Below are 72,089 nucleotides of genomic sequence, written 5' to 3'. Positions count from 1 at the left end.
CGGTAGAATTTGTTATTAGTAGTCTTAGTAGTTTTAATAATCAATATAGGCCTATGTCTAATATCCTTGAAGATCATCCAATAAATTTAAAAATCAAGCTTGTGGAAGTTGTTAGTAGTAGCTTTAATAATCAATACAAGCCTAATGAAATTGTAACTCTTCTCTGGAATATCCAAGGCTTCTCAAATAAATATACCATTGTTGAAGACTATGTCGATTTCTTATGTATAATTGAGCACTGGCTACGTCCCAGTGAAATTGATATTTACGGTTTTAAGGGCTACAACTTGAGTAGTAGTTATTGCAGACCCACTAGAAAACATGGAGGATGTGCTATTTTCATCAAGAAAACCTTTTCTCACAGGTCTGTCCACAGTGTAAACAGCATGTCTATTGGAATTGTATTTGAGGTTACGGCATCTTTTCTTATAGAAATAAACACTATTTTAGTTGAGGTATATAGGCCGAATGTTGAGTGTAAAGATTTTAAATTATTTATTGATAGAATGCTCAACCTCTTAGAACATTTATGTACATTTAATGCTAAGATTATTTTATGTGGAGATTTCAATATTGACTTTAGGTTAGTAAAGAATCTAGAAGGTGTTATGTTAAATAATCTATTTTCCTCATTCAATTTAGCTATAACTACAACTGAGATTACTAGGCCCAAACTCGGAGGTGGAAGTTGCCTTGATAACATAGTTACTGTTATGGATGGGTTAATTAAAAGCTTAATTGTTAAAACTGTTGTATCTGATCATTGGGCAGTTTTACTTAAGTTTCAGGTTAACTTTCTTAAAGTCACATCTAAAATTGATACCAAAAATTGCAAGTTAAGGGTGGGACTAATGAAAGAGGAAAATATTTTAAAATTTCACGATGAATTATCACTTGTTAACTGGAAAATTATGTATCGTTCTGTAAATAATATAAATGACAAAGTGAAATTTTTAATGTCTGAAATGTCTAATTCAGCTGAAAGGGCATTTCCTCTAAAGTATGTTGTAGGCAAACCTACAAGGGTTAGAAGGAAAGGAATTGACAAACTCAAAGGAGAATGTGAACGTTTTTATGACTATTATATTAGTACTGGTTCAAATGGCATGAAAAATCTGTATATAAATAGTAAGAAGAAATTATATGATTAGTTTGGGAAACTAGGATTAAGTTTAATGATAATTTTATAAACAACTCTAGTAATAAGTCAAAAGCAATGTGGGATATCGTAAAAAAAGAGAGTAATTCCATTCATGTGAACAGAAAAGATTTTAATAACCAACTTAGCGCGTCTGAACTCAACAATTTTTTTTTTTAATAAAGTTGAAGAAATCCTGAACAAAGTTTCATCTTGCCCAAGTAAAAATGATTCAAGTTTTTATTTAAATGGATTATTAAAACCTACCACTACTTTTAATTTTCATCTTGTTGAAGTAAAAGACATTGAAAAGCAATCATTAAAATGAGTAGTAGTAGATGTGAGGATAGTTATAACTTAAGCTCCATCATATTGAAATATGGAGTAAATTTTATAAAGGAACCTTTAACTCATATTATAAATTCATGTATTATTGGGTGTGTTTTCCCAGAAGATTTCAAGCTTGTAAAAGTGATACCCATATTTGAAAAGGGTAATAAGTCTTTTCCTGATAGTTACAGACCTATTTCGTTGGTTCCAGTCGTATCAAAAGTTTTTGAGATTGTCCTAAATAATCAGATTGTTGATTATTTTGAACAAAATAAGTTATTTGGTAACTCTTAATTTGGGCTAGGTACTGTTAAGGCTGCTGTCTCATTCTTGAAAAATTGTATATTAGGGTTAGACAGCAAGAAAGTTGTTAATGTGAAACTCTATGATTTGTCCAAAGCATTCGATACTGTAAAGTTCTGCTAAAAAAGTTAAGATTTTATTCGAATGCCTACTCTATATAAAAGAAAACATTCACATTTATGAGGAGTTAGGGTTGTCACATACCTATCAAACCAGAAATAGGGATTATTTAGGATTGTTTAGATGTAATTACAACAAGACACAAAAAACCTTTTACTACATGTCAGTTAAGTTTCACAATGCTCTCCCTCTGTCTTTGAGGCAACTGCCCTTTTTAAAATTAAAAAGAAAACTGCAAAAAATATTGACTGATAATTGTATATATAGGGTAGAAGAATTCTTTGAAATTAATTTTGTTAGGTAAAATAGTTATGCTTGTAAAATAATAATATTAACTACTAAATTTATGTAAGTGGTGTTACGTTTCTAAGATGCTGATGGGATGTTTTTTGTAAGATTTATATATACTTTATTAGTATAAGCCTAGGTTATATTTATGACGATTGTAATACATGTGATGTTCTCATATGTTTCTACAATAAAAAATATTATTATTATTATATTGTGTTAGGAAAAGAGAGAAGATCAAAAACAAGTTACCTATGATAATCCGTCAACTGCAAATAACACAAAAGAATGTCTCTCGTCTATTCAGCACATGTTTCACAACAGGCTGAATAGCTGTTATAGCTTGGTCATTGTTTCCTGTTTCTACCACTATGTTACAACGTCATACAGAAGAGATATCTGATTTTTCCATGTTACAAACCTATTCCATATTTACGTACTTAACTCTACATTTTTTTAAAAATATAAGGCTTGTGACAATACTTAAAACAGTGGATAACAGTACAGATTGATTGATTGATTTGGTGTTTTAAGTCCACTTTATGCACAGTAAGGCTAATCGGGACTAGACCTACAGTTTAAAGTGGGATCCGAACCACTATGTGCCTCCACCGGGTATCAAACCCGAGACCCCTTGATTACAAGGCGACAACGCTACCAGGCCCTTGCACCTGCGGGAAAAAGCCGAACAAATTTCAGAATTCATTTGTCTGTGCATGAACAAAGTCGCCAGCAGTCGGCGCGACCATCGATGCTAAATCCTAAATTTCTCATTAAAATTTAGTTCAAGTCTCTATTAATCAATAATAATCCATTGGACGTGATTTTATATTTTATTTCTCACCTTTCGCTTGTTAAACATCTATAAGAAAAATCCTATTTTGTAGTCACTGTTTATTTATACATGACGTGACGAAACATCGTTCCATCATGGACGTCACAGACGAATGTGATGTTCATTGATAAATCGACGAACTTGAAATAAAACGCTTCAAGAATTACTCGAAATAAAAAGTACAAATAAAATGTGCTATACTGTGCGTCATTCTAATCCAAGAAGGGGAATCCAGAGCTGATTCTTTATAAAGGAAATCTTGAAAGGTTAGTTAGTTATGAATTGTGCTCACTCTTATGTGGGACATGTGTATTTACAGTGTAAAAATGATTTTGTTTATTGGGAAAAGTTGTCAAAGAGAATAATTCGGTTTTAGTATTGTTTCATTTAAGTAGAATGACACATGGGAGATCATATCATATGTTGATTATTAGTGTATATGTGAAAGGGTAATGGTGCGGATTGTGTAATGTATTGATATTTACAACTTTCACAGGAGAACGAAGGCATCGTGAATACTGGAAATCACCGTTGAAATAATTTGAAAGTTCAGAAAAACAATTTGTCCGTGTTAAAGATGCAGAAAATTGTAATGTGTGAGTACTAATGATGTATTGAAACGTATGTTGTTCGATTACTCGTGCTCCTAATCGCTGCTTTCGATTTTTTGTTTCCACATTGAAAACATTATAAACTTTAACACATCATGTAAAGTTTGTAAATACTTAGGCGATGAAACCTACCAATATTTAGACGATGAAGCCTATCACACTTAAAACGTACGGATTGTTACAACATAATCACATAGGAGCATAATTATAATGCTAAAATCCCTCAAACCTACACCTAGCATATGCTTATGCATTAGAGTGATGGAAATACAGTTATCTACATAAAAGTTCATCAATGTGTACTTATATACCTACATGAATAGAATTCGATTCAGCTTTAGTCCAAACGTACAGTTCCCTTACATGTTGCATCTTACTATATTTAAATCTTTGGTGTAGAACCCAAGTTACGTCAGCCCCGTCTAGTTCGCTGCACTTGTTGACACTCAGTGTAGTGCAGGTGTACCCTGGTGTCAGGTTGGTGCAAGGAAATGCTCTATGACTAACTACATATAGTGGTGTTCAAGTTTAGAAAATTCAACAAATGCCTGTCTGCTGCTTGAAACGTTCATTTGATTCACCACGTGATCATACACCACATGCTACACCGCTCCAGAACACAATGCAAATGCTGCAGACACCAAATGTACTACTTGACACCAAACCGACGAAGTGCACGAGTTGGTGTTGCGCCGTATAACTAACTAGACAGTTTAGTGCCGAGAGAGTGAAAAAGTGCAGCGAACTAGACGGGGCTATTGTAAGCCAAACAAACGTGTTTCTTTTTTGGCACCAGTTAGGTTAGCTAGTAAGGTTCAGTGGGACATAACTGCTGAGTAGGTTCGGAAATTTAGTTCAATGGACCTCTTCTACAATAACAGTAATTTTTGTATTTGCATTGTCCCACACTTTATGGTTCCAAGCAGAGAATGTAACTTACAATGAGAAATAATTTAAAAATTGAGTAAATACGAAGAAATTAAACATATTCCATTAAATAATATATTTACAAGCAGGTAACATTTCCCCCCAATATAATGGACCTTCTTTTATTTTATACATGTCTATTCTTGAAGTGGTGAATTTTAGAATTCCTGTTTTTTTTTTCTAAATGCATAAATGCAATGTCATTTTTATTTATTTGTTTTTCTTAGAAATTATGGTTATTTTAGTAACAGCTCTTAAGACCATATAACAATTCCGAAGTATATGACGCTCTGGACTGTGTCCTGCGCTCATTTTGAATTTAACGGAACTGAAAAACAAGAGCTCGAAATGTGAAAATTGCGAACAAAGAAACATCTATTCATTTTAATGCAGGGTGAGATTAAAGGGGGTAAGGAGGATTCTCCCCTCCTCTATCTTGAGCCATCCCAACCAAAATTAATGATCTTCAATCCACTGGATATAGAAACCATATTATTTAATATATCACACTAATAGAGTTTCATTCAGTTCAGTTCATTTTAAAGTTCCATAGCTACACATAAAAATACAGGGTGATCCGTTTGAGATGTCAGAAAGAATAAACCGATATCTACAAGAGATTAATGTAGATATCTGTGAGCAGTTTGTTCTAATATAAGCAGGAATGATGTAAATGTTGAGTGAGGGGAGGTTTACAGTCTTCAGCTGTGTGGCGGCAGTAGCATGGATGCATGTAATACTCGAAAATTTCGCATACCATACGACGTACTGTGTGCGCTGTTGTGACGTGACCACAACCTTTGTTACCATGTACATTAGCGCCGCCATGTGGCTGAAGTCTGTAAAAGTACACTCACTCGAACTTACATCCTTTCTGCGTATATTACAACAAGCTGCTCAGAGATACGTACATTAACCTCTTGTATATAACGGTTTATTTTTCTGACATCTCGAACGGATCACCCTGTATGTTTAAACAATTTTTGGCTGATGTGTATTTCTCAGACATCTAGAGGATGTTGTATTATAAAAAAAAAAAATGAGTTGAGATGGTTCTCGATCAACTCGTCTAATTTTGGAATACTTGCAAATAATTTGATTTGGTATATAATTAGCTGTACCTAATGACGCTCTTTAAGCTCTGAAAGTACTACAGCTATCATTCATTTCATGAACAAAATCGAAATCCTTCAGATCTCAGAGCAAGCAAGGAAAACCATAAGCTCGAAAGTACTTTTTTTTTCTTTTCAATATTTGATTAACAATATGAATACCCGGCGAAGGTTTATTTTCGTATGTAATATTATTAAATGCAGATACATGCGTGTGTTTTAGGGTGACATGTCAATTCCCCTTTCTTGTGAAAAGGTGAACTTTAATGTAAGCAAAACTATGTGCGCGTCCTAGTTAAAGGTTTTCGCACCAACAAAGAAAATCTAAAAAACATTCCCACCTCCTTTTGGGAGGGAACTTTCTGTATTGTTATTGGAAGATTTTTTGTTATTCTTGGTCCGTAAAGGACATCACAATAGTCAAATAGAAGGAAGATGATCTGAGTTTAATTTTATCTTAGGCGAGAGGAAGTCTACCAGAAGAAAGAGGCTTTTTAATATTGAATACGCCTTGCCACATTGTAGTATCATGTGCTTAGAGCAATCGAGCCGCTGGTTGATGGTCAGCCCTATTTTGTTTTTTCTGTTTTAGAGAATTTAATACTCTGTGTGTGAAGAATTATTTCGTATTTAGGCCTATTAATGTCAATATGTTTCAAAAGACTGCCGGTTCCGATGTTGGTAAATATAGTTTTGTTTGAATTTATTACTAGTCTATTTGAGACGCACCAATCGCTTATGTTTTTCAAATCTTGGTTTAAAAGTGCGATCGCATCCTGCTATTTTCATACATGTGTTGATATATACAATTGCATGTCATCGGTATAACAGTGAACGTTGCATATTTTCAGTGATGTGACTAAATCAGCGACCAAAAGCGCGAATTGCAGCGGGCCAAGGAATGTGGACTTTTAGCACGTTGTGCCAACCACTCCGCCACGGAGCTCGGCAGAAAACAGCAAAAAATGTTTGGGTGTTGCGTATGTGCATTGGTGTTAGTCCTTGTATTCCAAACCGCCGGGACCAGTGATGAAAATTCAATCGCCACCACCCTCCGAAATGAGCAAACTCCCCTTTCAGAGGAAAAAGAAAAAACAATACTCGATTGTTAGCTTCGGTGCGACAGAAACTATATCGGAATCGTTTTTTTGAAACTTCGGTTCACTTTCAGTCTCTAACCCTTCCTGGAGAGTCTCTGGAGGATGGAAGGTATTTAAGGGGTAGGGCTCCATACCCGGTGCAATGGACTGTGCTGGGCACCACTCACGTCAGCGACCCTTTGGGCGCCAACGATTACCTTTATATAGCTTTTCCCTTCTTTCCTTTGTTGATGAATTTCAATTGGTTGCTGGATGCTGCCTGTGGCAGACGAAATTTCGACCTGCTAGTGTTGCCAGCTACGGAGATATGTCCCAAAAATTGCACTTTTTCACTCAACCCATAAAATCGCCAGTCATAAATCCTTCAAATGCTGTATATGATCATTATTGGTTGTAAACGACAGATTGGCATGGCGTCACTCATCAGACGTCTAATTATGACTCCGATAATTATTTACATAGTTTTCTCACTCAAAAGTGCATTTCTGGAAAAATTTTAACGCTGCCTTCCGCCAGTTATTAATTTATTTAATTTTCTTTATGAAATAAATTGATAATGTTAAGCATTGTAAATTTTTTAATGGATGAAGCTATACCTAGGTATAATGCAGAGAACCCGGTGTAAATATCTCTTACGGTTTTCATGATATACATTTTCGAAGTTTGGGTTGCGCGACTTTTGTATTATTGGGATCAAAAGAAACGGGTCTTTCTCTTATAGAATGGAGTTGGAAACACTTCATTACTCCTGTATTCTGATAAGGGAATGAATGGAAGGAAAGTCGTTGCTGACAGGGTCAACAGTGTCTCGAAACACAGAGCCTAGCTGTGAGCAATGCCTGCATGTAACTTCTATCTTGGGAGTTTTCTGTTTGAGTCTGTCAGACATTAACTGGGTAGTTTGTGGAAGAATTTTGTCCCCCTCTCCCTGTCACTGTGTGTGTGTGTGTGTGCACGTACACCGTACGCACGCTCGAGCTCCGAAAGTTGGTTTCGTTTTAAGATTGACGTATCTTTTATTGAAACTAAAGATTAATTGCTGCATGGGAATAAACCAGCTTAGCAACGAAGACCTGAGAGGATCAAAAATAGAAAAATTCCAGGCGTGATTAGCTTCCCTACCCTTGTCAAAAAACAGGAAAATAAAAATATTTTATGTGACAGCATTCTTTGGATACTGTCTTCTAAGAATCTGTTAACATCTTAATCCGCAGTTAACCAGTTGAACCCGTGTTTATGGTGCTATACCGCGAGACGTTCCTGAGAAGTGACGAGCCAATAAGATCACAGAATGCGCAGTAATTTAGCTTCCGTTTTTCGAATAAACAATCATATACAAATCTATTCTACGAATTCTTACGTCTTTGTGTCCCTGGACTGCATTTTGCAGACTAACGAGGCACTGGCGTCTGGACACTAAGCCAATATAATCGTCTGTGGGGCTTGTGTTGCGTTGTGTCCTTTCACCAATTTATTCTTATCATCTTTGATCCTCAACTTTGCAAATATTCAAACTTTGAAGAAAAGCGAAGTAAAATAAAACAAATCCATGTGTTATTGTGTCCCTGCATTTTTTACTTTTCCTTCCTTACTGAGAAACATTGTCCCTCATCATCGTGTGCTTAATTATTTCTTATAGCATAGATTGTGATCGATGTCCTGCGCTGTCTGTTCTTAGTTCTAATTATGACAAGTAGGTGAAAGTTTATTTGTAGGCACACAAAAGGTTATTCTTAGATTTTTTTTTAAAACATCCATAATTTTTGAAGTGACATATACGAATTGCTCTTAGTTCTATATCAAGGGATGAATCTCACTAACACATTAAAAAGAAGGTGAATGCTGCATATCCCATTACCAAATATAAAAATCTCACATATATGAAACACAGTAATTACTTCTTTGTTATTTGGAGTCGCTTCTCTGCCACTCTTGGAGGTAGTAATGACCCTGCAGTGCATGACTACATACACACATGGTAAAATATGTTTTTCGAGAGCTGGTAGGAGATAATTACGCAGCAATAATAACCATGTTCTTTTAGTGTAGATTTTTACATTGAATTGAATATGTATGTACGCGTATTTCTTTTTACGCGCTACAAGAGCCTCGTAGGTATAGTTCGCACAACGCCTCGCGTTTTATAATAGTGGTCCTTTAAGCCACTTTGACTAAGCCCCGCGACAGGTTAAGTTTGCAGCAGCTTTTATGTATTAATCGCGTGAAAACTGCGCTCAGCACTTTCTGTACCAGTCTTATCTGAACTGCCGAGCTGTTCATATTGCAGACAGTGAGAAAATTGTCAGTATTGCAGGGGAACTATATTCTGCGCGCACGTTTGGGTCTATATATGAGAAAAGTTGCTGCAAACTTAACCTGTCGCAGGGCTTAGTCACGACGATGAGACTGAGTGATGATAGATGAAATTGATGAAGGAACGCTGACAATGAACACCCATGCCTGGACCGAAACTTGAACCCGGGAACTTCAGTGGCGAGGTCGAAAGTCGACCAGTCTACGAGCATCATGTTATGCACGATCACAACATTGCCCAGTCAGGGGTTCGATACTTGGTGGAAGCACATATTTGTTCGTTTCATCGCTTCTCGAAAAGTGGGCGTGATTTGTCCCGATTCATCGCTCCTGATAACGAAAGTGTTTTTTCCTGGTCAGGTTAGGTTAAGTTAGGTTAGGTAAAAGACAGTTACATGAATCTTTTTTCACTAACTAAACCCCGTACCAGCTAACTGTAGACCAGGCAAACGAGAACAAGTCTGTGCACAAGTAGTGACGCGAGGCGGCTCCACCAATAACCAGTGACAGAAACGGGATTGTGTAATGGACGACTGGAGTTACCCGCTTTCTCTTCTTTGCTCTGTAGCGTTGCAAATTTTGAAAATGATAATACAGTACCAACATAGCAAACGCACCGTATTTTTGTCTCGAGGCCCGTTCGCTTAGTTTAAGCATTTGTTAGGGAAATATTAGCGATAAAACAGCAAGTGAAATTTTGACAAGCCGTGCATTTAGCGTACGGACAAAGGTCTGGACCGTACGTCCGTACATGTACGATCAGGGTCCTACGGTTGGCAACACTGCGTTTTCACCACTCGATTTCCCTCTCCTTCTCTGGCGTTATGCGCGATCCTGCTCCACAGTTAGCTGGGACAGAGTATAAATCGGTTATGCCTGCGTGGGAACCTAAAGTTATGATGATAGATTTTGAAAGTGCAATGATAACAGCTGTTTTATATACATTCAGTGGGTGCTCATTTCCTTATTGTCTGAAGCGATGGATTGAGAAAACCCGACCCGGAAAAATTACTTTCCTTATGAGGAGCGATGGATCGGGTCAAACAGAGACCTGGAGCCGTGACCAGTGACAATTCACCGCCCCCTTATCTCCTCCAACAACGGGAAACAACCCCCTTCATATAGAGGAAGAACAGTGCGTTAGTAAGGAATGGAGGTGATTACATGCACATAAGTGACAAAAGGTATGAATCCCGTTAAACTTTACTTATGACCATAAGAGTAACTTAAGAGTTAAATAAGAATAAATAAGAGTTACATAAGAATACATAAGAGTTAAATAAGATTAAAGTTACATAATTGATTGATTGATTTGGTGTTTTAAGTCCACGTTATGCACAGTAAGGCTAATTGGGACTGGACCTACAGCTTAAAGTGGGATCCGAACCACTATGTGCCTCCACCGGGAATCGAACCCGGGACCCCTTGATTACAAGGCCACGACGCTACCACTGCGCCATCATGGAGGCCCTAAAGTTACATAAGAATACGTAAGAGTTACATAAGATTTAAATAAGAATACATAAGAGTTACATAAGAGTTAAATAAGAATATATAAGAGCTACATAAGAGTTAAGTAAGAATACATAAGAGTTACGTATTTTTTTGTGTTGTATGTGCTATGCCGGGATATTGTATACATTTTTTTATAATCAATATTAATCTATTTACATGTTCAGAGCAAATTTCAAGTTCTTTACATATTGCCCCCACAATATTTGCATTAATTTTGTAAAATACAATGTTCTATGTAACATTCTGTGTAATATATTTCTGTGAAAGGTTCAACGACCAAATGAAAGCGTCTCTTTTAATTTTCATGCAACTTATACGTGCCAATGCTTTGTGTGCGCGTGTGTGTGTGTGTTTATACAATTTGCTTGAGTAATGTCGCTTTCTACCTCGACAATAATAGCGACTGTGAAGATGAAAGGACACACGTGGCAGAGCTTAACGCGCTTAGAAGCCAGAGGTCTTATGTTCGAACCGTGACTCAGGCACGGATGTATCTCTATGTTTGTCCAATCCCATCAGTTGCTTATTCATCCTCGTAGCCGCGATAAATCAAGAGGCAAGAAGGCAAAGGTAATATAACCAAAGTAGAAAGATAGGGCACAGACAAGGGAATGTCCATGTCGTTCCGAGTCGAAGTTGTGTGTTGCAGAAAGACAATGTCTAACTATTACCACCAAAGATATTAATGAGGGCAGGAGGAGGTAGAACCATATCTATTACAATACAGATGTTTGTGGTTGGTGTGGATTGTTAAACACTAATCTCAGGTTTTCTTGTGCAATTATTATTTCCCTATTAAGGGCCACCATGGATAGCGGAGTGGTTAGCGCACTACTCTATGGACCTTGGATAATATTTGAAAATGTTGTGTTATTTATTCATTTATTTCGTCACTCCAACATTTGTCCTCATCGTTGAAATTAACGAAGAAAAGTAAAAAATGTGCTTAATAATATCTCAAATATCACATCGCTACGACACAAAAAACGACAATACAATAACAAATAAAGAAGAAATAACCAATATGCATTAATGGAGGATATATATACGTATATTGCAAATGAATCATCATCTCAGAAGCTCACTCCTTGTGAGCTCAAAGCCTCCCCGATGGCACAGTGGTAGAGTTGTTGCCTCGTGATCAAGGGGTCCCGGTTCGATATCCGGTGGAGGCACAAATGGTTCGGATCTCACTTTAAACTGTAGGTCCAGTCCCGATTAGCCTTACTGTGCATAAAGTGGACTTAAAACAACAACTCAAACTAAACTTTAGGTCCAGTCCCGATTACCCTTACTGTGCATTAAGTGGACTTAAAACAACAAATGAATCAATCAATTTGTGAACTCAAAATGACAACAAATATGTTTTTCTGAGGCCAAATGGCCGAAGAACGAAACACTACGCTACTTCCTTCTAGAGTCGTGACTCACACTGCTTGTTCTCCTGGGGTGCTGGCGACCTTGATAACTGTGCAGCGCCCCGCCCCGTACTCTCTCCCCAATTCTTGCATGCTGTTTGAGTATTGACGCTGCAGTGAAGTTCCAACTAAATTCCCAAGCGAATTCTGAAAGAGGAGGCCCGTTTCTTAGGATCCCGATAATACTGACCCCAATTAGATTGAGCGAGTAACACCCCACCGTAGCGTCAAGACGCTGCACAAGCACGTAGTATAGGCATATAGTGCATTCAGTTTGGTTCGGGGCCGAGATAGCGACGAGGAACGTCGAGGCTTGGCGCAGACACTGGCATTTTCGGCCCATAACGCCAGGCTTATATTTACGCGCACATATCTTTAGCATGCAGAAAATTACATTTAATTGCATAACCTGTGTTATAAGAGTTGTTCGAAGTGGTGGCCAACTGTATTCACACACATTCGCGGTATCATTTTATGAAATTTTGATTGACGCTCAACAGTTCTTCTTCCATAATTGTTGCAAGTTTTAGTTTTCTTATTATCAGAACAAGTTGCCTAACTTTCTCTTCTACCTTGAGCTGCAATGCCAAGGAGTTTCTGTGAAAATTGCCCACAAACGTCACGACATGATTTGGTCTTCAAGTGTCATACATAACAATTTTGTGATAAGTTGAACTTTTCGGCTGGCTTAATTTCAATGGTCTCGCAATCTTATTAAACACACGCAAAACAATGCACCTAAAAATCAACACACACTAAAATCACCGAAAAATTACACTGTACGCTAAAACGAACAGAACTGTACTGATAAGCGAGAACATTTACGCCTGTAACGTGAGCTTTAGACAGCATGTCTCGCTTTTTGCGCTGTCCTGGCACCTTAAAAATAACTTTTGCGTGTCAATAAGATAGCTTTTTCTTTCAAAGAATGATCAAGAATAACAACACTCCAACTGCGCTGACAACTTGCGATATAGTTGTCTTTTTTTTGTTTGACTTACATTTTTTATATGTTGAAGTAGGTCATGAGAAATGAATATTGTGCAATTTTAAGACCCTGAAACTTTTTCTCTTCTCTGTAGAAAATTTTGAAGTTCAAGGTCATACACTCCATTTTTCATGAAAGGTGAAACATGAGTAAGTTTGGAGTACTGTATCTTTTGAAAGCAACAACATCCCAAACTTTTGTTTTGATATACTGCTAATATAAGACTGTTTGCTTATTTAAATTCAATTGTTTTTATGGGGCATTGTTGCTTTCCATTGTTACGCAATTCATATCATCACTCATCCCCATCTTCGCAAATTAGCCAAAAGTGGCACAAAAGGAAAAAAAACAAAACTAAATCAACAATCAACCAAATCAATAGCATTACTCATCCTCATCGTCACGGATAGCCAAAAGTGGCAGAAAAGCGCGGTAATATCTAGCAATCAATCTCAAATAGGCCCAGGAAAAACAGGCTTATGATATTTTCATCATCTTTAATATTGTTCTTGCAAATAACTAACTTGCTTCCTCCTTGTTCTTGCGTAACAACGGAAAGCAACAGTGCAACACCAAAACAATTGAACGTTTATAAGCAAACAGTCTTATATTAACATTATATGAAATGGAAAGTTTGGGATGTTGTTGCATTCCAAAGATACAGCACTGAAAAACTTACTCTTGTTTCACTTTTCAAGAAAATGGAGAGTATGACCTTGAACTTCAACATTTTCTACAGGGAAGGGAAATTTTTTCAGGGACTCAAAAATGCACAATATTAATTTCTCATTACCTACTTCAAAATATAAAAAAAACAGTGATCAAAAAATACGATTCAAATATAATTTTCAAAATAATGGCTCTTAATCCGTAAGAATGTCTGTAAGGGTAAAAATTACCCAGTTTATTTTGAAATATATTTTTTGATCACTTCCGATTATTGTCTGAGACCACCTTCTCAGTATTTTTTCCAACGAACATTTCCGAGTATCAGAACCTTGAATCGGTTGTCAGTTAGTTCCTTAGTTCCGCTCGCAAGGCTGTAGAAACATTGACTGGGTAAATTTCACCCAACGCTCACTCGTACGTTTCACTTTCGTATTTCAAAATGTTATTTTTTCTCTTCTTAGTCAATTGTGTGATTAAATTCAAATGTTCAAAATTAATAAAATAACTAATGAATGAAGGATTACTAATTATATGCTTGAAAACTATTAAAATTAGGACTTAAGAAGTATTTTTCTTTTTTTTACCCAGCGCGCATCGTGCAGGGTTAAGAATTGCAAGAAAACAACTTGCAGAACAAATATCTAAATCAAGTTTTCATCTAATGATCCAGGGAATATGAGAAAGCAGTTGGCCACCACATTGAACAACTCTTATAACACAGGTTAGTACTCGTAATGCAATATAAAGGTAATTGTCTGCTTGCTCAAAATATGTGCGTAAAAATAAGAGGGACGTTACGGAACGAAAATACCGGCATCTGCGGCATACCTCGCCGTCTGTAGTCACGCGCAATCTCGGCCCAGAGACAAAATGAACACACTGTGCAAATGATAGGTGCCACTTGTTAGGTGTAAAACATGTTCCAAAAACTTCTAACAGTGGCAGGGTAGGGAGACCAATGGAAATATACTCAACCTATGCAGGTATTAGCTCGGGGAATATTTGGTCTCCCATCATCCAACTAAACTAAACTAAAACTGAATTGTGGATCCCGAAATAACATTTGGGCGTTCTCGATGACGTTGTAGTAACTTCATCGCCTTGTTGATTCCTGGTCGATACCCGATGAAGGCCCATAGTAATTCTGATCTCACTTTAAACGCTAGGCCCAGCGTCGGTTATTGGCAAGTTATTGTGACACTGAATGGACAGAATCATACACATATAATTATTATACGAGGCTGATTCAAATGAAAACCTTACAAGTGCAATAAAATTTCGAGAATTTGTGCGATTTATTTGTAAGTTGTCAGGAGTTATCCTTTTGATTGAAGGAATGACCAACAGGTGGCAACATCAACATCTGCTGCGACTCTGACGAAGCAAGCAGCGTCAGTGAAAGGATGGCCGTCCCATTGTCGACATGCACCGCGTTAGAGCAGCGATCTGTGATGGATGAAATCGGAGTTCTGTGATTCGTGTGTGTCCCTGCAGTAAGTGTACGAGTGGTGTAGAAAGTTTTAAAGCGGCGTAACTTCTGTGGAAGACACCCGGCGACCGGGCCAGGCACACCGCGTAGTGACGAACGAAAACATCGCCGCAGTGGAAGAGCTTGTGAAGGAAAACAGGCGTATTACTGTGAAGAAAATTGCCGCCAATTTGGATGTTAGTGTTGGTTCAGCACACAATATGGTCCACGATGTGCTGCGATTCAATAAAGTGTGGGCGAGATGGGTGCCACGTCAGTTGTCTGCTGAATTGAGAGACCGTCGCGTCGATGCCTGTGAGGAACTTTTGTGTTGTTTCCAGGCCGAACGAAGGTGATAGATTTCTGCAAAGAATTGCTACAGGAGATGAAACCTGGGTGCGCTATCACCAACCTGAAACAAGAAGATCGAGCAAGGAATGGTGCCAAAACCCAACAAATTCAGCACCAAAACATCATCAGTAAAAGTCATGCTCTCTCTCTTCTGGGATGCAAATGGGGTAATTTTTGAACAATATATGAAAAAAGGAGCAACAGTGACCAGTAATTCTTATGCAGATCTGCTCCAAAATCACCTTCGCCCTGCAATCAGGAGTAAACGACGAGGACTTCTGACTTCAGGTGTATTGTTAATACATAACAATGCATACGCCCGTTTAGCGGTTGCTACAATCCAGGATATGAAATTTGAATGTTTCACACAACCTTCTTATTCACCAGGCCTCACCCCCAGTGACTTCCATGTGTTCGAAAGGCTCAAAGAGGGCGATGCAAGGCAATCACTTCCGAAGCGTTGAAGAAGTGAAAACCACAGTGCACGAGTGGCTACAGTCACAACCAAAATAATTCTTCTCACGAGGTATCCATGCACTTCCGACACGCTGGAATACGTGCATTGCACGTCATGGGGACTACGTCGAAAAATGATGTATGTATAATTTTTCTGTACTTCCTCATTTGCCTCATAATAAAAAATTAAGGTTTTTATTTGAATCACCCTCGTACATAGTACGTGCAACAAGACGCAGCGCAGACGTTAATAAAGTAAAAACTAGTATAGGATTTCACATAACACCCTATTAAACGTGTAATTTCATTAATAAAATGCAAATACAAAAGAATGTAAGAATACAGACATAAAACGAATGGATACAAATATTACAGTTGGCATTGTATTTCTCTTGATCACAAAGAGCAGAATTATTGTACAAATAGTTTCTTTCAATACTATTAACATTCTCGTTAGAAGCTATGCTTTTCAAATGCATTGCGCTTTACGGCTTATCTAACTGCAATGGTCAATAGCTGATTCAATGACCACATGTGTCTTACATTTGAACTACAACTAATACTGCTCATAGCTTAGAGAATAGCTCCACCTGATGCTCCTAGCGTACGCAGGATTTTTTCGGAAGAGGCTGGAATTGTAAAGGTGGGTTTCACATAGATGCGTTGTAGAGAAGACGGGATACGTTATAATATATTTCATAATTACTACATTTAATCTTAGATCTAAAGTTGTACAAATACTAAAATGGTAATCGGGGGTCATTTTAAGGGGTACTGAATTTAGCACTCCGGTCCAAAGTTCTTAACTTCTTTCTTTTGAACATGATGATTTTCTCAAATATTTCGGAGGAACTGTAGCTCTATCAGCTCCCCTTGTGTTCACCAATGCCCCAAGCTCATCACGTATATTGTGCTAATAAAATTTTGTGTAATTTGGTTCTTCCAGGTGCTATAGAAGGTAACCGGGAAATACTCCTCCTTTTTAAACATTTCAGAATGTGTAATTTTTTTCTGGTAACAGTATTCTGCGATGGCAAGTGGTAAAATCTTGAAGAAGAAATAAGACGAACCTAACTCTCAAAACACTTAATCCAACACGATGGGCGGGAAGATATGAAGCTGTGTATGCTGGTAGAGAGAGGATTGATGGTGTTTGGGAAGCTTTGTCTTCCATATATTAACAAGCAGAAAGTCAAATTAAAGTAGTGAGGCTATCGGCATTGAGGATTAAATTGAATCTTTCACATTCATTTTACTATTAGCTGTTTAATGTAAAGTCTTGGAGTAGTTAAGTTCGCTTCTAAGGCATTAAAAGCAGAATCTCTTAATATTTTGGCTTCACATGATCCCTTAGAGAATGCTCTCTTATAAATGACCGAGGTTCGGGGATAATTCTAATCAATTGTTTAAGCGATGGAAATAGGCAAAAGGGGAGGGGGGTTGAATTCAAGTGAATTCTCTGGAAAAATAATTAAAAAGATAAATATGTATTTTACACTTTTTTCAGCATCTGGTGTAGTTAGCTCCGCGCGCTTCGACGCCAGGGTTATGGATTGTAATCCCGACCTGTACATAATTGTTCTTTTGAGTGTCCCTTAATCAATTTCATCATATCTGTTGGTATATAGCAACGACACACATAAAGTCAAGAGATGAGACACTGCATGTAGCCTACGATGTTTTCTTAGTCTGTGCATAGTCTATGGTCTGTGTATCTTGTTTCTTTCTTTTTTTCTAGAAGAACAGCGTATACAACGGATACACATATATGTGTTTATTCTGTCGTTCTAGTTTACATGTGTATGAACTTTCATTGTATAATATATCTAATTTGACTAATAAAACAACAGGTTATGGGCCCAGTCATGGATATAATGTGCGTGAAGTTCGGATTTCGTTTTGAAAAGCACATGTAAGGCGCGTAGTGGATTACGAATCTACACGAAATGGCGGACACTGTGAAGTTTGCGATTCCAAAGTTGAATAATAGCAACTACCAAACTTGGAAGTACAAGGTAGAACTGTTATTAATAATGGAAGATTTATGGGATGTGGTGACTAGTGAGAAACCCGCGGATCCAGATACAGAATGGATTAAGAAGGATGGAAAAGCTAAAGCAACGATTGGATTGTTACTAGAACATAATCAACTCGTGCACGTGCGTCGACTTGAATCAGCTAGAGGTTGCTGGGAAGCTTTGAAGAAATATAATGAAAAATCCCTGCTGAACAATAAAGTGATTTTACTGAAGAAGCTGTGCCGAATGCAACTGAATGAAGGAGGTGATATGGAAAAACATATCAACTTGATGCTGAATCTTGTGGATCAACTTACTGATTTATGTGAAGTTTTAGCAGAACCTATAGTGGTTGCAATGTTGCTGTGCAGTCTACCAGACACCTATAAAACCTTAATTACAGCACTAGAAACTCAACCTGAAGAAGATTTGACACTTGAACTTGTTAAAGGTAAGCTAATAGGCGAATATAAACGAAGAAAGGAAGTGCAAGGTACTTACAGCGATAAACCGCAAGTGGCACTAAAAACGATGTCTTCAAAGAACGAAGGCGTGTTTTACTTATTTATATTACCAGGTCATTTTAAAAGAATTGTGGTAAGTAGAAGGCATCTCAATGAAATGTTGATAAGGTTAACAAAGTAAGAAGTTATGTGAAGCATGATCAAGATAGTGATGAAGAAGATAAAAATGTTTGTGATTATGTAAAGCAAGTGAAGGAAATCTAAGTTCACAAAATTGGTATGTGGATTCTGCTGCTACCTGTCATATGTCAAGTAACAAATAATTTTTCAGTGTGCTTGATTCAAATTTAAAAGGTACAGTTCATTTAGCAGATGGGAGCACATTGGATGCAGAAGGTTTAGGAGAAGACATTCTGAAATGTACTAATTCTGAACATGATCAAGAGATTACTGTTAAATCGGTATTGTTTGTACCGGAATTTTGCTGTAGTTTGTTGTCTGTACATAAGCTAGTAGAAAAAGGTTTGAATGTTCAATTCAACAAAGGCAAATGTTTAATCAGTAAAGGTAACAAGGTTATTGCTGTGGCAAAACAAGATAATAATTTATATAATTTATGTATTGATATTGGACCGCAACAAGTTTCACAAACAGTTCACATGGTGAATGATGAATGAGTTCATGTTTGGCACAGGAGATTAGAGCATAGAAATCCTGTAGATATTAGAACAATTAATGAAGAAAACTTAATTTGGGGCATGCATTTAACTGAATGTAGAATGACAGAAACATGTGAAGAGTGTGTTAAGGGTAAAATGTTTCGTAAGAGTTTTCCCAAGATGACTAACATTAGATCTTCAGAAATATTAGAATTAATTCATTCCGATGTATGTGGTCCAGTGCAAACAGAAACCCCAAGTGGAAATAAGTATGCATTAACTTTAATCGATGATATTAGTAGGTATACAGTAGTGTATTTGCTGAAAAGTAAATATGAAGTTGAAGAAAAGATACAGGAATATGTTAAATTTGTAACTTCGAAATTTCATAAAAGACCAAAGGTAATACGTACAGATAGAGGAGGTGAATATACGACATCAAAGTTGCAAGCATATTTTAAGGAAGAAGGGATTGTACATCAAACGACTGTTCCTTATACACCTCAGCAAAATGGTGTGGCTGAGAGGAAAAATCGTAGCTTAATGGAAATGTCCAGAGGTATGCTGATTGATGTAAAAATACATAATAGATATTGGTGTGAAGCTGTAAACACTGCTAATTACTTGCAAAACCGTATATTAACTAAATCTGTTGTTGGGACTCCATATGAAAAATGGTATGGTAAATTACCATATGTGGGATATATAAAAGTGTTTGGAAGTATTGCATATACTTTAATACCAATGGAGAAAAGACGGAAGTTGGATGTAAATGTAAAGAAACTTATATTGGTTGAATACAAAAGGTTATAGGTTGTTAGATGTGACTACAAATAAAATTACCATTAGCCGGGATTCTGTATTTGTTGAAACTCCAAACCATGCAACTCCAGTTTCAAAGAATGAAAACATGAAAATGAACAGGATACTGAACATGAAGTGGAAGTGGAACTGTCAAATACAGAAGCTGTAGTGAAACATGAAGAGAAGAAGGAACCGGTATCAGAAACCATAAGGGCTGTTACGGGTCCCAGGTTCAATCCTCCTTACGAGGTGTTTATTCTCTTATTTTCAAGTCTCATTTTATTAAACAAGAGCATGGTGACATTATTTGTAATAGCAGTGTATAGTGGCTATATTGGTCTGCGTCTGTAATTTATATATAAAAAAAATATGAATTGACACCCGTTCAAAGGGATATTTTCATATATAAGATGGTGAATTATAATTCTCTAACGATAATTGTGTACTGCTTCAAAGACATTGACAAATATTAATGATATAACTCTATATATTTTGGCAATTCAGGACATACTAATTTTACACCTTTCCCACTCGAGTTCAATGCAAGGATACCTCCGCAAATGTCGATTGAAAAGTTTTCAACATGTGCAATTATCCGTTAAATGTTTTCGCCGATTCTTTCTAACTTCGTTTTCTTTGTTACAAACAAGTATTCTTTGGACATTACATGTAAGACGAGAGTTGCATCTACATCTCACATTGGTCAGCTTCTTCTACCTGCTTTCAGGAGCGAGAGCTTGTAAGGTAGTTGTTATCGTTAAGGATTGTCAACCTGATGGTCGAAGGTTCAAACCCCTCCGGTGGCAGAAAATTTTCGTACCTTTTAGACACATCCTATTGTGTTCATTGTCCACACCGTGTGGAATGTAATGATTCAGTTTGGAATTAACGATGGGGGAGGGAAAATATTAAATGACATCATCTTCATTTTAACGAACCGAGAAGTCGTGAAAAATTGAATAATTCTTATAAATATTAAAATTACATTCATGTTTTTAAGGGTTAATCGCAGGTCAATCAAAGATCTTACGTGGAAGATTTTATCTTGCTCTGAACTCAACCAAAAGGCATTTGGGACTATTTAATACATTCTCCAATAAATTTCAGAAAGGTTTTTGTTATTATTATATCATGTCGATAATTTGATCAATGCATGAATTCTTGACGCTGAGACGATATTTTCTCCAACTACCTCTTCGCTCCTTTCGTCTGAATTCTCTGTTATTTTCTCTTCTCCTCCTTTTTCTTCTTCACCTACTTCTCCTCTACTTTTATCTCATATCACTTTCCCTACTTTTTTTCATCTTGTCTCCATTCCACTCTTCTCCACTCCTCTTATCTCCTTTCCTGTCTTAGATTTCCAACTCCACTGCACTCTTCTCCACTCCTCTTATCTCCTTTTCTGTCTTAGATTTCCAACTCCACTGCACTCTTCTCCTCTTCTTTTCGTTCTTCCCTTTTTCTCTCTTTTACTCTACTCTCCACTCCCCTCTTCTCGTCTCTTCCCCTCCTCTCGTCTCTTCCTCTCTTCTTTCATTTCGTCTCCCTCCTCTCTTCTTTGCTTCATTTTCCTCATCTCTCCTCGAATCTTTCTCCTTTCTTCTCACTACTTCTCCTCTCCTCGTCTATCCTCTCTTTCTTCTCCTCTACTTTTCATCTTCTCCTTTCGTTTTCTCTTTCTCCTCTCTTTTGTTTTCTCTCACCTCTTTTTCTTTTTGTAGACTCATCAACGATGAAATACTAGAAAATCTATTTTTTTCTTTCAGAAAGAATTTTGTCATATGCGATATAATAGTGCTATTTTTTTAAATGTTATAAAATAACACTTGTTTTATTTCTTTCGCGTATTTCATAAATGTCTATTGTGCATGTGGCAAGTCTGAAATTGAGCCTTACTCTACACATAACCCACCAACGCCTTGTGTAAATTGGGTTGTCTAGTTTAAAATGTCGTTGTCCTAAAACTTTTGAGAGACAATGTACAAGAGAAAAGTTCACGATTTGGGTGATTTGACACAGCGTACCGCTGCGCTGATAACTCCTCAAATGCTGGTCAACACTTGGCACAAGATTTATTATCGTTTGGATATCTGTCGAGCTACAAATGGTACTACATTGAAGTGTACCACAGTACATAAAAACATTCCGAATTACTTTGTACAAAACTGGGACAAGAAAGTTAATAAACTTTACAGATGAAAAAATATTTGTGTGTATTTTTGTATACCTCTAACCCGGACACCCTTGAATACAATTATAAAATTTTCAACATATTCATCACGTAATAATCACGATTACAATAATAATAGTAATAACATTAAATAATATGTTAATATTATTAATATTAGTAATTACACGTGGGTTCTTGTTTTGGCTAGGCTTTTTTGCTGAAATTCATATGAAGAGGTTAGGACGAGAATATCACGAGGTTCATTCACAGCTTCAAGTGGCTTTAAGTATTGCTGTAAAAGGATTTTCTTTCCATAACGTGAAATTCTTGCCATCAGAATTGGAAGTCGTCTTTTTCCCGAAGACGAAGATTTATATCCAAGGAAACCAGCGACTTGTATAAATTGACAAGAAAAATTGTTTCGTAGGAACTCGTGGATTTTGGCACGTGGTTGCTAAAGTTGGCACTAAGATTTTTGACGGAAAGGTGGTCACGCAAGTTAGTGCTCGGTCTCGTTAGTTTTACAGACCTCAGTGAACATTTTCAGGCTAAGTTGCAGGAAAGTCTTCAATCGGAAGACCACGGATACGCGCATCGTTTGCAGAAATGCTATTTTCCATATTTCAGTCGTTACGTTTCTGCCGGTAAAAGTACAAGTTCGCGAGTAGCCTTTGGAAGTGAGCAAATTTCAGTGGAATTTTGAGAGAAGGGTTTTCAATAACAGAAGCGTGTTGTGCATTGCAGTTAAGAATTTATTAGCTGAATTTACAGAACCTGTTTTTCCGGGCTCGTCCTGATTGTCATCCTAGCAATTATGGAAAGGCACAGTCAGTTCGAATCCAGATTAGTAACTTTATTTGTGTTCGCAGAGACTCAAATAGATAGTCGCAGCGAAGCACCCTAGGGTTGGTTGTGAAGCCGAGGTTGCAGCGAGGATGTTACTTCAGTTAGGACTTCAAAGGAGACGAAGGTGAAACTGCAAGAACTTTAATGAAGTAGTCCCTACTGTCGAAAGTTCTTGAGTTATCATCCCCACAAGCTTGGTTTTGATTAAAAAACCTGTAAATTTGAAAAAGTGATCTACACGGCGCTAATTCTTTCTAAAAGTCGGGTAGGTATTCCTAAGTAAATGTTATTTTTGTTATAATTTTTTTAACATCCGAGAGTTTGATTTTTCTTAAGATTTCTTTTACCAAGATAATCCGAAGCTCTAGTGTCAATTTTTGTATTGGTTTTTCCCATTTAAACCAAGAGCCAGCGGGAACCAGGATAAACCTTTAATGTTGTGAAGTTATTTTTTTCCCAGTTTTATTTTGCAAGGAAAGGTAATCGTCATTGCTTTCTTCATACATTAAACTCTAGAATAAAACTTGGAAATCAAATTGTCATTCGAACTGTTCCTAAGAAAAAACAACTTTTAATACTATATGTACCTTAGAACCCGGAAAATAGCCTCATACTACCGTTAAAATGTGTGTGTGTGTATGTGTGTGTGTGCGTGCGTAAAATATATCTCCCGCCAATTAAGGCCTGCTTTAGACGAAAGCATTTTCCTAAGCATTTTCCCCAACATATAGGCCATTACCAAAATTCTGCCTTCTAATGTGCAAAATTTTATTATTTTTCAGATGCACATAAATATTCTTCGTTGCCGCCCTAGTTGATGCGTTTTTAACAATTACTACAGTTGAGGCATATTTCGCTCAGTAAATACGGGGCTATTCCTTTGAAGAAAATTATTTACGTAATTTGGGTTGAAATGTGAAATTGCCAAACAATAAGTTTTAAGAGATGCGAGTCTGAGAGGAGGTGCTGCATTGTTTGGAATTCGCCCTCCACACTAAAAGATCGAGTAAAGGCTTCAAAATGTGATGTGGCATTGGGAGAAGAAACAGCGTTTCAGAACAGCCGGACATTCGACACTGTTCAGCTCGGAAGAAGAGCGTGAGTTGACGTCTGGATCAGCCTCACCTAATCTTTAATGTTGACGAAACTGGTTTGCCCCTTAACACCACTCAGTCTAAAATAGTGGCAGCAAAAACGTGCTGGGAGCAATAGCCCCTCTGTTTATGTGAATTCTGATTTCTGCACTCCTCGAATATATTTTAACAAGACGAATATGTATTACCTTTTTCACTTATGTATAGTAATCTCTTCTTAATTAAGGTATCATTACTATAACTATATTACAACTATCGATTTCTTTAAAAATGTTTCAATTAACCTTTTATAGGATTAAAATTTAAATGAACGGAATAGCACCACTGTACCGTATACAGTACACTTACGGGAAAATATTTGAATTGTTTCAATTGTGAACACCGTACACTCACTATAGATGTTGTAACTCGACGTGTCTTGCGTACTGTATATATTGTACATTGAAATCGCAAGAACTAACCGAAATGGTTCCATGAAATCACTTCCGTGTAAACTACTCTCTGCTATAAGATTTTTTTTTGAAGCATTTGCATAGCATTTATGCTAGCAAAAATGTTAAAGTATATTCTTCCGTCTAAAGCGGGCCTTACTTAGACAACCAATTTTGTACTACCTAATTTTCCATTGTTCAACTCGTGTTCCAATAACTAAAATTTACGCAAACATGCATCGGCTATGTGTTCATATATGTGTAACTGCGTTCATATTCGTGTGAGAGTTTTCATATTTCGTAAGATTTACGTAGATTGTGGTTTATATTCTTTTCACTCTAAGTGTTGTTTTCTAATGAAGGGGTTTCGGGTTCGATATCAGGTGTAGGCACACTGTGGTTCGGATCCTAGTATAAACTGTAGGTTCAGTCCCCATTAGAACTAATAAAATATAATGTTGAAATAGTAACCCTACAAGAAACAAGATGATCAGGAAAGTAATGTTTAAAACAAGAAAAAACAATAATGAACAATGACAAACATAGTGGTAAACACGAGGCTGGAGATGCTATTTCTCATACTCTTAATATCTATTTGCAATTCAAACTGCTTTTAAACTGGAATAAGTTATTGCAATTAAATGCACCAATGATTTTGTGACGCATTTATTATAATAATCTTGCTTTCAATTTAACCCTTGTTTTATCAGAGCAAAATAGCGTGTGGTGAATTTATAACTTATACTCTGTCCATGGAATCTCTGGCTCCAGCGTATGAAATCAAGTCTCTGCGCAAGTAGTGAGTGACTCGAGGGGGCTCGTTCAACGAACGCGTCAGAGGGAACGTGATTGCATGGAAGGGGAAACGACTGCCGTTATCCGTCTTTGGAGCAGCGTGTAATGCTTCACTACGTCCAATCGCTCCCTTCACTTCTCGATCGACCTTACTTTAGAGATTTCCCGGATAGAGTATAAACGATTTGACACCACGGCAACATAAGAAGTAATGCTTTTATTAACCTCACAACGGGCTATTATACAATAAAATACTTTTCTTTCTCTGTACAAAATTGAATTTATTACTAAAATTGTACTTTTTTATAGTAGGATATACAGTAAAACACATATGTAAAAAAATAATACAATAAACTTGTTACACAAAGCTGAACAAGAAATGCTTTTACAAACCCATAAATTCAAACGCATATTATATAATGGAGAAGAATAATGGCAGTAATACTAAATAAAAATGAAGTATGAGTTGATGCTGAGTTCCCTAACGTGGTGGTACTGGTGGTAGCTGTAGTAGTGGGTGGTTGGCACAAGGAGTCCTCTTCCAGGTGCTGAAACAACGCCTGCGAGAAATCAAGAAGATTCTGATGGTTGGGACATGCTTTCTTCAGTTGCGAAAGGAAACATGGATAAGTCTCCGAAAGAAACCTGAAAAATTCAAGTGACAAATAATACATTTACAAGAATATAAGGCACATACAATTCATAATTTTGAAAGTTGAAAAGAAGACAGCGATATAGTTCAAAGGCCATATTTATGCCTGTTGCATTTTATATTTGCGATTGGATAGGCACGTTTTCAGTACTGGAAAAACATCGTTGCTGTTGCATAGGCTATTAGTTATTGAACACAGGATATAGATAAGGAGTAAAATAGTGACCTAAATTTGTTATATTTCTGAACGCAGTGAATAAGCACGAAGGATAAGCCTATTATTTGTAACATTAAAATCAGAGTTATGCCTGTGCAATGCAAGAATCTACTTCAGGATTTTTTTGGTAGAATATATAGCTGAGAAACAAACATCCTTTCAAATTTTCTATTTTTCAAATGAAACTAAATATACGATAAACTTATATCTTGCTGTAATATTTCGGATAAAGTAAATTCGTTCATGAGCAGGAATTTTAAAGTATATTGTGAATAGCGCATATCATTTCCCAATAGAATTACAGAAGATTATATTCTGTGCATTATCAAACCAAACAAACGATACTGGGTATAACATATCTTTCGTGTTCTTCTAATTGGGAAACCAGTAAGAAACTGCACGCACGATTCGTATTTGCGAAATAATTTCAGAATTGTTTATTATTGCGATCTGTCCTGTCATAATGCATCACTCCTGTGCTGTCTGATTACAAATATATTGTATGGCCAGAAATGTCAAGAAAGAAGAGGCAAAGAAAGTATTTTTAGGACGTACTTCTCTTGTGTGGATATTTTCTGGCTCTTTTTTTTTTTATCATCGGAAACTGTTCAGACTTAACAGCGTAAATTCCATTTTCTCCTGGGGTGCCACTACGGAGTGTAGTTTGAATTTGAATTTAAAATTTTGGCTGCGTCAGCACTAAGGCTATTTTGCACCCGTCACATTATACTGGGTCCAGCCTCTTATCGTTACACATAACTCTAACGTTGCATAACTAAAATCATAAAATCTTAAAATCTTCTGATTTTCGTTAAAAACTGAGGCTGTAAAGGGGCACTCAGCACACACACACACAAGGACAAATAACAGGGCAACACAAACAAAATTATACTGGCCATGGGACCAGTCGCCAGAGCTTCGTTAGTCTGCAGTCCAGGGTGTACTACGTGGAAGTGAGGTTGACTATTGGGTGCATTACGTGGAAGTGAGGTTGACTATTGGGTGCACTACGTGGAAGGAGCACCCCTTACACCCACGGAGTGTAGTGCTTCAAATCTCACAAAAATATTTCCTTACAATTTTAACCTGCAGAATCGCGAATATTCTCTAACAACATTCTTCCTATTTTTCACCTGTTTTGTTCTCTATTAATATGTCGGAATATAGCTTCCAACTTCATGTTATGAGAAAGAATGTAAATCGATCATCACTGCCTCTTTGCTCTAGTAAAGGGACTTGTATTGAGGTTAGCTACTCTCCGCTGGTGCTCAAGAGCTATGTTACCATTGTAGCGGTTTGTGTACTTTGAAATATTTCAAGCCTGTCATATAAGACTGGTGTTTATGTATGAACATGGAGTCGCATGTGCGGATTAGGGTGATGACTTTTTCATTTTTTTTTCTCAAAAAATATTTCCTGTTGCACAAATGGATGAACTTTTGCCTATTAATGACTAAAATGAGGTATATTCCACTGAAATATTGAAAAAGGTCACGCACAAACCATTTTTAAATTTTATGTATGCCATTTTACCATTTCATAAAATTGTATTAACAATATTTATATATAATATAATTCAGCAAACAGAGTTGTGCAATAATTTATGCACCAGAGAATTGTATGGAATATTCCAGAAAATCATAGAACGCTGTGCGCCGTCTGGCCGGATTGCAACATCACGGTGACGTAATTACATGGGAAGCTTCTGTACAGTACTAAAATTTTCTTCAGCTGTTTCGCAGTGTGGTATAAACTGCTATATAAGCGAAGTGTTCAAAGCGGGTAGTTGAGTTTTGATTAGATTAATTTGGTGTCAACATTATTATTGCCTTATAACTTTTGCGCAATGTGCAATTTTGCATTATCCAGAGTATATTATAAAGAAATCCTTGTATTATTTGGTGAGCTACATTGAACTCTCTCGCTAATTATAATTGAGCATCTAATATATTATTAGTGTGTGTTTTTTTTCTATAATTGTTTTTTGCTTGTTTTTAAATAAAATATATGGAAACTCAATAAAAGTTTCTTTAATTTGTTACGTATTTAATATTTACGTTAAGGCCTTTTCTATTTATGTTGCTGAGTAGAAGACAACATGTCGTTCAAGAAGACCTCTTCTAACACGGAGAAGAACAAGGAAACCTGGACAAAGAACTTAGTCCAGTTTCAAGCGCCATCAAGAAGAGGCAACGTGGCAATTTATGAAGCACCCTTGAGTGAACAGAGTCGCATGCCCCTGAAAAGCCACGTCATTGGACGCTTCAAATTTCTTGAATCCACTGCCAAAGAATGGAGAGAGAGGATCAGTCTAATTGCTGTGGAGCTTAAAGCCCTATGGAGCAAAACATTGAACTTCCCGCATGTATCTGATCAAGCCATTTGTGCAAAACTAGCAAACCTTCTGAAAGACTATGAGCGATGCAGAAAGAAACAAAACTTTCATTCATTGAATGAACTGTTTGACGTGACCAAGGTGAAAGGCGAATGGATGTGCAAAGAGGATGAGAAAACCTCTACAAACTGCAAATTGAGAGCTAGGGCCAGGTTGGTTATTCCAGTTGCAAACATGCTAGTGCAAAGACCATCCACCCATCCAAGCGAAAGAAGGCAATGGAAGCGACTGTGTCAACACTTACCAGCTCGGCGTCACCTGATTGTTCCGACAGTTACACGGACTCATCCGACAACAGCAAAGACAGTCCTTGGGAGGATGAGAATGAAGCATCAACGAGCACAAGGAAGCATAACCCAACAGGCATTGCAAGACGCCTTGTTACAAGCTCAAATCTGTCGTCCCATGGAGCAGCAAAGGTGTGCCGCCAGCTTTCTGGTGAGGGCATTGAAATCCCAACACCATGTCAGTCAGCAATCCACAAGGCTATCTACGCGAGAGCTGCTCAGATGAAGAAGCACTTGGTAAGCACGCTTCATCTGGATAAGTGGAGCATACACTTTGACGGCAAACACATCGATGGCTTTGAATATCAGGCTGTGGTCCTCAAGAATGAAGCAAAATAAATTAAGTTGTCTGTACTCAAATTGAAAGATGGGAAAGCTCAATCACAGAAGGACTCCAGGATATGTTAGAGGAGTTCAACCTGTGGGGATCAAGTGTGATGATTGTTGCTGACACATCAAGCGTGAATACCGGCAAGAAGATGGGCGTTGTTGTTCGGCTGCAGCAAATGTTCGAAGAGAAAGGTCACCCCAAACCAAAGTTCATCAGTTTCCAGCACCATGTGCTGGATCGAGTTCTTCGCGTTGTCATGGACGATGAGCTCCATGGTTCGACTAAATCACCAAACATCGAATACTTCTTTGTGCAGGATTTGATGAGCAATTATGATAAATTGAAAGCAGCCTTCAGTAACGGTAAAACTGAGATAAAGGAAACAGGCAGCTGGAGAGACGACTTGAAGTTTCTCTACCACCTCACTCGTGTCTTCCGTCATTTCACTGACAGGAATGAGATCCCCTTCATGAAGTTTCAACAGATCCCAAACATCAGCAATGCACGATGGAACTCTCGTGCCATTCTAGCCCTTTGAGTTTATTCTGATGCCTGAAACCCGGAACAGGCTGCGTGAAATTTGTTCATTCATTTCCTACTCATGGGCTGACCATTGGTTCAGCAGTCAATTGTTCAGCGCTGAAGATTTTGATGAACTATCTGCAGTTCTGAATGACAACCCAACAGGTCTCAAATGCTTGAAAATCCACTGGAAAACAGATGAATCTCCAATCAACATTGCCCAAAGCAACCAGTGATGTGAGCGTGCGATCAAAGTTATGCAAGACTTGCACAACTCCTGCCGCAACATGGACCACCTCCCACTGAGATTCATCCTGTCCAATTACATTATCGTGAATAATTGATTTCCTTATGTGTTTGATGACCCTATATAATGTTGTATATATGTGACTAAAGCTTGTGTTCAATTTTATATCTGCTTACAGTGACTTCAAAAATGGGCAAAAAAACTGATAAATAAAATTTTTTAAATCATTTTGTGCGTGAGGTTTTTTTATCTAATCACCTTGAAAGTAAGTTTTTATGTAATCTTTAATGAAAGCTCATCAAATTATGATACAGGGAAATGAGGTTGTCATCACCCTAGTGCGGATATACAAAGCAGTATAATCATATTCGAGAGGTAAACAATCCCAAGTAATTTACTTTTACAGATATCTTCAAAAATAAATAAAATTTGTTACGTGTTTTCGGAATTCATACGACAGATAAACGTCTTATTCATACTTACTGACAGTTTGAGTTCTGTAAGAGTGAATCTTCCTCGTTTTCTCTCTGCGTACTGTTAACGTAGCATTCTAACCACGTCCTGACTGGATTCGTCCCAGTGAAACACTGCGTAGCTTCTCTGTCATTCAAAAGGTCTACAAATTATAAAAGAAGAAATGATGGGTAGCGTCTAATGTTTACTCTATTTACACAGTACTTATCTATAAAATATGTAATCTTCCACCCTGTTATAGGTAAAATTTTACACAATTACTGGAACTGCATGAAACACTGCTTCAAAAATATTTTTTTTTTACAATAATTACTAATATGAACATAGAACCAAATGTAATTATTTAGACGTGAAACATTTGGTATGAAATGATGCAATCTTACGAAGAACATCTACGAAATAACTAAACGCACGGCCATGAAATTAGGCGGGTGGCAGAAGGTCACGCTCTTGGCACGTTGGAACACACCTCCGTGTGGTAGGAGGTTTTAGAGAATGAAATATTTCGTTGTATAGATCCACCAACCCACCTGAAACCCTGGCGTGGTAGTAGTGGCGCTAGTGGCGCTAGTTACACTTTCAGCAGCAAAAACATGGAATGAACTTCCGCCCTCTATTACCCCCCTCCCCAGTCCTAACAAATTTAAGAATAAACTAAAAAAATTTCTGTTAGATGAGCAATATCTCTGTTCAAGCTCCCACGAGTAACACTACAGAATAGTGTTTAGATTATATACGAGCCTCGCCAATCCAATCCAATCCAATCCTTGACAAATCTACAACTATATTGTAATATTTACGTATCCGTTGTTCTATCATACCTCACAAGACTACCATAATCATGTACATCAATCTCAACATCCGTGCGTGAATGTCCTGCTCAGAAATGTTTAGTATATGTGTTTTAATGTGTGTGCGTGAATGTGTTTTTTTCTTTCTTTTTTACGTGTTGTCTTGATTTTTTTTTAAATCTCGTCTTTGTTCTTTCCTTGTAACCATTTTATTTATTTTTTTTTATTGTATTTGCTTCTCTTTTTTATGATTTTGTTTATGTACACTAGGTAAATGTCAAACGGGGTTAGGTGGGAGAACAGCCACAGGCTGAACCTCGCCCTTTAATAAAAGAAATTTGAATTTGAATTTAAAGTTATGGGAAAACCTGTAGTTTGCATATTTTCCGAGGTTTCAGCAAGCTTGGTGGATCTATAGAGTTGGTCTTTGTAATCCATGTTACACAAACCGACAGAAAATGCTTGAAAGGTCAGGGATGAAACAAAAGTGCGCCGGAGAGTGGTCGGTTCGACGCTTGAACTAGGCAACGCAGCCCGGTTGATGTTGCCACACAGTGCGAGGGAACCAGCGACTTTTGTCCCGCTCTCGCTTTGCTTTTCCTGCATGTGGCACCAGCGCAATTCTGCCCAACCGCAAATTTCCATGACAATGCGTTAAATTATGAAGTTAGTAAATTGACACGAAAAAAACAAACTACAAGTAAATAACCTCTAACCTCCGCAGGTGATGTATTCGTCCATAACGCTTCCTATACAGAGCATTCCCTAACATTCGCTACGAGAGACTGCGGAAAGCGGCCCGGCATCAGTGCTTGTCTTTCCCGACAGTAGCTTATATTAAACCTCGTAAGAACGTTTAGAGTAACAGTGTCAGTTCTGAATAAAAGTGGAAAGAAATATGGGGAAATAAAGTATACAAAGACAATCCGCACACCATCCGTGAGTTAAAAGAGAGTATTGTACGAAAAATCGGGAGAATTACAGTAGACGAACTTGCACGTGTAAATGCCAAATTCCTTCGGAGATGACAGGAATGTGTTACAACAGAGGGACATCATTTTCAACACCTTCTGTAGTCAAGGTTAATACACAATATGAAAACTAATTTTCGTAGCCGACTCTAGCGATTGTCGGTGAACCCGTTCACCGGGAAAAAGAAGCGCTGATGCCGGGCATCTTTTTCGCCGAATCTCGTAGCGAATATCAGGGAACGCTCTGCATTTTATTACCGAATTTCCCACCTGCGAAAGTTTTCCCACCTTTACATCTCTCTACACCTTAATGCATTTGCATGTTTCATAGTAGCATTAATTCCTGGCGACGAAAAATGAAGAAAATGTAGGAGCAAAGTACCTGCAATACTCACAGAATAAATATTTTAGAATGTTACGCACTGAAACAAGATATTATTCTTGCTATGTTTCCTTTGTTTACTTGGGGCAATATTTAAATAACGCTCAATAGTGAATGGGGTTCAGGCATTTGATGTATCCAAATATGGACAATGTTCATTCACAATATCAAAAGTCACCACATAACAATCTTAGGGTATTATAACAAGACACTAGTATGATATTGGGTGGTTTAGAATTATAGATTTAAACCAGAGTTGTTAAAGGTCCAAGAAATTTAAGTAAATTCAATTTCGGTCCAGGAGAGAAAATCAACAAGCGTAAATGGGTTCTGGATCGTAAAGAACTTTATTATTTGTAAAGTTTTTTTTAATTTGGTACAGGAACCATTTTTCTGGATAATTTTAAATAGAGTCCAGAAACCTTTTTGTGGATGAATTAAATACGGTCCTGGAACCTTTTCTCCGGATCAATTTAAATACGGTCGAGTAACCTTTTTCCAGATTAATATAAGTTCTATTGAGGAACAAATTTTCTGGATCAGTTTAAATAGGGTCCAAGTTTCGCTATTAAAATGAAACAACACAGAACTTCTACCTAATTTAAATTGTGGGAGAAAAAAGGTTCCCGTCCTGTTACGGAACCCATTAGAATGTATTGGTTCTTGGGTCTTTAGCAACCCCAGGGTTGAGGGGGGGGGATCAAGGAATTATAAATAAATTCAATTCCAGTCTGGTAGAGAAAATCAAGTGTAAATGGGTTTTGGACCATAAAGAAACTTCTTATGTTTAAAGTATATTTCAATTTGGTCCAACAACCTTTTTTCGGGATCAATTTAAATACGGTCCACCAATACTTTTCGCGGATAAATTTAAATTCGGTTCAGGAACTTTTTTTTTTTAATGAAACAATACAGAACTTGGACCGAATTTAAATTGTGTGAGAAAAATGTTCCGGTTTTGTTGTGCAACCCCGAAAAAAAAAAACATTAGAATTTATGAGTTCCTGGACCATTAAGAACCCCGATAAAAACTTCTCTGGTTGTTCCTAATTTAAGATGCTTGTTTGAATGTACATAGGATGTGTAACATGACGTCAAAGCGCGAACTGGTGAATTTACAACAGTCTGTATCTGATCTTGACGCTTGAAAGTAAATAAAACAATTTCTACTTACCATCAAATATTATTAAATTAGATTTGTTTTCCAAGATGGGCAGATTCAGTGTTTAGTGACGTGCGTTCGAAGATTTAAGGCAATTGCCCACATATCATATTCATGAAATATCAGGAAGTATATTTTACGTGCTTTTCTGTTACTTTTGGTATGTTGTAAAGTAAGGATGAATAACAAATCATTTAAATTTAAAATGGCTCTCATAATAACGGAAACCTAAGGCAGAAATACCATCATGCATGGCCACCGAGGCGGTTCATTACATACGCATATATTGAACTGATGTAAATATGCCTGTCCAGAGTTACATATTTACCTGTATTGGAAAAGTTATTTTCAGTAAAAATCACCAGAGTGATAGCCTTGGTTTTGATACGATTTCTTGCCTAGGGTTGACTCACCTTTTGTGAAACTCTTCAAAACTGGACAAAATGTGGCCACTCTTGTAGGCTTAGTTTTGTCTCGAAGGATATATTGTTTCACTATAGGTAAAAATCATTGTGTAGTACTACACTGTTAGAAGTAAAAAATAGAATATCCTATCGTTAGAAAGTTATGAATGTGCCTGTTAATTTACAAAAAACTGGAAGCAACAGCTTCTGTAAATATTATTTCAATTATGATTATTTTTCATGTATGAAGGAAGATAATGATTATAAATTATAGTTAATTATGTCCAACAATTTTTTTTTTTAAAAAAAGAACCAATTCATTGATGTTACAAAGGACCTTTGCCAATGTTTCGGTTTAAGCAAATCTAGGCTCTGGTCGCCATGTTAGCAGGAAAATCAAATTATCGCTGAAGACAAATTTAATTCCGAGGGGATATCTGGCAAAATCAAATCAAATATTGTCCAGGTCGAGAAGAAATGAAGGGGTAAACTTAATATTTAATGTTCTACGGTGTTTATACTGGATTTGCTTTGGTTTGAGTTGGTGTCCACTTTGTGCACAGTAAGGCTAATCGGGACTGAACCTACAGTTTAAAGTGGGATCCGAACCACTAAGTGCCTCCATCGGGTATCGAACCCGGGAGCCCTTGATTACAAGGCGACGACGCCACCACTGCGTCAAAGGGGATTTACTGGATCTGTAATATTACGTGTTTTCATAAATTAATTACTAGATAAATGTTGCCCATAAAAGCAGCTATAATATTGCAGTTGACGTATTTGCTATTAATGAGCAATATTTCAAAAATGTTATTGCATGTGGTTGGTAACACATAGAACCATCACACATTGAGGTAAAAGAGTAAAAATTGCTACAATGCAGGAAATGTCAATGTGCGTATTTCAGTTGTGGGAAACAAAAGTCTCCAGTAACTGTTCGGCATCATTTTAGGATAGAATGGACCTGACGCATGGGTAAGACATTTCCTGGAGACTTGACAGGGTGTTGCATCAAAAGGGAGCAGTGGAGATGATGCAAGGAATCAAACAATTGCACTGATATGTTTGAGACATGTGCTTTCTTCCAATTATAACGTAACCAAACAAATGCTATTTTTTATTTGAACAGAGCACCCTCGCATTTTTGGGTTGCTGAGAGGGAGAGAATGTGGACGACGAATGAATTCACATCAAAGTGGAAAAGATCTATAACAGGTAAACTAAATTAAATTCGTTAATATTACAAACGCCATTCAGTTTGACTATGTAGGAGTTTAATAACAAGGTATAATATGTTGATTAAAAACTGTTTGCATCAATGAATACAATTCCATGGTTTTTTTCGGAGACATTCTACAATGAAGACATTTCGATCCGTTAACTGGTGAATAATTTAAGAGACTCAGTACCCATGTCCTCGTTGTGATATGCACTGTATGAAGTAATATATTTGTAGTGAAGAAATGTTTTACTCGAGTACCAATTCAACGCCAGTCCTAATTCATGTTTTTGTGCTTATTCAGTTTTGAAGACGAATTATATTTATTCTAATTTTATTTAAAAAATAATATTGTTGGGAGGAAATATTAATACGTTTGTACAAGTAGTAATATGTGTGATTTATCGAAATCCTGGTACATTACCACGTAAAGTACAAAGAAGTTGTAAAAAGATTTCAATATAAATAACGGACTAAATTCCAAGCTGTGTTTTACCTAAGGTTTATAGGCAACGACGAGATGAATGATGAACTCCTGGAAATGGGGATGACATAAATGCAACATGTCGCATGATATTTCATTCACCAGAAACCAGAAAAGGAAGAACCATTAAAGAAAATTTCAATATTATTACAATTCTTGTACACTTCCATCATAAAAATATGTAGATAACATGTTCTCCCTGCAAACTCTGCTTGATGAATTTGACTCACCTTGAAGCTCTAGGTCCTGGAGGTTGCAGATGTAATCAGCTGCTCTGTGTAGCAATTTATCCAATGTATCCAACTGTTGTTCCTCTGTGCTCCAACAGACGTGAAAAATTGGAAGGAAATGTTTCATACATTTCGCTAAGTCCCTCGAGACGCTGGTGATAAAAGGAACAAATTAGTACCCTGTATACGAAAATATGTGTGCACAAGATCTGTTACTGCACCACAAGTCTACTTCATACCAGGCTGTTTGTGTTGAAGTGGTTTAATAAACTTATCTACCTAAAAAAGTATATAACTATGTTGTGTACGTTATGGATTTTGAGAATTAAAGCATTCGTATTATTAGTTCACATGACCGACTTTACTTTGGTATATTAACGATCCAGGCACCATATACAGTAAAACCTCGATAATCCGGCTTAATGGAAGGATAAATTGACCGGTTTAACGATAGTCCGGATTAACTGAAATAACCTAAAAGAACAGTATAAATTGCATTAAAACTCAGTTTATTACAAGAAAATACGTTTATTATGGTGTATGTAAAGAGCATAGGCCTAAATACACTATGCAGTACAGTAAAATGTAAAGCAATACTACAATGCAGTACGTACATACACGATACCCATATTATGATGATGTGTCCTTGCATTGAGTTCTTTTTTCCTTTTCCTGTCCTGATTAAGCGATGTCCGGCTTATGGGGATCCGTATTATCAAGGTTTTACAGTAGTCCATTGCTTCTTGTTTTAGTCGAAATAATGAGAACCATTTAAAAACAAGTGATTGATTACTCAACGATGACCACTGTAGCAACAATTAATAGTGAATTCTGATAATGGATTTATTCGCCCCTCAAACAGCATTCTCATGAAAAGAACGAATTGCGATCATCAAAATACAAGTTGAACGCAAAAGAAATGCTGTTAAGTGTCACATAGAACTTGTGCAAGCTTGTGGTGAGGAGACACTTCAATATCCAAATGTGGTTATGTTTTTCGTCCTACGGGTTCACGAAGTCTGGGAACGTTCCAACAATCACCCAGCAACATTAAAGTGACGCTTCTCGTTGCCTCCGACTACGACGTCGTTTTCCTTTGTTGCACAGTACCGAAGGGAGTTACTGGGGGCAGTATTACAGTAACTTTTTTAGCTTTCGTCCAGCTGTTAGGAGAAAAACGACCATAGTTTCTGGCGAGACATTAGATTGTGTGGTCCACCACAACTCAATATACCCTGTTGCAAATGGAATGGGCAACTGCTTGAGCAGTGAGATTTGCGAATGCTAATGCAACCCCCTATAATTTGGAGTGTTCATGCTACTATGACTTGTTTCGGAAGCAATAAGATCCTCTAGGAGGACATTGCTTCAAGATCATAGTGCAAGCATTAGGACGGTCCTTCAACACTGGCAGAGGGGGCTGATGGGGCTACGGCCCCCTCCGAAATTTTGAAAAATCAACATTTTCAAATAACAGCAGCGAAGAAGTAGGGAGAAACCAGAGTGGTAAATGCATACCTCTCTTAAAATGACCCATGATTTGAGGGTGGAAAATTCTAAAAATACTAAATATCCTACTGTGTATGTCAGACCCAGTATGTATTATCCACCTTTAAAATTCCGGCCCCTCCCGAAAAAAATCCTGGTTACGCCAGTGTCATTCAATGATATACGATTCTGCTGAAGGAGTGAAAAAAATGCTATACTAGGCCGGAGAGTATTATGAAGGAATACAGTAACCTCGCCCTCCACAATAATTATATAAGTACATAGTTATGAGCATGTAGTCACTTTCTTTGAAAGATCCTCGTACATACATTACTAGTCATTATTTATTGATCCAATCACAATCATGGAGACAAAACATTCGCTTATGACAGGGAGGCAGCTGCTCTATCTGGACACTAAGCTCATTCTAATAATTGAAAAAAAACATGATTGATTCATTTACTGACACTAAGAATCGCATTTCATTCAAAGTTAGCGAAGAAGACATGATCCATTTAAACTTGCATATTGAAGTTTGAAATACATTTTCCTATGTGAAATTACAATTTTCTTTTATTTTTTCAGTACTACAAATAGATCATTATCAACAGTCATATGCTTAACATTTATTCCTGTAAATGACACTTACTTGCACGTAGCCTCAGGTTTTGGTGTCCATGTAATTCCAGTTGTTCCCAAGCACACCAGTCCTTCGGCCATAATTCTCTATAAAGAAGAACAAATGAAAATAGGGACTGTGTTGCATTGTAAAGTATTATCGATATTTCTTATTGGTCAAATGATATATTCATTGGTCGACATTTTTTTGGATGCTTTCTTTAAAAGAGTGTACCCTTAACTTTATTCAAGTGAAATACAATTTTTTGCCCCATTTCATAATTCCATCGAGGAACTTGGGAAGCCATTTATGCCTGTATATGTAGCAGTGCATGACTGGCACTGCCAAGACACCCATACGGTGCAGTCTTGAACAATGAAACTAAACTAAATGTTCCTTCTAATAGAAGTTCCTAACAAATATGAAGAAAAGTTTGAATAAGGAAATGAGTAATAGTTTGAAATTGTGCATTCGGCATTATTTACTTGCCGCGGACTTGAGTAATTTACAATGCATTGCTATGTAGAATATTGTGAAAAATGTAAAGGTAGAGAGGTAATTAAGCTGCTGGAAATTAAAATTGTAACACTAGGAAGGGCACACTAAATCGAATAGACATTTGCAGAATGCGTAGATGATGGCAGGTAAAGAAATGATTGTCAACCTGAAAACAATCATTTTACTTTCTTACGCTTGCTCGTGCCATCAGTGATCCGTATAAGAAATATAGCTTTGATAAATCTTGGCTATGGTGTGTTGCAATTTTTAAATGACCAGCAGTGTATTAAAGCGTCAGTATAAAGTATTATTATATAATTGAAACTATTTGGCTAATTTGTACAAACATTTCATCAAAACACCGAATTAGTGGTTCATTCTTCAGAAAATAATATCAATTATTAAGTGTAAACTTCATTTCACATGGCACACACACACACTAAAATTTGTAAATAAGTGCTTGTTTATTTAATGCGATTTGCAGAAATGATTGTATTGCGACCTAAGCTACAGAGAAGATTTCTTGATCTATACCTTTGAAAAATGACGAACATTAATTTAAAAGGTAGAAAAACTTTCACTGTGAGCCATACCATTTACTTCGGTTTTCGCTCGTTCGTCGTCCCAACTCTATACCCTGTCTCATCTATCTCTGGAACAAGGTCGCGCATAGCAACAGAGAAGGGGGTGAAGTCGAGTGGACAGCGCGAAGCAGTACAGGCTGTGCGAAGGCTGGTAACTACAGTCGCTCCACCTTCTCCACGCAATCTCGTTCCTTCTCACGTGTTCATTGGTGGAGCCGTCTCGCGTCACTTCTCTACGTATGCTTCTTGAGCATTGTGTGGGAAACAATGTTTTTCTGCAGATACATAAAAGCAGTATAAATACTCCATTGTGTATAAAGTAAATGATTGATTGATTGACTTGGTGTGTTTTAAGTCCACTTTATTCACAGTAAGGCTAATCGGGACTGGACCTACAGTTTAAAGTGGGATCCCAACCACTATGTGCCTCCACCGGGAATAGAACCCAGGACCTCTTGATTATGAGGCGACGACGCTACCACTGCACCATCGGGGAGGCGTATAAAGTAAATGAGACTCGCATGATGAACCTGCTATACCTAATAAAAAATAATACGTTGGTGGCCCATATTCGACGTAATCATTTGTCGATAGGCTGTCGATTTTTAAATTTAATGTGACTCACCTTCAGTTGATCTGCTTCCTGTGGCCCTGCTTCCTGCATACATTTCTGCAACAAGACTGGGATCATACCAGCTCCAGGAGTTTGACCACTTGCAGAGTTGTAACCTGGCAGAAATGGAAAGAAGGAAATGTTACTATTTATATTCAACTGGAATGCAGATTATGTAAGAGTCCCACGCGCTGCCGAATTAATTAGTAGTGAGAGATTATGAATCTGTTGGAGTGTAACCGAATTATATCTACAGTAAATGTTCATTGCATCTATAGTACTATGACTATGACCGATATTTGTCAGTAAGGTTGCCGATTTAGTGGCGGAGTGGTTAGCACATCGCGGTTCGAATCCTGGTCTGGGCATGGTTGTTCTTTGTGAATGTTCAGTTATCAATTCATGAAATTTATGGAGGGACACTTATAAAGAACACCCATGCCGTGATACAAACCCGGAACCCCCATCTCTGTTGAGAAATCGGAATTACATAGGAAGTAATGTACGTCCGCACACGTAGTTTCTTGGATCTTTCATCGGTTTGTTTATGAATTGTTTAATAACGGAGAAAAGATTCCTCTACACTAAATTTCTAGTGAATGCATAAGGCCCCCTTTCCACCCTCACATCGCGCTCGCTTATTCATTGCATATCTTTCCCTCGATATTTACAGATCAGCACTTTTCACATGCACTTCATGACTAAGCGTTCCTTTGGTCTCTGCTGCTGAATGTGCAAACCAGGAGCACGGTCGAAAGATAACATGCTTACACGAGCGAGCAGGTTGGAGCTCCGCTTAATGAGCAACCTTGATAATTCTCCATGAATGTCAATATTCTATTGCTTACAGATGTTTGAACAAACTCGTTAATCAGATTATTTATCTATATTGTTTGCAATACTCTAGTGTCATATATGTGTAACATTTTCGACTTGCGACTGTACTAGTCCATGAACAGTCATTATGTAACTATTTCCCATGTCTACATTTGATTCAAACACGCAAAATGGAACTAAATGCAGAATATTTTTACACTTGAGATTGATAACTATCAGTGTCCTGGTAGCATATATAGGGGGTGGGGTGGGTAGGCCTCACACATTCTATCGATCTCGGCCATGTTGGAGGTGATGTGATCAGCACCACGCTCCTGCAGCCTTTACTACCTAGGGTTGCCCACGGGTAGCAATTTTAATTGAATCTGGGGGAGCACCAGGATGCTGATATAAGATCGGAAATTATCCGACCTTCGATCGTTCACCCCGGGAATCAACCCGGGCCTCCCGCGTGGCAGTCAGACGCCCACCGACTAGACCATCGCAGCTCCCATTTCTGTACAGTAATTCGTAGATATATATTTTGTTCGACTATTCATGACAATAGGTAAATATCTCTGTTACTCTAGAAAAAAGCATGTGGATGTTAATTTCATAATTCACGCTTCCTGAAACACAGCAAGTTTCATATTTGTAGCTCTAATAGTTTCAAAGATATTGAAGTATTCAAATTTCATGAAACATCGATTATTACTTGCATGTAAAGTTTGTTCGGTAAATTTCTTATATCCGGAAAACGGCTGAAATTTGCTAGTTCATTTAATTTGAATATTCGTACTGACGTATTCTGCATTGCGAAACATCGTTGAAGGTGGCGTTTCGCTTATTTCACGGAAATACGCTCTATTTGCGACATATCGAGGAAGTTTTCTTAGTTTATTTTTGCCTTCGGTAACACGCAAAATGGCGGTCACAGTTTCACTACCGTACTCGGCATGCAGTCTTTCCACCCCACTCCACCCAAAAATACCTACGTAGCCACACAAACCATTGACGCATAGCCCCACGAACCATTCATACATAGCACCACGAACCATTTCCGGTAAGGTTAGGTTAGGTTGGGTCACGTTTAGGTTAGAATAGTTAAAAATTCATTTAGAAAAAAAATGCGTAGCCCCACACACCATTCTCGCATAGCCCCACGAACCATTGACACATAGCCCCACGAACCATTGAAAGTCAACCATTTATCATGCTCGGCAATGGGTCGGCCATATTGATTACTGTTTGTTATTATTCTAAAACGCATACAATTGAATAGAGATCAAAATTAAGGGAATTACTAACAGTAACGAAAAATTACAATAACATACACTATACAATTTAATGTATGTTCTACTCTATATAGGTTTTCACCAACTGTCACGATTGATATTTAGACCTATAGCACCATCACGAACTTTTCCTCGCACGAAGAGCAAGAATAATAATCATTCAACCAAGCGGAGGTTCACACACACACACACACCAAATATAGAGGGAAACATTCCCCTTTAGATCCCAACTTCAGGAAATCATTTATCGATGCTCATGTACTAAACCTGGTATATTATGAAAGTTTCCTTCAATATAAATATTGTAAATTTCTTGGATATGCGAACTTCCAAAAATGCGGAAACCATTACGTGCCCCCCTCCCCCATCACTATTCATTCCTATTTTCTCCATTAATATAGAAAGTCATAACAGCATTGTACTCTTAGTAAGACAACTAAAGTGGAACTACATAATTTGCTTAAGGAGAAACAAGACAAGCATTGCGAATAGTTTGCTTCATTTTATCCTTCATCACAAACCTTTTCATATATCTTTCGCATAAGTTGATTGTCTTTTGTTTTCTTTTTAAAGAAAATGCTGAGCTTTTCAGGGTGACGCACAAGTTATGATCAAACGCCCATCATGCTTTTCGTCAAATTCCAAAGTCTACAACAGAGGAAGGAAAGGAATTATCCTGGCAAACAATGCTCCCGAGAGTCACGTACGGAATATGAAGAGAAACATGGGAGAGACAAACGTCACGTAAAATCACCTTGGCCTTCTCTGCATCATACAAAAAGCACTCGTTTCGAGATAACCAAGATTATTCAGTGCAAAGATATAGGGCCCACAGATTCGGATGTTTTTATAGTACAACACAGATAAGACACAGCTCAAATTGAATTTACGCATCAATATTTTGGGCTCGAGAGTAACAGAATGAAAATACGTCTTCCTTCATGTTTTCTATGGGTTCAATCTCCTAATGAACCCTCCAGAATTTTAGTTTTAACCCACATGCAGAAACTTAAGAATAATGGGAATACTTGCTACGTGTCACACTAATCTTCGAAAGGACTATTTCGCTACGGAGTTCAGTCTGTATATTTTGTCACTGACAATAAATAATTATGAGATTAAACAAGAAATATATATGGTGGACGTGTTACCGTTGACGGAACTCTAATCCTGAACCCTCCAGCATTTAGATCGGTAGCGAAACAATGGCCGTGCTCGGCCAACGGGGCGGTAAAAACTACACGGAAATGCTGGATGGCACTAAATACAGAAATAATATATCCGTGACATGTAAACAGACGCCACGAAAATACAGCTCATCTAAAGGTTTATAAAGGGATGCGATATAAGTAAACTAAAATTTCTACAGATTATTACTCCAGTTCAGATATTCCTTAAAATATTTTATATTTTGTTTCGTCACTATTCCCTATTAATGAGCCTCTTATATATTTGCAAATAGACACAAAAATGTTACTTTCATAATTACATTTCGAACTCACGGTAACACGAATCTATCCCATGAAACAGACATGGAATCCTATTATTTAATAAATACAGCATTGCAGATATTATATTCGAAAAAAAAGTGCAGCTAACCTGCACTGGCGTAAGCACACGGGGTGCGGGGAGGGCTGATTGGGCTACAGCCTGTTTCGAAATTTTGAGAAAAATCAACATTTTCAAATGAAAGCAGTAAAGAATTCGGGAAGAAGCTCTAAAACAACCGCCCCCCCCCCGATTACAAATTTTTGTCTTTCAAAAACCTTTATTATTATTATTATTATTATTATTATTTATTATTTCCATAGGGTTACAATTAAGCCATACAACATTTCATTTTGAACAAAATTAATACAAATAATGACTTGATGCCCTATATAGTAAAAAAGATACATCTAAGGAAAATGTGATGAATTTACATTAGTATATATAGTGTTCTATAGTAGCAATGAAATAAAGCAAGTTTGAGAGTTATACACATTTAGAAGAAAATAAAGTGTAAAGGTATGTGGGTTTGGATATGAGTGTGTACGGAATTGCTGTTCGAAGTACAGGGATGAAAATTTTAAAATATATGTGTGTGGGTGGGGGATGGTGGGGAGGGGGGTAAGCACTGAAAATAATATTACTGGAGTTAGAATTTATAGACATGTGGACGTAGAAGACGACAGAACTGCGCTTTGCTGGTACTGAGTTTGATCTTTGTCGGGAGTGAATTCCAGGTTACCGCTGCTAAGTACGAGAAAGACTTCTGACCAAATCTGCTTTTGTTGGGTTTGGGGATTACTAGGTCTCTATGTAAGGACGATCTGGTGTTTCGGGTGCTGAACTCAGAACGGAGCTTAATCCTATGATTCAATGGAGATGATTTGTTGTGTATGCTATGGAATACCTTATTGAAGTAGATGTAATGTATTCTCGAAGTGACTGTAGGTATATTGTAAATCTTGCGCAATTGTTGGGAATTATATTCTTGGGGGTGCATGTGTATGATTCTTAAACAATTGTTTTGGATAGTTTCAAGTTTCTTCAGATGAGTTATGTTACCGCCAAAAATAAGGCTAGCACCATACTCGAATACGGGACGAATAAATGAAAGGTAGAAATGTCTACTCAGATTTCTATTGAGATATTTACGAATTTTTCGAAATATGTAAATATGGTGATAGATTCTACGAATATAGTTATTTATTTGATAATTAAAATTTAGCTGAGGGTCGATAATGATTCCGAGGTATTTTAAATGATTGCTCAAAGGTACTCTGGCGTCATTAAGGGTAATATCTATCCTGTTAGCCGGGATTCCCTTACAGGTGTGAAGCACCATGGCCTTCGTCTTTGCAACGTTAAGTTTCAGGTTGTTCATGTTGTACCACGTTAATACTTTGGGGAATGAGTTTTCCATTTTCTCCTTTACATCCTGGTACGTATCTCCAACATGGACGAGAAGGCAGTCATCTGCGTACAGAGTAATCGACAAATCTGAATTTATTAGTGTGATATCGTCAATAAATAGGTTGAATAATTTTGGGCCAAGTATAGAGCCTTGTGGAATACCTGCAGACACTGACTGCTCGGTGGAAAGTGAACATCCTACTTTCGTTGAGATTTTTCTATTTGCGAGAAAACTTTCCATCCAGAGAATTGTTTTGCTATTGAAACCAAATCTGTTCTTTAATTTTTCTATTAGCAAATTGTGATCAACGGTATCGAAGGCTTTGCATACGTCCAGGGAAATTAATCCAACTAGGGAATTGCTTTTTTTGTCCAGTGTCTCGCGCCATTCATTAATTAAACTAAGTAATAATAATTCCGAGGATACGTCCTTCCTGAATCCATACTGTCGATCAGACATCAGATTGTTGGCTTCCAGGAAAGTTGTCAGTTGCTTCTCTATTACTTTTTCCATAACTCGGCTTAATGTTGGGGTTAAGGAAATCGGCCTGTAGTTACACGCTAGAGTAGGAGATCCAGATTTGTGAATTGGAGTTATTATAGAGTGCTTCCAGCTCGTTGGAAATTGGCCACGTTTGAAGGACGTGTTTATTATGTCGGCGAGGGGCTCCGCTATAAGTGGGGCCAACACCACCAGAACGCTGTTGGGAATGCCGTCCGAACCTCCTGCCTTTTTTACGTTTAATTTATTAAGAATTACCAAAACTTCATCGACCGTAACAGATTTTAATGAGAACTCTTCAATTTGTTGGACAACAGGTGAATTGGGGTCTTTTCGTAGAATATTTATGTTCGAATTGCGAGGATTAACGTGCGCCGATGCTTTGCATATATTAGAAAAATGAATATTTAAATAATGAGCTATGTCGGACGGGCTTGTTAGGAGAACATTGTCGACTAGTAAATGATTAATTGTAGTTTTTGATTCTCTACCCGTGATCTCATTGATAACCTTCCATTTGCAGTTGTTATTGCTAGTGGTCTGGTTCACCATATCTCTGTAGTAATTTACTTTTGCCTGTCTAGTAATTGTTGTGCAATGATTTCTAAAAGATTTGTATTGCTCCCACGTATAGTCACAAGAAGGATCCACCGCTTTCTTGAAAAAGCGGTTCTTCTGTGAAATTAATTTAATAATTTGAGGGGTGATCCAGGGCTTCCTGCTTTCTCTCACCCTGAGAGTTTTCAAGGGAGCAAATTCGCCGAGTGCAGTCGAAATGAGAGACTGCAGATGACTGACTTTGTCGTCCACGGCTAAGTCGGGAGATGTACTTGCGTAGAACGGAAGAGACGACGCGAAGGTGAAAAAATTAGGTTCGTATATTTTATGAATTTTACGGGTAGTAATTAGCTTCCTTGGTGTGCGCGTTATATTAATTTTGAGTGTGGTGTAAACGAGAAAATGGTCACTCATGTCCTCGTAGACAGTTCGTGTGACACTGTGCAAGTGAGGGTTCGAGGAATAAATGTGGTCGATTAACGATTCGGATGTCCACGTAATTCTTGTAGGCAGAGTAACGAGTTGTTTGTGTCCTAGGACTGATAACGTTTCCATTAATGTATCTTAGTCTTTGTCATCTTTCAGCAAATTTACGTTCATATCTCTAAGGAATATTGATAGATGGCTCGGTGGTAAGCTACTGATCATCCTTTGCAAGATTGCGCACGCTTTTCCAACCGATCCGCTAGGAGGTCTATATCCGCAACCTACGATAACATTTTTATTTGTTTTTGGGCACGAGATTCGCACCCATAGTCCTTCAAGGTCACTTTCATTGACCGAAATTACGTTTAGAGGCAAGAAGGTTGTTCTTAACGAAAATAGCGGTACCGCCTCCCCGGGTGTCTCGGTCGTTTCTAAAGAGATGGAAATTTTTAATGCTGTATAGAGGGTCAGGAATAGATGATTGCAGCCATGTTTCGCTCAATGGGATAACATCGATTTTTTTTATTTCGGATGCGGAGAATTCCGTGAATTTGTTGTCGAGGGACTGAACGTTGAGGTGGCAGACGTGAATGTGGCCTTCCCCCTCCGCGAGCTGGACGTCCGGCAGGGTAGGATACAACCTCAAAAGCACTTGCTTTAAACCTGTCGGCTCCTTGAAATGTGGGTCAGCGGTCGGGGAGGGGGTGTCTTCGAGGCTAGCTACTTGGGATGGTAAAGGTTAAACATGATAATTGTGAAATATTTTAAAGTGTATACCCATTCCCTGGAACAAAGTTTCGAAGAAAAAAATCCTCCGTACGCCATTGCTAACAAACATTATGGGTAAAATTTTACAGCAATACAAGTTTCCTTGAATCCAGTCCTTGAGCTGAACCTGGGTAGCGACGTTGGATCATTTTCCTGTGCGTAATAAGGGAGGAGGTGGGGTTCAATGGCTTATCATAACAATTTTTTAAGTTTAATCTCTCCTATCTACGGGATTGGACACAAAAATCTGATTATTTTTAAAATGTAATAGGCTAAGACAGTAAATTAAACGAGTTCGTCTATATTAATGTGCTAGCCTTACAGCCATATGTATGCCATTATTATTGAAAATAAATATATGATTTACATCAACTTAAGTGCGGAAAATAGCATCTTGCTAATGGCGACAATTTTTGTCCACACACTGCTGCAGTCGGTGGCTGAAACTACTTCTTTCTGAGGAAGAAAAAAAACCTCCCTCGTGTCGCGTGGTGGGTCGTGGGAGAGGATGTGGTGGGGATTTCACGCCTCACTAAAGTAGTGCCGCCGCACGAACCGGTCCCCAATCACAGCGAAGAACGGCTATTGGACAAAATCCCGTTTCCCTGCTGGCTGCTTCGGGGAGTAGTGTTTGAAAGGTTGCCGCTTTTTGCCAAAAGAGGGGGAGGAGGTAGGTGTATTTGGCTGTTTGACCGCAAGTTCCTTCTTAGGTAAACGTGGCAACAGAGGGACACTGCCATAAAGGCGGTTCCCGCGTCGGCTGTAAAGGCGACGGGACTGTAGCTGTTATTTCAGTCACCATGGCGCCGTCGAACGCAACGAAACGCGCTTTTATTGAATGAACGCAATTTGAAAGATATTTTACGAATCATAATTTTTATTTCAATAATAATAAGGGCATACATAGGACTAAGGCTAGTACACGAATAAAGACGAACTCTTTATTTAATGTTTATATCATTTCAAAAATATCAGATTTTTCTGTCACACCCTGTAAATCGTATGTAGCTTTATATGTGTATGATGGAGGACTTCCGTTTCCCATTATATCATAGTTCCACTCCAGATTCTGACCTTCTTAGCGGAGTGGTTAACTCAGCGCGGTACGGCCCAGGAATCCCGAATCCGAATTCAATCCTGGACATGTGAGTGTTCTTTCACCAATGCCGTCATCGTCACAAATTCTCATCTTTGCGATTAGTCAATAATGGCAGAATTGCGAAGTAAAATGAACAAAATTAAAGAAATCACTCCAGGTCCTATCTGCTGAATATAAATTGCGTGGCATTGCGTGACAAAATCCTCAACGGAATCGGTCAAGTTTTACCATTGGTTTTATCAAGCAGTCAAGACGTATGCTACAGACAGACGGGCACAGTCTGTAATGTGACAGTGCAGCAAGCAGAGCCAGTTACATGCTAGCCTACACTCTGTCTCCGATATCCGTGGAGCTAGGCCGTGCATCTGTAGAGAAAGGGGAGAAAGCGAGTGGTCGGAGGAAAACACACTGCGTACGGGCCTCGCTTGTAGACGAAAAAGCCACACGCTTTGCCAGGAATACGGTATGTCATCCCAATACCATACAGTACTGGGTAAATTAAGAATTGATGATAATTACAGGCATAGGCGCAGACTTTGAGGGGGGGGGGGTGAAAACCACTTTCTGCCCCCCCACAAATTGACATAGGACTATTTTATGTATATATTCATATACAGGGTGTTGCAAAATACCTGTTACAACGCTTGGGAGGTGATTCTACAAGTAAAAACAAGGAAAAAATGTCATGTGAAAAAATGTCGAAATCGGCACCGTTTTCGAGTGACAGGCGTGCGAAAATCGCCTCACACCATGTGTAAAGTACAATAACTCAAGAAGGAAGAAATATAGCAATGTCGGAATAAAATAATACAAACAAAATCGTACCTGGTGAATACAATGGTGCATCAATTGAGGCCCAGTGTAAATTGCGCAAGGGGACTCTCAAAGAAAGTGGGGAATCCCCTGATGGAAAATACAAGAAATTTACTACTATCTTCTACATAATGTTGAGATCGGAATGTAGCCAGTAAAAAATGGCGACGTATGTCCACATGTCCCACTACTGCTGGGACACCGTCCCACACCCGGGAAATAGGAAAATAACTGCAAATCTCCTGTTGTACACGGTTCACATTGCGGTTCGAAGAAAAGAAACCAATTTGTCGCATGTCTCACTACTGCTGGGACACCATCCCAAATGGAAAAAAATACTGGAAAATCATAAAAAAAAGTTTTCAATCCCTTAATGTTGACACACTACTTTGCAGTACGAAAAACAAAAGTTAAACAATGGCCACATGTCGTTAGGCTGTACATATACTACAAGAGAGCTCCCCAAAGAAAGTGGGTAATCCTCGAAGGAATGAAGACGGAGAATGGCGAGAAAACGCACACAATGGCATGTAACATTTCCAGGCACAGCACATCTGGAAGGGATTCCACTGAGAAGCGCACAATCTCCGCACATGCAGATCGACGGTATGAAGTACAGCGATATCCAGCATCTTCACTCGTATCTTTCACTAAAGGACACTATGTGGTGCTGATAGGGGCTCACACAAACACCGGTATACTCAGAGACGTTGTTGAAAATGTCCGCCATTGACTTCAAGACAAAGATGGCATCGGCGAAGCACTGATTGTCTGGTACGTGCAAATACCTCTGGCATGTCACCAATTGTCCCAGCAGCGGCACTAACACGAGCAACGAGATCCTCAGCACTTTCCACAGGGGTTTCATACACGAGCCTTTTCATTTCTCCCCACACAAAGAAATCCAGTGGTGTGAGGTCGGGGGAACGAGGTGGCCACGGTAAAGGTCCACCCCTGCCAATCCAACGATCGCCGAAAATATCGTTGAGTAAGGCTCTGGCTCCCCGGTCGAAATGTGCGGGGGCGCCGTCGTGTTGAAACCAGATACGTTGTCTACCTGCCAGTGGCACGTTTTCCAAAAGTTCAGGTAATACGTCATGTAGAAACACCCGATAATTCCCACCACACAAAGTAGATGGCAAAATGTACGGGCCTATCAAGTGGTCACCTACTACGCCACACCACACATTCACTGCGAACCTATGTTGATGATGGCGCACAATGATTGCATGCGGATTGTCCATATCCCAGACGTGGCTGTTGTGGCTATTGAACATGCCGTCCCTGGTGAACATTGCCTCATCGGTCCACAAAACTATTGTTGGGAACTCTGGAATGGAAAGAGTTTGTTGCACGTACCATTGGCAGAAATCCATGCGTAGGGGAAAGTCCGTGGGCAGTATGTGGTGCACCTTATGCAATTTGTATGGGTGCAATCCCTCCTCTCGAAGAACGCGGAACACATTGCTATGGTGGGTTTGTTGAGTACGAGCAATGACACGTGTGCTGGTGTCAGGACGGTCTCGTATCGCGTCCAACACGTCCTCTTCAAATTGCACAGTGCGCACAGTGCGGGGTCTTCCACAATCCCACCTACGGGGTAGTAGAGATCCAGTTTCACGCAGTCGAGCATCAAGTCTTTGAAAGAGTGCATGTGCTGGTAATCGCCTATTGGGAAAACGTTCGTGATACAAACGACGTGCTTCACGGCTGTTTCGGTTTGCCTCTCCATAAACGAGATGCATATCAGCAAGCTCGTGGGTAGAGTACTCCACCATTGTCTTGTTCGAGAACTGCCCAGAAACAGGGGCACTTTCCCTCCGAGTGATGGATCACAACTACCGTGATTAGCACCCACGTAATGTCACACAGGTGTCCACGCAGTTGTTGCAAACCGAGAAAGAACACGGGAATACGTACTCTACGTACAGTATTCCTTAGCGCAATTCAACCATACACACACGCCAGACTAAACTCCACGCTGCGAGACGCAGAACAAGACAGGAAAAACAACGGTCGACTACAGTCTCTACGTAGTATCCACCAACACTAATACGTAACAGGTGACCTACACTCACAGCGCCTCTAGTGGAGCTTTCTGTACCAATTAGCTGAAATCAATCTGAGCGTAATTTGACGGCATAGCGTCATTTTCGAGTGAATTTCCTATTTCCCGAGTGTGGGACGGTGTCCCAGCAGTAGTGGGACATGTGGACATACGTCGTCATTTTTTACTGCCTACATTCCGATCTCAACATTATGTAGAAAATAGTAGTATATATATATATACTACTATATTTTCCATCGGGATTCCCCACTTTCTTTGAGAGTCACCTTGCGCAATTTACACTGGGCCTCAATTGCTGCACCATTGTATTCGTCAGGCACGATTTTGTTTGTATTCTTTTATTCCGACATTGATATCTTTCTTCCTTCTTGAGTTATTGTACTTTACGCATGGTGTGAGGCGATTTTCGCACGCCTGTCACTCGCAAACGGTGCCGATTTCGACATTTTTTCACATGACATTTTTTCCTCGTTTTTACTTGTCGAACCACCTCCCAAGCGTTGTAACAGGTATTTTGCAACACCCTGTATATAGTATCGTTTATGCTGATCTTGCACCCTCCAAAAACTTGCCTTGCACCCCAAAATTTATAAAAGTTGGCGCCTCGGATTACAGGCAACGCAAACGAATAAAATGCGTGAACATGTGACGCGCCTGTCTCCCTCCTAGACCACTAGAAAATGTTCTCACTGTTCCACTGTGTGTGTCACTACGTTGAAAATTCAAGCATTTTAGATAGAAAATTACTTATTTGCAACTACTTTCCCCTATTTCCAGGACAGAGTTGCCTATGGGACAGGAATTTCCAATCACTCTGTATTTCTAAGAACTGGAATGTAAATATCAGCTTCATGTACGTTAGTTCCAATAATATTGTGTTTCATTTCTGTTATACTTTTCCTTTTGAATTATAGTGCATGGTTCTTGAAGGTGCAGGAATTAAAAATAAATCAATTCCGGTCCAGGAGAGAATATCAGCAAGCGTAAATGTGTTCTGGACTGTAAATAACATTCTTATTATGTTTAAAGTATTTCAATTCGGTCCAGGAACCTTTCTTCTGGATTAAATTAAATAAAGTCTACGAACCTTTTCCCCGCATGAATTTAAATACGGTACAGAATATTTTTTCCATTTTCATTTTAAATTCTGTCCAAGTTCCGTATTGAAATTGTCCAACATTTAGGCACATGTGACGTGCGTCTGTTGAGACTATTTCGACCTGCTAGCATTGCCATATATGTCCAAAAATGGCACTTTTTCACTCAACCCATAAGATCGCCAATAAAAAATCCATCAAATGACCAATATTGGTCGCAAATGACAGATTGACATAGCATCAGTCATCAATCATCTAAATATGAGCCTTCGGATAATATCTTACGTATTTTTCTCATTCAAAAGTGCATATCTGGAAAGATTTTAACGCTGCCTTCCGCCAGTTATTAATTTATCTATTTTTTCCGTACAGAGAAAACTGATAATTTTATGCATTGAAAAATATCTCAATGGATGGGACTTTATAATACAACCATACGCTACAACCATGGCGACCTGGCGACCGGGATTTTTCGAGCCTTGATCATGCATTACATACCCCATCTAACCTAACATAGATCTAACATTACCCCGGACCCATTGGCATCTAATTATAAATCTTGTACAGCTCATAAGGAATAGTGTATACATGACATTTATTTCTTTAAAAAAGTTAGACCCTTTTTTGGAAAAAATGGCTACCAAAATTTTATTTACACCACCTTTAATTGTTTTCTACCTGACGTAGACATGTAGTATCTTGTGTGAAATAGCCCTTGAAGACCTTTTCAACGCCTTCTGAATCACTTCTATAGGTATCATGCTTGCCGAAATATTGCAATTTAAAATTAACAAGATGTTGAAGAACATTGTCAAACTGGCACAGTTTGCAACACTGTAATTTCGGAAATACAAAAGATATGGATTTGTAACTTTGTATAGTTTCCCACCTCAGGTGGCCCTCACAGTGTGCAGAATTTCAAATTATTAAAAAAATGTGAGGGTGAATTGATTGATTGATTTGCTTGTATTTTCTTTGCTATTTGTGTCACTTTAGACTAATTTCGAAGATGGGGATAAGTGACGATATGATGAATGGACACACACAAACATCCATGCCCAGGATGTGATTCGAATTCGGAATCCCTGGCGTTGTAGCGCGATGTGCTAACGTGGCCGATGTGTGAGGTTGATAAGTGCCTTTCTATTGGTTGATTGCACATGGAATGACCCTATCATAGCTTTTATTGGAGATATTCATAGAAACTTTTTATTGTATTCTCTGTCCTGGGAATCTCTGCACAAGTAGCGACTCGAGACGGCTCGACCAATGAACACGTGAGAGAGAACCGGATTGCGTGGAGGGGGAAAAGTGACTCCAGCTACCAGCTGTATGCATCAGCGTGCACTGCTTCGCTTCGCAACACTCGCTTTCTCCCCTTTTCTGCCGTAATGCGCGGCCTTGCTCAAGATATTCCCGTGATGGAGTATAGTCAGGGACACTTCTGGATTGTAACAATCCCGTAGCAAGTCAGTGGAACGGTTTCAACCCAGAAATGTCCGTGATTGTACTTCAGTAAATTTTACTCGCTGATTATTAGGTTTCATACCCTATCACCAGAACAAAGGTCATTGGCTTGTTCTGTTCTGGAATCGTGTGAAACGCTAGTCTCTCTCGACCTGACGTAAGGAGCTGACACAACATATGTCTCGGGGAAGCAAGTAGCTGCTACTTCGGTGTGGAATTTCCTTCTGGCAAATCAAGGACTTTGACAGTCTTCTGTAATATTGGTTGCTTCAAAAACATCGAATTTGGAATTTACTGTTCAACTCCCCCCATAAAACCCATTATGCAGTACATGTGGTTTAGCATTGCCTATAAATCCTTATGTTCACGTTAATTTCGACCATTTCTTTTTCATATTCTTAATTTCTCATTTGAAGTTTCATTGACAGGAGCCATCCCCTCCACCTGTTTTGTAGTTAAGACAAGTGGCTAAGTACGATGTCTAAGTACGAAAGTAGAACTTGCTCGGTTTGGAATTGAATGTTGTTTTATTCTTACTTTAAGCACAAATAGGAAAATCGGGACTGAACCTACAGTCTAAAGTGGTATCCGAATCACTACGCCACGTCCCTTCACCAGGTTTAAAACCCAGGGTCCCTTGATTACAAGGCAATATCGTTACCATTACGCATCAGAGGCCTCTTTATTGAATTGGAAACAAATAGTATTTAACATGGTGATATATTGAACATGCATATTTTTTGCTTAATTTTTTGACATATATATTGACAATTTTATTCCTTTCTCCTACCCTTACGCACATTTTCATTAGCGTAAACATATTTTCCCAGTAGATATTTTAGTTGTGTTATGTTCATTTTATGCACAGATAGGCTAATTGGAACTGGACAAACAGTTTAAAGTACGATTCGAACCAATATGTGTGTCCACTTTGAATCAAACACACTGTCCCTTGATTATGAGGCGACGAAGTTGCCAATACCTCCCTCAAGTTCTACTAATATATTTATAATATTACTTTCTGGCATACGTTATGGTGGTTTTGGTCTGTATTATAGCGAGAAATTATATTAAATCGGTTTTTAGGATGCGAAGAGTATTGTTTAAAATCATTGCCTTTTCAACGTTAAAAATCTGTAGAAAACACGTGAATACTATATTATCCATGGGATGTAATATGCAACAAAAACTATAAAAGTTAATTTAATTTTTCTAAGGTTAATTAGTCATGTGGGGACAAAACACACTCACCCCTCTCCTAATAATATTCCATTTTCTGCGAAGTGGAAAACAAATATGAATGAGTTACCAGGAGGAGTCGAACTTAAGATATGTCTATTAAAATATAGTAGCATTACGCAAAAGGCCATAAATATGAGAACTTTCGTTTTAAGTAAACTGTACTTGCACGTACGCTAATCGAGACTACACTTGTAGCTAAAAAAGTTGACACAGGATCGCTGCAGTGAGTATGCAATGCATTCGCACACATCGAATATTTTGAGAGCTAGTTTGCTCGAAGTAACGCATCGAGTGTAAATCCACAATCTAATTTGAAGTATGTCAATAATATGGTTTAATTTCGGCTGATTATTTACTTTAATGAAAATGATCGACAGAAATTATACAATTTTTAAAAATTTCACTGGTGCCGGGGCAAATATATTCGCACAAGTATATTACCAAGTATAATACTGTTTTTCCACACACTCACACGCACAAACAAATCCATCCGAGTTTTCATGTATTGGCGTGTTCTCAGTCAATGAATACTGAATCATGGGAGTCATGAGGATTGAAATGAGGCATTAAGGAAATTCAACGTTTGCGTCCGAAAGGAACACAAACGTTAATTTCAGTTACCAATGTTAAATCTTCGTACGATATATTACATTTTACTTTTCCAAGATCAGGTTAGAAAGAATAATCATTAATTTAAAGTTTCGAATGAAGTAACCGCGTTTTAAACAGAGTTTCACAGGGTCTGGCCCACAGAGCCAATAATACCAAAGATTAATTACATACAAAGGCCAGTTTTGGTTAGAAGGATAAACTTTAATGGGACTTGAATGAACGTATGAAAGGATCTCCCCATTTGAAATTTACGATTCGTCCTCCCTGAAAACATTGTCAAACGGTGTCACACTGAAATGAGAGGATTAAATTCTTGGCGATATTACAGATTCGCGTATTATTTAAAACTAGACCGATTCAACAGCTTATTCTTCCATACCTTAGTGCAACTTAATCTGTATATGTAGGGGTAAGGTGGGGTTAGGCGGGATAACAGCAACAGGCTGAACCTCGTCCGTTAATAAAGAAAATTTGAATATGTACATAATCTTGAAGAGCAATAAAACTGTTTTTCGTTGCAATTCAATTACCTCCAGATGCAGTCTTCATATTGTAAATAGAAATATATTAACGAATAGAATAAATGGAAAACGTAAAATTGTATAATTTGGTTCTACAAAAATTCCAGACATGTGACCATGCTTAACAGATATTAGCTACTGATATGAAGACAATGATTGCTCGATTAGAAGGCTAAGAATTTGACGTTTCATCAAGGATTTTTTTAATTACTCTATACTCGCGATTAAACAATAGATTTAATACAAGTGCTGATGAACATCGCAGAACAATATGCATAATTATATGAAATAAAAATATAAGCCAGCAGTTTCAACATAAAACATTAAAATAAAGCTGTATATATATCTTACGTTAACGCAAAGGCTTTACTTCTTTATTGAAAATATACTTTATTATTGAATTGTCCATATCTTTAACTCGCGTATGTAATTTTCGTTAAGGCAAAGAATTAATATAACTGTGTCATCCCATCTTTTACTAATTACGACCATGGTTAATGTGGCCCATGTTATTTTCTTATTAGGAAAATTTAAAAAATAAGTAAAGTATTCTATAAGTTCATTTTGTTCGTCGATATATGGGGAATGGACGTTGATAAATGCATTTCAATTTTACTGTCCTCGTCTTCGACTTAGAAACCTAATTCGCCTCAAACGCAAATATGCGTAAATTCCGGGCACAGACATTCGCATTACACAACTTATGTTTAAAAACAAATCCAGATATCGCAAATGGCATTGTCGCCTTTTAATTAAGAGGTCTCAGGTTTGATGCAGCACGTTATATCCTAATTTTTAACTATCTGAACATAAATTGGATTTAAGAAACAAGAAATGTATCCGAATCGTTCAACTACTGGAATCCCTGCATGGAAAGAATGGAACCAGCAAATTATTTCCTATTCATATTTACCTAGCACAGCGCTCACGAAGAAAATCCATGCAGCCAGTACCTTCATGCTTAATTCCGTTTCTGTCAGCAGCACAATGCAAGTGATCTTATTTCAACGAAACACCTTGTTTGTTCAAAAGAGCCTACCTAGACACGTGCAGGAATTCTACAGCTGATAGCAGGTAGGTGACGCACCACCACAACATCAGTGTTGCCAATGGTTGTATTATGGTAATCTGACTTCCGCATGAACGATTTTTTCTAACAAGGGAGGTTTTCTAAGTGTCCCCCTCCGATTTCCATGAAACTTGGCATGTGTATAGAGTGGCCAAAGGAAGAAGTACGTGCTTTTGTGTTTGAGATAAAAAACGGTTTTAGGGGGCAATCCCCCCTCAAATGTCAACATGAGGAGAAACTGAAGTGGTGATTTAACCCCGAAACCAGGTAAATATGGTATAGGAAGAAACGGGGGGCATAGGGCCCCTCTATACACCTGCCAAATTTCATGGAAATCGGGGGGGGGGGCACAGGGGTCAGATCCCGATGTCAATTTGTCCTCATCTTGACATTTGACGCGGGTTCTGCACCCTAAAACCGTTTTTTAGCCGAAACAAAAAACACGTATTTCTTCCATTCGGCCCCTCTATACACCTGACAAGTTTCATGGAAATCGGACGGGGACACAGGGGTCAGATCCCCACTTCAATTTGTCCTCATCTTGACATTTGAGGGGGGGGGGGGGTTGATCCCTAGAACAGTTTATTAGCCGAAACAGAAAAAAACACTTTTTCTTCCTTTGGGCCCCCTCTATACATCTGCCAAGTTTCATGGAAATCGGAAGGGGACACAGGGGCCAGATCCTCACTTCAATTTGTCCTCATCTTGACATTTGAGGGGTGTTTTTCCCCCTAGAACAGTTTTTCAGCCGAAACAAAGAAACACGTATATCTTCCTTTCGGCCCCTCTATACACCTGCCAAGTTTCATGGAAATCGGAGGGGAACACTTCCATAACCTCCCTTGTAAGTGTAGAGGAGGACGAAGAGGGTCTTTGCATTTTGGATAGTGTGTTAATGACGTAATACCCGGAGATTGAACTGTATCCATTTTCAACCTCGAGAAGCAAGAATTCCGACATATATTTCGGAGATACGGGTTGCCAAAGTTGCTGGGCTAGTAAAGTTTACCTGGTGGATGTCTTGCCCCTTCGCTTCAATAGAAAAATATTATATTTAGGTAAGGAGAAATGAAGTATTAAAAAATTAAGGAAAACTAAATTTAATTAACGCCTAAGCAAACATATCTGCAGATGGCAGCACTAGTCCATTTCCGAGGTGACATTCATCGCGGCTTGACTTAGTTTTTAAGTGCACTTGATGCATAGCTAGGCTCATTGGGACTGAATCTAAAATTTAAAGCGGGATTCGAACTAATATGTTCTTCACTATGTACTTCATCCTGGAGCCCTTGATTAAAAGGAGACGGCCTTTCGACTACGGAATTTGGGAGGCTTATATACAGAACAGAAAACCTACAAATGCACTCAAGAAAATGCAGTTAGCATTCATTACATCCGTTTACTATTATCATTATGCATGTAGACATTTCGTGTGACATAGACATAGATATTTTTTGATTGATTGATTGATTTGGTGTTTTAAGTCCACTTTATGCACGGTAAGGTTAATCGGGACTAGACCTATCCGAACCACTATGTGTCTTGACCGGGTATCAAACCCGGGACCCCTTGATTACAAGGCAACGAGGCTACCACTGGGCCATCGGGGAGGCTAGCGGTTATAATGAAGATTTTACTGTCAGCAATCGAGGCTCTAGATATGTATGTCTCAGCACAGACAATCCTTTTAGCCATCCATTCTGGCAGAACGTGGCCAAGTGCACAGTGGAGCAGGAACGTTTCTGATTGCGGGGCGAGGGGGGGTGGGGCAAAGATCAAAATGTGTTCACATACACGCAGCACACAGCGATGTTCGTTGAACCAAGGATAGTGGCGGGCTTGTACTGCGAGTCGGTGCTCGAGGTGTTGCCACTTTAAGCGTCCATCTTTACGTCGATGAATAAACATCAAGGGCTTCAAAACATGACCAATATTGTATTTGTAGAACTACCGAATACTAAGAAAAAGTTGTTTCGCAAAATTGATGATAAAGTTCTATTGAAAAATTTGGAAAATCTGATAATTAATATTTATATTTAGCACCTTTCTGCCTGCACCGTGCTAAAATTTTATCATGATGGCACAACCCGTTTTTAATTTATTGAATTTCAAGAAGAGTGATCGTTTGCAAGACTAAAAAAAAAAAAACCGTCCCATTTTTATTCTCAGGACGATGCAAAATATAACGCATACTCGTAAAGCATATGGAGTCATTCTATGCCAAATCAACACAGATATGTGCAATTTTTAACCTGACCATCTCCGATTATCATGAAATTTGGGGAGTTGAAACTATGCATAGAACTTAGTAATTATTAAAATTTTTAGTCTCGTGCGTCTTGTAATTGTTAAATTATTCAAGGTCAAAGTTTGCAGAAATTGCCCTTTTTGAGCCCGCTTAACTATACTAAATGTGCTGTAACTCCGCCCCTATTTCGCCTAGGAAGCTCAAATAAAGCTTATTGTACAGGGAATTGAACATGCTTTCCAGTGATATATAACAAGCCTACCTTTGGATAAAAATATAATTTTGTCACGTGACCTTGACTTTTGACCTTGAATATCTCAAAACATGTCATCACCAAAAATCGTGAAAAAAATATATTTGGTCCCCCATTCTATACTCTAAAACATATCAAAAAATCATTCTGGGACTGCGATGGGATCAGAAGATACAAAATAATATGTTTAACTATGTGACTGATAAAAGCCCGATTACATGAACTATGAAGAGTCAAATGTCCCTTAACACCCCCCTACAAAATGTGAAGGAGTTATCCTGGGTATAATTGGTCATGAAAGAAATAGGTTAGGCACAGGGAGATCCCTAGCCGTGTGTGTCAAGCGCAGGTCCGGCACATTGTTGACCGCCATATTGAATTCAACGCAAAAATTTCAAAGGAAAGGGGGTGATGTGATATATCAAATGAGGCTAGAATTTCACGAGAAATGAAGTGACGAAGGTTTATCCAACATATATTTAACCAGCAAAAATTTATTACTGCATGCTTGTAACAATTTTCTCCTTTTCGAGGTGTTAAAAACAAAGCATTGGAATGCTCCTAACGTGTTAGGAACTCATCGAGATCCCGCTGACATCTTGGGAGAGAAAGAAGTATACGCACCATTGCATATGATTTTAATCAGCTACATTCACCAAATAGTTGAATAGTGAAGAATATTGGGAAAAGTATCTCAAACAATTACGTGACACTTCCTTTGGAATGAAAAATTCTTCAGTGACGAGGCAAATTTTTATGTTCACGTTAAATTAATAAAAATAATTTGCAATACCTGTGATTTGCTCAGTCGAATGGTTGTTGCTGGTAAGCTAATTATGTGGTATAATGTATGGCGAACGGAAATGGTTGGTCCATATTCAACAACGGAACCTTAAATGGTGAGGGCTTCTTGGATTTGTTAAGTGAACAGGTGTTTTCACCCTTGCTTACGGGATATGGCACTTTTCGAGAGCGTTCACTTATCAAATCCAAGAAGCCCTCACCATTTAAGGTTCCGTTGTTGAATATGGACCAACCATTTCCGTTCGCCATACATTATACCACATAATTAGCTTACCAGCAACAACCATTCGACTGAGCAAATCACAGGTATTGCAAATTATTTTTATTAATTTAACGTGAACATAAAAATTTGCCTCGTCACTGAAGAATTTTTCATTCCAAAAGAAGTGTCACGTAATTGTTTGAGATACTTTTCCCAATATTCTTCACTATTCAACTATTTGGTGAATGTAGCTGATTAAAATCATATGCAATGGTGCGTATACTTCTTTCTCTCCCAAGATGTCAGCGGGATCTCGATGAGTTCCTAACACGTTAGGAGCATTCCAATGCTTTGTTTTTAACACCTCGAAAAGGAGAAAATGGTTACAAGCATGCAGTAATAAATTTTTGCTGGTTAAATATATGTTGGATAAACCTTCGTCACTTCATTTCTCGTAAAATTCTAGCCTCATTTGATATATCACATCACCCCCTTTCCTTTGAAATTTTTGCGTTGAATTCAATATGGCGTCAACAATATGCCGGACCTGCGCTTGACACACACGGCCAGAAATCTCCCTGTGCCTAACCTATTTCTTTTATGACCAATTATACCCAGGATAACTCCTTCACATTTTGTAGGGGGTGTTAAGGGACATTTGACTCTTCATAGTTCATGTAATGGGGCTTTTATCAGTCACATAGTTACACATATTATTTTGTATCTTCTGATCCCATTGCAGTCCCAGAATGATTTTTTGATATGTTTTAGAGTATGGTATGAGGGACCAAATATATTTTTTTCACGATTTTTGGTGATGACATGTTTTGAGATATTCAAGGTCAAAGTCAAGGTCACGTCACAAAATTATATTTTTATCCAAAGGTAGGCTTGTTATATATCACTGGAAAGCTTGTTCAATTCCCTGTACAATAAGCTTTATTTAAGCTTCCTAGGCGAAATAGGGGTGGAGTTACAGCACATTTAGTATAGCTAAGCGGGCTCAAAAAGGGCAATTTATGCTAACTTTGACCTTGAATAATTTAACAATTACAAGACGCACGAAACTAAAAATTTCTATAGTTATTAAGTTCCATGCATAGTTTCAATTCCCCAAATTTCATGAAAATCGGATATGGTCAGGTCAATGGCTGTGTTGATTTGGCATGGAATGACTCTATGGTTACCATAGTTAATCGCAGAATTCAATAAGCTAAATTTTGATGTATCTCGTAGCCTACTATTCTAGGTCTACTAGTTAATTTTTAATTGCAGTCCAAATTCGAGTATCTATAATTTATTTTCCGACAGTAGATGGAGAAATCAGAAGTTTCGAATATTAAAGTTACGAGTTCCTACAATATTTATATTATTTTATTTAAAGAATTTAGAGACACCCTTCGTGTCAAAATTTAGTAATTTCTTTATTCCGGATTGAGCAATGGATTCGGTTGTGTGTTATAATATAAATACAAATAAAAACTTCAAGTAAACTTTGTATGACAGCTTCAATACACTTATTTAAGCGTTTGGTGAGCCATAGATTGAAATTAGAGGAATATATAATTTAGAAAATTCTCAGAACGTTTCATGGTAAAGATCAAACCACGGGCATATCCTTTCGAATAATTAAATCAAGGAGATAGAAATGTTTACATAGAATAACCTGAAATAATAATAATAATAACCAGACATTTTAAATAAATTTAGTTCAGGTCCAGGAGAGAAATGCGTTCTGGACCGTAAAGAAACTTTTTATCTGTAACGAATTGAGTTCGGTGCAAGTTAACTTATTTCCGGATCAATTTAAATACAGTACAGGAACATTTTTTCTGGATGAATTTAAATACTGTCCATAAACCTTTTTTTGTGTGAATTTATATACGGTCCAGAACCTTTTCACGGATTAATTTATCTGTAGTCCAGGGATCTCTTTCCGTATCATTTTAAAGAAGATCCAAGTTCGGTTTTGAAATGAAACAATACGCAACTTGGACAGAATTTAAATTGTGCGAGAAAAATGGTCCCGTTTCTGTTACGGAACCCAATAGAACACATTAGAAGTTATGGGTTTCTAGACCTGTAACTACTTTGTTATAAAAGAGTAAAAAGTTTCTGTAAAATAGAAATCACATTTGATTTTCTCTATTACCGATAATCGACAGCCCTCAATGGACTAAGTGACTTCAAGAATTGCATAATCTTGAGTGCAAAGAACTGACTTATTTCTCCACCATTTTTTCAAATTGTATAGAAGAATGTTTAACAGATCGTGTCTACACCCTCCCCAAAATGTCTTGGGATCTCATAACAAAAGCACAAAAAATACAGAAAATTCACGTGAAAAGCTATTATTTCGGATTCCGTAAAAGAAAATCATTCCAAATATTTAGGCTTAGTTTCCATGGAAACCTTTCTAATAATGGAAAGTTGAATCTCATTTTAGCCATTGTTGTTGTTTCCATGGCGATGATTTGAAATAACAATTACCTAATATCAAACGCACATATATCCGTTGCTAATAAGATAGAGAAATTATTTTACGCGCAATGGATTCAGCTCGATGCCTTCTATCGGATTCCGTAGAAAATTTTATTCCATGTCCAAAATTTAGATTTAGTTTCCATGGAAATCTTTCTAATAATGGGAAGTTCAATCTCATTGTTAGGACTTAAATTACTTCCGAAGTCTTAGTGATTCCGTGCCCACGCGCATCCAAATGGTTCTCAAATGTAAAGGCAGCATGACTCCGTATGCATTTTTACTGTATGTAATAGCTTAATAATAGCTTTTCACATGAATTTTCTGTATTTTTTGTGCTTTTGTTATGATGTCCAAAGTCATTTTGCGGCGGGTATGAATTGGCACATTGCACTGGGTAAGCTCATTTTATTAATATTTTGAATATTTTATAATAACTCCCTTTCCCCTTTCAAATAATTCTCTTTACTTTCATGCTCTGTTCCGTTGCTGTCAAATAAGCTAATAATACCCTCGTAGATTTACAAGCTAAAATGTTAAATTGCTATTGTAACGCTTCTTGAAAAAAAGAGCTGCAATTTTGAAAATTTACGTGAAGTTTGAATAAAATACGAATAATATTGCAATACGGAGTTATTTATTTACTTAAAGTTCTAAGTACAGTACGGGGACTATTTTACATAAAACAAATAAAAATAAATAGTATTGTAGAGCGCAGTGAAGAAGCGTAGAGTTCCTAGCAGGGTAGGCACAAAAGTGCGATAATTGCCTTTAGTTGCTTAAATCTGTAAAAATAAATTGAGGGGGGCTATGTCATGGAGAGTGTGGTTCAATGTCTCTCCAGGCCGCTTTTGTACTTGACAGTGGCGTGACGTTTTCAAAAGTGTTGTTACCGGCCATCAGTACGATAATTATGTCTTAGACGTTCTCCTCCCGCCCACCAGATGTCATCAATGTAGACTTTTGTTCATTTCGTTTTTTTTTATTTGTTTGTAATTTTTCAACCCCTGATTTATGCACGCACCTCCAGAAAGAACTACCAATCGTGAGACATCGCAAAAATCCAACGAATAGTGCTCGAGTCCTGTTGCCAATTCTTCATCACTTTTTTTCTAAATTTATTTATTTATTTTGCAATTGAGTTGAAAAGGGCTAGAAGAAACACCATAATTTTCGGGTCAGTCTGGCGTTTGTGCCGTGAGCAGACGACAGAATTCCGCACTTTCAGCGACTGCCAGTTTGTACATACTACTACTGCTGCCAACTTAGTTTTTTTTAGAAAGACTTTCTCGCACCAAGGAAAACACCATTGTTATCTGTTGTCTAACTAAAGGAATGGTTGTAGCTAATTCCAGTCTTGGCTTTCTAGATAAATGAATTTCTGACACCTGTATGTGTAAGTAAACATAATTTAAATTTTGAATATTTTCGTCTCATTTGTTCTGATCTATGCTAATCGTGCGGATAAGAATGCATGGAGAATGAATTAAAGATGATCAGGAAACAATAACATGACCACAATTAGGTCACTTGGCTTCGTAACGTGTTAGGTTGACCACTACGGGGCTTTCAAGAAAAGAAAAAAACATAAGTAAAGGTGACCTCTCTCATTCAGTGTGTATACTTTGCATCCTAGTTTGTTCTACCCCTTGTGTTAGTAGACACCTTTACGTGATAATAGAACATAGGATCCTTGTTTGGGACCCGGCAACACGACAGGTTACTATGTAACATATAAACAGGTTATAATAAATGTAGTTGCTTGAGAGAATAGAATCTCAATTTTTAGGCGCAATTTAGCTCATTTCTGCCAATCCAATATGACAACACTGGCCTGTTCCGCCACACCTGAAACAGACATCGCATCGCCCGCTCAATAACCTTATAACCCTCTTTGTCCTTAACCCTAAAAGTCTTCTCTTGCATTCTACTCTCATTGACCACCCTCTTCTCTTTTTATCCCTTCAGGGTAAACGAAACTGCCTATCTCTTCGCTTGCGTCGGCTGCATAAAAAAAAAGTCTGCTTGTAATATCTATTCGACGACAGTGTTAACGCATTAAATAACGTTTCAACAACTTTCAATTTTTTAAAATATTTTGCTATCACTTGCCACTGTTACTTGCAAAGGAAAATATAGTTGAAAACATTTTAGAAATGAGTGTTATAAGAAGGAAACATGAAAGACCAAAAGTGGGTCCTACCTTACCGATGATTACATCTTCACTCAATTAAGAACTCGATTGTTCTTGTTGTTCTTGCATTTCAGTCCAGTCTTGAATTTTCAATTTCACTTACACTTGTCGATGAAAGGAAGGAAAACCTAAGTTTCGTACAAAACATGGAGAATGTACAATGAAATAGAAATATCTCTGCACGAACACAGGCTAATGTTTATAAAAAAATGCTGGTACACCACAAATTTCCAACCCTGGCGGAAATGCAGTGTTGCTGGTATTCTGTTCGTCCTAGTGGGTAACACCGCGAGGCCGGCCTCAGGAGCACGTTATAAGCATGCGTACAGTACTCGTAAGATTAGGCTTCCCGCATATACGACCATATTTTTTTTCTTACGACGGAATGTGAAGAGAAGAGGCCCCAGCAAATGTGCCTCACGCCGTGGAAAGTTCGTATACTGGACAGGGTTAGAATTTTTTTGTAATGATCATAAATTAAAATTCCAAACCTTTCCATTGCATTACATATGTTTTGACGAAATAAGTAAATACACCTTTTAAAAGAGTAATGGCGTGGGTAGACCCGGCCTCCTGGCCTCATAGGACGTTTAGCCACTGGTAGAGCGTAAAATTTCATATTCATTTTTAGGAATGCTCGGAAGGTGTTTAATTAATAGTGCGTCAACATTTTGCTGTAGTCTTGGACGATGTTCCAAAGTCTGCATAAGAGTGACAAAAGGATAATTTCTAAGGATTTCCTTACTACAAACCAAGTGAACATAAGTCCATATTTACAGTTCGTAAAAGTTTCGTTTTAGGTCCTTTCGTTTGAGATTGGATAGAGCCAGGCTTGTAAAGAATGGTTCCAGGAACGCTGTCTAAACGCCTTTGGTATAAAAACAGTTTATTTGTGGTATTTGTTTATCAAAATCTGTGTGATTCGATTTACCCCACAGCTGATCCGATTTATCCCGCTGAGATGGGAAAATCGGATCAATTCTTCACTTGCATTAAATTATAATATCTGGGTGAATATTACGAAATCAAGGTAATTTCTATATTAGGCTAGTAGCTGAAAGTTTTCTTGTTGTTATGCATATAATTTCAATTGCAATAAAGGTACTTATATCCTATAAATAGAGTTTTTTTTAAACAGGTGATCCGATTTCCCCCTACCTACCCTACTTCGCTTTGTAGTGTCATGGACACTTCTTGGTTCTAATGATTCAATTGAAAGTTAATGGAATTGTTATAACCCAGAAGTGTCCGTGACTATACAGGGGATATTTTATCTTATCCCTTTAAATTGAGAAGAAATTTACCATAGCTCATACTTTATTAGTTGATTCATACATTAATTGATTTGATTAATTTGTTGTATTTAACTTCGCTTTTATTCTACTTTTGGCTAATCGCGAAGATGTGAATGAATTGTGATAAGATGAAGCAGACGAAGGAACAATCACAAAACCACAAAGAAGCTCCTCGTAGGATTGTACTGGCTGTGAGTCTAGACGCCATAGTCTTGCTAGTCTGCTAAATGCAGTTCAGGCTGTACTACGTGCAAGATAGTCTGACATTGGTTTGGTAGATTAGAGTATATTGTTAAATTCATAAGACAATATTATTGAAAATATGGGTCGAAATCCGTTTTCCCTCCAAACTTCGCTTTCCCTCTGTAATCCTTTACACAAGCCAACCACCAAAAAACTTTTCTTTATTAATTTCAGCTCATACTTATGTATTTTGTAACGCGAAAATAAGCGTAAAAAGTGTGTAAGACGTACCGTTTGTTCACAATTTTAATTTTACCGCTAAATGTGGGTTACAGCCTTCTGGATGCTTATAAATATCGCTAATGTACTGTTTTTTGCTTTTCTGTTGCAGGAAACCGTAGTTGGAAGTAACTCAACTAAATGAATCATCAATAACATGATATTTAAAAGTGGTGGTGTTGATTTCAAAGTGTGAAAAAACTCATTGTGATTTTGTGTTGTGCAGTATGGCAACTCGTGGTTGTGTAAATTCTTCAAATACATTCTCTTACATTTGTGGAGAATTTCCGATACGTAAACATCAACGAAACATCACAAACTTTATTAAGAAAGTGTACTTTGCATATTTTGGCATTAAGTTGGGCGACCCAGATAAATGTCGGGCATCCCACAAAGTATGTTATGTGTGCGTAGGAGACTTAAGGAAATGGACAAAGGGAATTAAAAAAGAGTTTCAGATTTGACATCCCGATGGTGTGGAGAGGACAAACGAACAAGCGTGACAATTGCTATGTTTGTTGCACTGAGGGCCTCCCTGATGACGCAGTGGTAGCGTCGTCGCCTTGTAATCAAGGGGTCCCGGGTTCGTTACCCGGTGGAGGCACAAGTGGTTCGGATCCCACTTTAAAAGCTGTAGGTTCAGTCCCGATTAGCCTTACTGTGCATAAAGTTTACTTAAAACACCAAATCAAACAAACAAAACAAACAAATGTTTGTTGCACTGATGTTAGTGGTTACAATCTCAGAAACAAAAAAATCATTGCATACCCAAACCTTCCATCTGCCATCCGTCCGATTTCTCATGGTCCAGGCATTCCTATACCTGAACCTCCAGAGTCAGTACAAGATATTGGAGTTCCCACAAATACGTCAAGTGATACTGATCCAGCTGATTCAAGTGAAGATTATCCTACTTACGAGTGTGGTATAAATCGGAACCGTGACAATTGCTACAATTGATGATGAACTAAGTGACCTAGTGAGAGACGTAAGTTTAACTAAAGAAATGGTCGAACTTACTGCATCCAGATTGAAAGAAAATAATTTACTGTTCGTTTCTATAGGAAGAGAGAGTTGCAGTTCACACCTTACTTTGAACAAGAAGATGACTTAGTATTTTGTTCCGACATACCTGGATTTATGCGTGAATTTGGAATAGAGTATGAAAAAGAAGCTTGGAGGCTATTTATTGATTACTGTAAAATAATCTTAAAAGCTGTACTCTTACACAATGGTGACAAATATGCATCAGTGACATTTGGCCATTTAGTGGACTTAAGAAAACTTATGAGAACATACAACTGATCCTCACAAAAGTAAAATTCTCAGATCATAAGTGGATGATCTGTGGGCACTAGACAGTTATGTGCATGGTACTCGATATACACTAAGTAACAAGAATATAAATATGTATTTCCATTCCGACTGCAACAGGGTTGGAGACTGACTACACAAATCATGGGTTATATCCTACACATGTTCTTCTTTCTCAGATTGTGCTTATGCATTAAGTTAAATGCTCTTCTAAGACACAGTAGTTTGTGCTCTAAATATATTTTTCGAAGTTTTTACATCTCATTTCTCTAATTAATAGGATTACAACAAATGAAATATAATTAATTGCTCTATTTGAATTGTGCCTAAATTGATATATTACACACAAATGTGCTAAAAGACAAATGTTTACATTGATTCAATAGATGATAGTGTATTTATTCATGTGTGTATAGACTTTCAAGAGTCATGTCAATTGTATGCATATATATATTTAGGCGACTTTTCATGTCAGTGTTCCGTAGTAAGACAGTTTGTTTTTCCATGTTGATGTATTTTTTTATGTGAGACATGTATGCTTAGTTTTCGAAACTCAGGAATATTTCATCTTGTTTTATGGGCAGCTGAAGTTAAAAAGACAAAATGCAACTAAGCAATGTTTGCACGCGTGACAAGATATGTGATCATCGGGAAAATGAGGGAACCTTATCGCGCGGAAGAAATAAAATTCTGAGGAAAATAGTAAAATGGACGTTAAATAAATATACCACACGAGTAACAAACACAGAGCAAATATGTCTTGTCCTCATTATCGACTAAAGGACTCGTATACATACACCTTTCCTTGTAGAGTGCTCCTCTCGAAGGTATGTATGTGACGTGGAATATTTTAATAATTTCATTGGTATTTTTCTTAGTTTAATTCTTTTGTACGTCTTTATGCTAATCTAAAAAATAAAGATCAATGTTGATTAGTCTAAATTGACGAAGGGACACTCACAAATGAGCATCTAGGACCACACTAGTTTTCGAACCTGGGGTCGCAGGTGACAAGACATTACGTTTGGCACTCAAAATACTCAGGCACTGAACAGACTTTACTTAATTTACACATGTTAAGTGTTTGTATGGTGTAATTTGTTAGCGTTGTTAGTTGGAGGTATGCTTGAGAAATGGAAGTTTATTCTATTTGTTTTTTTTTCATGCATCACGAATCTACAATTTATTTCCATGTAGTTATAAATTTAGAGACTTCGAAAAGTAACACTTGTATCGGAAAAGGGTTAATGCTTATATTTAAGACGGGAATGAATTACATATTAGAGAAAAAAGTCGACGAGCGATATGAAAGCGGCTGACCTTGACAAGTCCGCGCAGAGAGAGAGAGAGAGAGAGAGAGAGATAGATAGATAGATATATAGATACATTTCCGCTGTTGCCACCTACTCACCGTTCGGGATTCTCGCCAGCTCTTACAAAATAAAGAACAACGGCTTACATTCGAACAATTGTAAATGCCGCTGCACGGCTATTATTGCAACAAACGATATCGATCCTGCACGAGTATTACCAGCAAGCTTTAGACAATCGTATTGTGCTGTAAATGAAATGTCTAGAATCTTGAAAGTAAGTGAAAGAAATGAAATACTTTATTGACCATTATAGTATAGAGAAAAAAGTTCTCTTGCTAACAGATTTTTATTAAATTAGATTTGAAATAACTTCCAGTGAGAAAATTACAAAGAAAACTCCAAATTTTAAGTTAGTATAATATTTACAGCAATATGTTATTTGGTTACTGAGAAAACGAGAGAAGAGCTTGATTCATTATTTCGCGGCGCGGCAAAGGCAACTTCGTTTGCTGCAGATATCATGCGCCGGTCTTGTGGCACTTGCAATAATAAAATAACTGTCTGACATGCGTAATATGAACTGAAAAGAAAAATTAAAATGCTATTTAGTTACATAACGCTCATTCCGTACTGCTGTCAACCTCGTGAGTTGATTCAAGTTCTTCGGAATACGTTCTTGCAAATTTATAATTACATGCTCGATGACATCGTCTCTGACTATTTCACGCTGGAAGTCATCTTCTTTGGAATTTTCTCTGCGTGAGCCACACAATCTGCCCTCTCAGAAACACCTATTCTGTCTATTGCTTCGTGAGTCAGTTTCTCTACGTCGGCCATTTTAAAAGTCTTGTTCTTGTCAGCTATTAGATACCCCTTCACCTGGGCCCAAATCATTTCAATCGGGTTGTACTGACAATGATAAGCTGGGAGACGAACAACTCTGTGACCAAATTCTCTTGCTATTATATCGATTTCGAAACTTTTGTGAGTTGATGTATGTTGCTTCACCAACTGCAACAATTGTGCCCGGGTTTGCGTGCTTGTGTGAGGAACGTTCTCGTTACACAGCCATTCCATAATATCTTCCTTCCTTGTGTTCGAAATAAGGCGTTTTATCCACTTGCAAGAACTGTATGCTCGCGTTATCCATTACAATCACGGATTCAGGAGCGATAAACGGCAAGAACTGCTCCCGAAACCACTTTCGAAACACGGCAGACGTCATTTCTGATAGTCAGTACTGTTTGTTTTGGAGCGGAAAACCAATTTACTTTGGGGCACAAAGCCTGTAGCATCTGGACCAGCATTACACACTATAAGACGAGCACCATTTCCTAATGGCACCTTTAACCCGCCAGCAAGATCACTCATTCTCCAGCAGCTCGTCTCCGTGTGATTCTGGTTGACCCAGGTTTCATCTAAATAGTATACTGGGTGTAGCAAAACTGTTTCAACAACGCTTGTGTGCTGGTAGATATCATAAAACAAGTAACGTTTCCTATAAAGTTTACCTCGAAAGAGCTTAGTTCCTGCGCTATAATCGCTTAAAATCTATCCTGTACGTATGCAACCCAACACAGCAAACTCTTGCTCTGACATAACTACCAGGGGCGCGTGACAGGGTTGCCACTAGCGTTCCTCTTTAAGAGAGACGACTTGAAAACAACTTGGGAGTCTTGCCCGAGCAAAATCCAAAATATTAATGACACTTGCGATGTTGTAAGAAGCATTCATAGAATTTTTATACTGAGCAACACAAATAATGGGCAGACTGAAATTCAAGATAGCTACTCATTCTTAAATATCTCCATAATTGATTGATTGATTTGGTTTATTTTAATTCGTTTTTCTGCCACCCTTGTCTAATCGCGCAGATGAGGATGATATGATAAAATAACAAATGACACCAATGTCTAGGCGAGAATTGAAACCCGAGACACCTGGCACCGTAGCGAGCTGTGCTAACCACATCATCAAGGAATGTTTCGCGTACCATGCACTATCAACAATTGCAAGGAACACGTGAGATAGGGGAAATCCACGAACGAACAAATGTAAGCATTATGTGTTTGCTGCCTCGTTTCGAACATGCAGAATCTAATGTTATTACTATTTATTTATTAGAAAATTTTGAACTAGCGCTATTGCGAATCGAGTTCGTTATAAAAAGCAGGCAAACATTTATGCTGAAACGAAAGAGAAATGTCCGACAGATGAATATTCTTGAGCCACATCGGTGACGAACTACGTTTAGTGATCAGCACATGATATCTCTACCGAATGTTCCGGACACGAGTTCCGACCCGGACACAGCTGTGACTGGATCTTTCGTCCTCGTATTTTCTATTTGGTTGAAAGTGCAGAAAAATGACGTACAATGAGAAGAATAGAAATTCACAAGAATTATCCCGGAAATTCATCTTGATGTCAGAATCTCTCTTGTTTGCTACAAAACGTTGTTTCCAGGTTGAACTAAAAT

At 37.9% G+C, this 72,089-nt stretch overlaps 1 protein-coding gene across 1 annotated transcript; it reads right to left on the bottom strand.

The window, feature by feature from the left end:
• Nucleotides 1-25,492: 25,492 nt before the first annotated feature.
• Nucleotides 25,493-57,044, bottom strand: LOC145988433 (uncharacterized). Its single transcript, XM_083123325.1, has 6 exons — nt 56,889-57,044; nt 39,806-39,909; nt 38,129-38,205; nt 35,992-36,143; nt 30,358-30,490; nt 25,493-25,868 (listed from the first exon to the last, which is right to left on the bottom strand). Exons 1-6 carry the CDS (start codon nt 56,932-56,934, stop codon nt 25,625-25,627), a joined length of 756 nt encoding a protein of 251 aa, XP_082979451.1. The 5' UTR covers nt 56,935-57,044; the 3' UTR covers nt 25,493-25,624.
• Nucleotides 57,045-72,089: the final 15,045 nt, after the last annotated feature.

This window comes from Lepisma saccharinum, chromosome 5, assembly GCF_977018435.1.
Source record: "Lepisma saccharinum chromosome 5, izLepSacc3.1, whole genome shotgun sequence".
In the NCBI taxonomy this organism is placed as follows: domain Eukaryota; kingdom Metazoa; phylum Arthropoda; class Insecta; order Zygentoma; family Lepismatidae; genus Lepisma; species Lepisma saccharinum.
Note: the sequence above shows the minus strand (reverse complement) of the source record. Positions and strands in the feature narration are given on the sequence as shown.

What these genes read in the sequence shown, in the direction of transcription:
- LOC145988433 (XM_083123325.1), bottom strand. Translation starts at nt 56,934, where the DNA reads ATGAAGGTACTGGCTGCATGGATTTTCTTCGTGAGCGCTGTGCTAG. An exon ending in AGGAAGCAGATCAACTGAAG is followed by an intron (nt 38,206 to 39,805) that starts GTGAGTCACATT and finishes TCTTCTTTATAG; the next exon opens with AGAATTATGGCCGAAGGACT. An exon ending in CCAGGACCTAGAGCTTCAAG is followed by an intron (nt 30,491 to 35,991) that starts GTGAGTCAAATT and finishes TATAATTTGTAG; the next exon opens with ACCTTTTGAATGACAGAGAA.